This window comes from Arachis ipaensis, chromosome B8, assembly GCF_059453495.1.
Source record: "Arachis ipaensis isolate K30076 ecotype BB chromosome B8, ASM5945349v1, whole genome shotgun sequence".
Classification (NCBI taxonomy): Eukaryota; Viridiplantae; Streptophyta; class Magnoliopsida; order Fabales; family Fabaceae; genus Arachis; species Arachis ipaensis.
Window position 1 is genome coordinate 96,775,932 of NC_142443.1, and position 72,089 is coordinate 96,848,020.

General features: G+C 37.9%; 1 protein-coding gene and 1 non-coding gene across 2 annotated transcripts; one reads left to right on the forward strand and one right to left on the reverse strand.

Moving 5' to 3' along the window:
- Nucleotides 1-16,430: 16,430 nt before the first annotated feature.
- Nucleotides 16,431-16,538, reverse strand: LOC148548926 (small nucleolar RNA R71). The gene has a single exon (XR_015897020.1). It is a non-coding gene; the product is annotated as a small nucleolar RNA R71 (small nucleolar RNA).
- Nucleotides 16,539-33,315: 16,777 nt separating this feature from the next.
- Nucleotides 33,316-33,811, forward strand: LOC148548927 (uncharacterized). Its single transcript, XM_088495672.1, has 2 exons — nt 33,316-33,720; nt 33,800-33,811. Exons 1-2 carry the CDS (start codon nt 33,316-33,318, stop codon nt 33,809-33,811), a joined length of 417 nt encoding a protein of 138 aa, XP_088351798.1.
- Nucleotides 33,812-72,089: the final 38,278 nt, after the last annotated feature.

Here is a 72,089-nt window from a genome sequence, read left to right on the forward strand (position 1 = left end):
GGATATGAAAAAGATAAGATTTTGAAAAATTAGTTTTAAAACTTTGAAAATTGAAAAAGATTTGAATTGAAAACAAAATTACCTCCTTGCTGCTATCTTGGCGTTAAACGCCTAGAATGGTGTCCATTCTGGCGTTTAACGCCCAAAATGATACCCTTTTGGGCGTTTAATGCCCAGCCAGGTACCCTGGCTGGCATTTAAACGCCAGAATTCCTTCTTCACTGGGCGTTTTGAACGCCCAGGTTTTTCTCTGTAATTCCTCTGTTGTATGTTCTGAATCTTCAATTCTCTGTATTATTGACTTGAAAAGATATAATTTTGAAATTTTTTTTTGAATTTTTAATGATGAGAGAGAGAAACAACAAAATGAAACTAATCATGAATAACTAAGATCAAATAAACAATGCATGCAAGACACCAAACTTAGTAATTTTCATATTAGAGACACTAACAAATTGAGAATGCACATGAGAAACATCAATAGACACAAAACAAGAGAATTTAAAGATTAGACCCAAGAAAATCAACAAGAACAACTTGAAGATCAATGAAGAACATAATGCATATATTTTAGAAAAATGCAAGATAATTACAAATATACAAGACACCAAACTTAAAATGTGACACTAGACTCGAACAAGAAACATAAATTTTTGGTTTTTATGATTATATGAATTTTTTTTTGTATTTTTCGAAAATTAATTAGTAGAAAAAAAATAAAAGAAATTCAAAATTTTGAATAAGAATTCCAGGAATCATGCAATGTTAGTCTAAAGCTTCAGCAGGACATTACATACAACAGCCAAATTGATGGGAATCAACTAGCTCCTGTGATGATAAAAGCATCATTTGAAACTCTAGAATTCATTCTTAAAAATTCTGAAGAACATAGAATAATTTATTTATTTTATTTTTTTTGAATTTTTCAGAATTAAAATTAAAAAGGTTAAACACAAAATAAAATTACCTAATCTGAGGCAACAAGATGAACCGTTAGTTATCCAAACTCGAACAATCCCCGGCAGCGGCACCAAAAACTTGGTACACGGAATCGTGATCGCACACTTTTCACACAAATCTGTGCACTTGACCAGCAAGTGCACTGGGTCATCCAAGTAATACCTTACGTGAGTAAGGGTCGATCCCACGGAGATTGTCGGCTTGAAGCAAGCTATGGTCATCTTATAAATCTCAGTCAGGCGGATTCAAATTGTTATGAGTTTTGATAATTAAAATATAATTAAAACAGAAAATAAGATAGAAATACTTATGTAATTAATTGGCAGGAGTTTCAGATAAGCGTATGAAGATGATTTGTTCCTTTTGAACCTCTGCTTTCCTGCTGCCTTCTTCCAATCATTCATACTCATTTTCATCGCTAGCTATATGTTGGGGGATCACCGTTGTCAATGACTACCATCTGTCCTCTCAGTGAAAATGGTCCAAATGCGCTGTCACCGCACGGTTAATCATCTGTCGGTTCTCACTCATGTTGGAATAGGATCCATTGATCCTTTTGCGTCTGTCACTACGCCCAACACTCACGAGTTTGAAGCTCGTCACAATCATCCCATCCCAGATCCTACTCGGAATACCACAGACAAGGTTTAGACTTTCCGGATCTCAAGAATGGCCGCCAATAATTCTAGCCTATACCACGAAGGTTCTAATCTTAGATTAGAAACCCAAGAGATATGCACTCAAGCTATTGCAGATAGAACGGATGTGGTTGTCAGGCACGCGTTCATAGGTGAGAATGATGATGAGTGTCACGGATCATCACATTCATCATGTTGAAGTGCGAGTGAATATCTTGGAATAACAATAAGCTTGAATTGAATAGAAAACAGTAGTACTTTTCATTAATTCATGAGGAATAGCAAAGTTCCACACCTTAATTTATGGGGTGTAGAAACTCCACCGTTGAAAATACATTAGTGAAAATAGGGTAGACATGGCCGAGTGGCCAGCCTCCCATGGAGGTCTCAGAATGTAAAAGTTACATAATGTGTTCCAGAGATGAAAATACAATAGTAAAAGGTCCTATTTATAGAAAACTAGTAACCTAGGGTTTACAGAAATAAGTAAATGATGCAGAGATCCACTTCCAGGCCCACTTGGTGTGTGCTTAGGCTGAGCATTGAAGCTTCCACGTGCATAGGCTGTTCCTGGAGTTAAACGCCAGCTTTGGTGCCAGTTTGGGCGTTTAACTCCAATTCTGGTGCCAGTTTGGGCGTTTTTACACCAGAATTTTTATGCTGACATGGAACGCCGGTTTGGGCCATCAAATCTTAGGCAAAATATGGACTATTATATATTTATGGAAAGCCCAGGATGTCTACTTTCCAACACAATTGAGAGCGTGCCAATTGGGCTTCTGTAGCTCCGAAAAATCCATTTCGAGTGCAGGGAGGTCAGAATCCAACAGCATCTGCAGTCCTTTTTCAGCCTCTGAATCAGATTTTTGCTCAGGTCCCTCAATTCCAGCCAGAAAATATCTGAAATCACAAAAAAATACACAAACTCATAGTAAAGTCCAGAAATGTGAATTTTGCATAAAAACAAAAAAATATACTAAAAAGTAGCTAAATCATACTAAAAACTACCTAAAAATAATGCCAAAAAGCATATAAATTATCCGCTCATCAATTCCTCAAGTCCTAGTCAACTCCTAAGGAAAGACTAGCTTTAGAGGGATCCAAATCAACTAGCAACTTTCAACTATCAATCAACAAAGGAGTTTGATAACTCAAGAGTCTTTAATTACTCAACCATAGCCAAAAGGAGAGAAATCTACACTAAAATCCAACCAAGCATATTATCAAATACTTGGAAGGCACAACATAAAAGCATAGAAAAGCAATAAGAGATAATAAAATCCAAACAACCAATTGCAAGCATCAATAACACAAATAGAAGAAAGCAATAATAAATATTAAATACCTCAAATTGCATTAATATGGAAATTGAATCTAACCTTGAAAAGTCATAAACTAAATTGGGAAAATAGAGAAATCAATAAGAGAAATAAATAAACTAAACTATTAGAACAAATAAAAGTAGAAGAGAAACTAAATTGAAATAGAGTAGAGATCTAAAATTGAAAATAGCTAAACCTAAGAATCCTAAAATTATGTGAATAATGAGAAGTGTGAATGCATGAATGTGATTTCCCCACTCTGCAACCTTTAATCTGTGTTTTCCGGCTTGGAACTGGGCCAAAATTAGCCCAGAAATTGCCCCCAGCATTTTCTGATATGTCCAGCACGTGGCTCTGTCACGCGTACGCGTCGCTTGTCTGCCGCACTATCCACGCGTACGCGTCATCCATGCGTACGTGTCGCCTAACAGCAAGGCAACTATGGCAAATTTTATATCATTTTGAAGCCCCGGATGTTAGCTTTCTAACGCAACTAGAACCGCCTCATTCGAACCTCTGTAGTGCAAGTTATGATCGATTTGGTACGAAGAGGTCATGCTTGACAGATCAGCAATTCCTTCATTTTCTTGTATTCTTTCCACTTTTGCATGCTTAATTTCCATCCTCTAAGCCATTCCTGCCCTATAAACCCTGAAAACACTTAACACACATCTCAAGGCATCGAATGGTAATAAGAGAGGATTAAACATAGCAAAATTAAGGCCAAAGAAGCATGTTTTCAATCATAGCACAAATTTAGGAAGGGAAATGTAAAACATGTAAATTCTATGAATAAGTGTGAGAATAATAGATAGAATCTGCTCAATCCAATACAAAATAAACCATAAAATAGCGGTTTATTAATCTTCCCACATTTAAACATTAGCATGTCCTCATGCTAAGCTCAAGAGGACCAAAAGAGTGAAGAGGAATGGTAGAAAGTATGAAATGCAACCTATCTATATGAATGCTACTAAATGCAAAATACTTTTACCTACTTGGTTAAAAGTAAACAAATCCTTCAAGAAGAAATACGAATTGGATCTCACTAATTCAAATCACAAAATAAAGTACAAGTAAACTTGCAGAAGAAAATAGCTTATGAAAGCTGGGACCAAAGAATCGAGTATCGAACCCTCACTGGAAGTGTATACACTCTAATCACTCAAGTGTTTAAGGGTCGATTCTCTCGGTTCTCTACTAATCTTGTTTTCTAAAGCTTGCTCTTCTTCTACTAATCAACAAAAATTTAATGCACAAATACACATATCAATAGGTCTTTTAAGGGTTTTAATGGGGTTAGGGTGAAGGTAGGAATGTATTTGGTTAAGTGGACTAAAATCTGAATCCTTGACCAACCTAAACTGCTCACCTAACCTAAGACATTCCATGTAATCACAGTACACAAATCTAATTGCCTATTAACTATGTTTATCACATATTCATGCATCCCAATTTGAGTACAACTCATATACATTGCTACCACCATTTACTTTGGGGCATTTTGTCCTCTTTTTATTATTATTTTTTTCTTTTCTTTTTTTTTCTATTTTTTTTCTTTTTCTTCTTTTATTTTTTTATTATTTTTTTCTTTTGCTTTTCTCAATGCATATGACTAAGGTATTGAATGCAAGAATATGTGCTCAACTTTTTTTTCTTTCATATTTTACACAACACCCAATTCTCAAACCAAATGTTTCCAAACCCAATTTCCTCACACTTAAATCATGAACACTCTCACTAGTCTAAGCTAACCAAGGATTCAAATTAAGGACATTATTGTTTTCTGCTTAGAGTTAGTAATGAGATAAAGTAAAGAATAAAGGGGTAAAATAGGCTCAACATTGGTTTGCAAAGGATAATGAAAGGGTAAGGCCATATGGGTATGTAAGCTCAGTGAAACAAGGCCTCAATCACATAAGTGCATGCATACATAAAACAATGGAAATATAAAATCAAGCAAGAAAGAGATCACAATTTTAGAGAGAACAACACACACCAAAAATAAAATATTGGTTGATAAAATGCAACCAATCAAATAGGCTCAAAATCTCACTGGTTTTGTGTGTTCGAGCTCTAAACCATATTCCAAAATAAATTTCTTCAAACAAGTTCAATAAAAATTTCAATTCAAATTAATGAAATGGTATAAAAAGTTTCTTGAAAAAGAAAATGTTACTTCAACCAAGTAGTGGTAAAATTATGCACAAAATCAAACAAACATGCAATCAAACATGTAAATGCAACAACTAACAAATTAACATTGGTGTTGAAAAAGTAAGTAACTAACCCACGGAAGTCGGTATCGACCTCCCCATACTTAAATATTGCACCGTCCTCGGTGCATGCAAAGATGTTCAAGTGGACGGGTAGCTCCAACTGACGCTTTTTCTCCAAAGAATGTGCAGATGGACTCGTCGGTCGCCCCATTCAGAAGCTTTCCCTTTCCCTTCTCGGTGGCCATCTTGAAAGAAGAGGAAAAGGAAGAAAAAGTAACCCAAAAACATAGATAGAAAACAAATAAAATATGGTTGGGTTAATGCCAAATAATGAGGGTCTCAATTACATGGTAGCTACATCATGCAAGTGAGAAAATAATAGAAGCAAATGGCATATAAATAGTGCAAAAATTACAACAATGTGAAAGAGATAATGGGTAATAAAAGACAATATAAATTCATGTCAATGCAAAAAGAGTACAAGTATCATAAAAGATTAGCATTGACTTAAATAATATTACTCAATCAGAATAAAACAAGTCATGAAGCACCAGAGTAATGCAAGAGATATTCAACAGTTGAGCATGGAAATTCAACACCAAAAAAAAGTATCAAATTTAGAAAAGAAAATAAAAGCATGCACAAAATTAAAATGCAATGAATGAAAGTATGCAAATGCAATAAGAAAAATGGGATGAAAGAGAATAAGGGTGAGAAGTTAAAGGAATGAGGAAGAAGAATGTAAGAAAGGAGGAAGAAAGAAGAAGAAAGGAGAAGAGAACAAGAAACGAATGTGACACGCGCGCATGCATCACGCATACGCGTGAAAACCGAAGAAGACATGCGACGCGTAAGCGTCGCCCACGCGTATGCATGGGTGGCCAAACATGCACACTGACGCGTGAGCGTCAGTCACGCGTACGCGTGACTACTCGCGCGACTCCAACACCATGGCCACACAAATCTTTGTTCGAGTCACTCTTTACGCCGATTTTCATCCCCACGCGTAGGCGTTATTGATGCTTATGCGTGGTTGAAATTTCTGCAGGGGACACGTACGCGTGAGGCACGCATACGCGTGAGTTGGTCTATGTGCCTGGCACCCCTCCCGTGCGTCTACATCGCAACTCTCTGTTCAATTTCCCTTTATTTCGCACTGACATATGACGCGCGCGCGTCATCGACGCTTACGCGTCGAGTGCAAATTTTTTTTGACTTATTTATTGCGAAATAAAAGTAAATATGCAGAACTGGAAATTAAGACCGACAAAAATAAATTAAAACTAATAAAAAGGAGGATCATACCATGGTGGGTTGTCTCCCACCTAGCACTTTTAGTTAAAGTCCTTAAGTTGGACATTTGGCGAGCTCCTTGTCATGGTGGCTTGTGCTTGAACTCGTCCAGGAATCCCCACCAATGTTTGTACTTCCAACAGCCTCTGGGGTCCCAAACTAGGCGCATAAAGCCTTCAAGCAAGTTAAAGCAAGTGACAAGGCCCCAAGAGTGTTGATTGCTAGAATGAATTTTGGGGTCCCAAACCTTGCTTTTGCATCCGTCTTCTTGTTGATAATCATTTTTTCACTTGGGTGGTGAACAATCGAAATTCTCACTGAGACATCCAAACAACCTCCTAGACCCATTCAATTGAGACTTATACTAACCATTGCACTTAGACCTTGAACATCCAACCATAACGAACCTAGGATTGTGATGCCAACCACTAACCATCTCTCTTTTACTATTAAAACCACAAAGAGCTCTGAGTTGTCCATCCGTCTAAAAGAAACCAAATTCAAGTGGAATGAGAAAGCTAAGGGATATGAATTTTACCCACTTGAATGTTGTATTGGATGGTAATGGCTTTGGGAGGGAGGTCTCCAACAACTTTGGCAAGGTGATTTCAAGCTCCATTCCCTTGTGCTCTTCCTTGACAACTTCCATCTCTTTACAAGCCCTTCAATTTCAACCTCTTCCTCTTGGTAGCTTTCTTCCAATTCAATCTTTTCTTCATCGCTTACTAAGGGCATGGAAGGTTGTGCCCCTTCTTCTTTAATCTCCATGTCAAGTCTAGTGGGAGAGGGTTCAATTGTAGATAAGAACTCATCAATGATTGAGTCCATCTCTTGATCATCCCCTTCAAAGTCTTCAACCATGATATGCCTTGGAGGTTGTACACCCTCCTCAACATCAATTTCAAATGTCTTGGAAGGAGACTCTATGACTTGAGTTTCCCGTGGAGGTTCCGCATCTCCTAAGTCTTCAACCACTTCCTCTTCTTCTATAATTTCGGCTTTCTCCACTTGCTTTAATACAAAATCGAACTCCTCCTTGATGCCTTCCCTCACCAATTCTTCAGCTACTCCTTCATCTTCAAGGGTCTCTACTTCCACATTTTGGGCCTCCTCTTCCTTCTCTTGAAGTATAGATGCATGAATCCGATCCATTAAGTCCCTTAGACGATCCCTTCTCTCTTGTTCCATGTCAATAGCATAATTGGGCTCATGTGGCTCTTGGATTGATGGATATGGTTGTTCTTCCATAAAGGGTGGTGGTGTACTAGAGCTTGAGGTTTAAGTATTCGAGGTAGATGATTGATCCATGCGGGATATAAAAACTTGAATAGTAGAGGTTAGACCAGTGAAAGCAGAGGTAAGTGTGGTTTAAAGCTCTAATTGCCCTGGGCGAATAACATTAAGGGTGTTGTCATCTAGTGGAGGTTGGGTTCATTATTTTAGAGAAAGAGTTCATAGTGGGAAGGTGGTTCTTCTCGGTAAGGATATGGAGATGGTGAATATTGAGGTGGTGGTTCTGGGTATGGTTCATATGGTGGTTGGTGTGGTGGGTAAGGGTTGGGGTCATATGGAGGTGAATGGTTGTAGGTGGCTTGTGAGTATGGTGGTTCAAAGCTATGTTGAGGAGGTGGTTCGTAAGCATATGGTGGGGGCTTGTTGGTAACTACAAGGGGGTCCACCATAGCTATTAGATTGATATGCATCTTCGAATGGCTCTTGCTCATAGTAATTTGGTTGAGGTTGGTTGTCACGAAAAGGTCCACCATAACCATTGTCTTGGGATGCATCGTAGAACGGTCGTTGCCCATGGCACATTGGAGGAGGTTGTTATCAAGAGGGTTGATCAAATCCATGTGGCTCCTCCCATCTTTGATTGTTCTGACCTCGATGCATGTTCTCATTATAGCTTCCGTTCCCTACAACATAATTTGAACCAAACTCATAGCGAAAGGGGTAACAATTCATAGTAGCAAGTAAAAACAAAACTAATAAGAATTAATGAAAATAAACTCTTAAAACTAGAAACACTAACAAAGAAACGAAAAAGCAAAATTATGCACAATATTCACAATAACCAATAATAAGGCACACGTTTGCAATTCTCCAACAACGGTGCCATTTTGATGAACGGATTTTTGCTAGTAAAGAATTCACAATAAATTCTCGTTGCTAGTATAGTTTCTAAACCAACAAAGAATCATTTCATACAAAAATTTGTTTGTCACTAAAGCAAACCCAATAAAAATAAACCAAAGTATTTAAACCTCGGGTCGTCTCTCAAGGAATTGCAGGGAAGTGTACTTATAATTGGTTATGAGATTGTATCCTTTTGGGGTTTTAAATAAGGAACAAGAAAAGTAAATTGCAACAATTAAACTAATAGCTAATAGAGCTCTTGGCAAGGTATGAGAATTAGAAGTCCTATCCTAGCTATCCTTATCAATTGTGACATCAATTGTCCATTGCTACCACTTAGTTAACCTCTAACAATGAAGGAAAGTCATGTGGATGAATCAATTTGACTCCTCAAGTCCTAGTCAACTCCTAAGGAAAGACTAGCTTTAGAGGGATCCAAATCAACTAGCAACTTTCAACTATCAATCAACAAAGGAGTTTGATAACTCAAGAGTCTCTAATTACTCAACCAAAGCCAAAAAGAGAGAAATCTACACTAAAATCCAACTAAGCATATTATCAAACACTTGGAAGGCACAACATAAAAGCATAGAAAAGTAATAAGAGATAATAAAATCCAAACAACCAATTGCAAGCATCAATAACACAAATAGAAGAAAGCAATCATAAATATGAAGTACCTCAAATTGCATTAATATGGAAATTGAATCTAACATGGAGAAGTCATAATCTAAATTGGGAAAATAGAGAAATCAATAAGAGAAATAAATAAACCAAACTATTAGAACAAATAAAAGTAGAAGAGAAACTAAATTGAAATAGAGTAAAGATCTAAAATTGAAAATAGCTAAACCTAAGAATCCTAAAATTATGTGAATAATGAGAAGTGTGAATGTATGAATGTGATTCCCCCACTCTGCAGCCTTTAATCTCTATTTTTGGGCTTAGAACCGGGCCAAAAACAGCCCAGAAATTGCCCCCAGCATTTTCTGATACGTCCAGCATGTGACTCTGTCACGCGTACGCGTCGCCCACGCATACGCATCGCTTGTCTGCCGCACTATCCATGCGTACGCGTCATCCATGCGTATGCATCACCTAACAGCAAAGCAACTATGTCAAGTTTTATATCATTTTGAAGCCCCGGATGTTAGCTTTCCAACACAACTAGAACCGCCTCATTTTAACCTCTGTAGCTCAAGTTATGATCGATTTAGTACGAAGAGGTCAGGCTTGACAGCTCAGCAATTCCTTCATTTTCTTGTATTCCTTCCACTTTTGTATGCTTCATTTCCATCCTCTAAGCCATTCCTGCCCTATAAACCCTAAAAACACTTAACACACAACTCAAGGGATTGAATGGTAATAAGAGAGGATTAAACATAGCAAAATTAAGGCCAAAGAAGCATGTGTTCAATCATAGCACAAAATTAGGAAGGAAAATGTAAAACATGCGAATTTTATGAATAAGTGTGAGAATAATCGATCGAATCCGCTCAATCCAATACAAAATAAACCGTAAAATAGCAGTTTATCAATGCTCCTACAGTTCATTCTCCTTGATGATCCTTCTTAAAACGCCACAGTCAAGGTCGAATCTTCCGGATCGGAAGATGCTGCGCCTTAGATTCTAGGCTCTACCACAGAGACCCTAATCTCCGCGTAAATTGGCTGAATTGATGTCTCGAGAAGTCCCCAACGAAGTTGTGGATTAGCCGTCTGAGAGACGTATATTTAAGCTGGTGGTTTATCATTTTCCGATGAAAGACGCACTCTAAACCCATGTAGAATGTGATAACCTTATGCCAGTTCAATGCATTCATATTGATGAAGAATGAATATACATCTTAGAATTAACCAAACACGGATCGAAGAGAAACAGTAGTACTTTTATTAATTCATAGGACTCATCAAGGCTCCTCCCCTCAACCTAGGAGGTTTGGAAACTCATATTGAAAGTAAAATACAATGTGTAATTCGAATGGTCTGTGTTCTTTGGGAGCTGGACTCCTGGAAGGGGGCAGAAAACTGGCGTTGGACGCTAGTTTTGGGCCTTCTAATCTGAAGCAAAGTATAAACTATTATATATCGATGGAAAGCTTTGGAAGTTAGCTTTCCATAGCCATTGAAAACACTCCATTTGGACTTTGATAGCTCTAGAAATGCTCTTATGAGTGCAGATAGGTTAGATCCGGACAGTTTTGGCATAGTATGGACTATTATATATTAGTAGCTTTTTGCTTCTGAATAGTTTTGGCATCTCACTATCCATTGAAACTTAGAATGGTTGGCATCTTTAGGAACTTAGAATCCATATGATATCATTGATTCTCCGAGTTAGGTTCTTTTTTATTCTTGAACACATCTTTTAGAGTCTTGGTCGTGACCCTAAGCACTCTGTTTTCCAGTATTACCACCGGATACATTCATGCCACATACACTTTTACTGGGTGAATCTTTTCAGATTGTGATTCAGCTTTGCTAGAATCCCCAGATAGAGGTGTCCAGAGTTCTTAAGCACACTCTTTTTGCTTTAGACCACGACTTTAACCGTTCAGTATCAAGCTTTTCACTTAACACCTTCACGCCACAAGCACATGGTTAGGGACAGCTTGTTTGAGCCGCTTAGGCCAGGATTTTATTCCTTTGGGCCCTCCTATCCATTGATGCTCAAAGCCTTGGATCCTTTTACCCTTGCCTTTTGGTTTAAAGAGCTCTTGGCTTTTTCTGCTTGCTTATTTTTTTTCTTTTTATTTTTCGTCACTTTTTTTTTGCATGCAAGCTTTTTCTTTTTCTTTTTGCTGTTTTTTCTTGCTTCAAGGATCAATTTTTGGATTTTTCAGATTACCAATAATACTTTTCCTTTTTCCTTATTCTTTCAAGAGCCAAAATTCTAAAATTACAACTTTAAATATGCACTGTTTATTCATATATTCAGAAAACAAAAGCAATGACACCACATCAACATAATTAAACTATTCTTATTTTAAATTTGAAATTCATGCATCTCTCTCAATTCTTTTCAATTAAAATTTTCTTTTTTAAGCAAGATGAGAGATATATGGAACATTTTATAACTCTAAGGCATAAATGCAAATGCAAATGCAACAAGAACAAGAGAACAGACAGAAAAACATAACAGAAAATAGAAAAAATAATAGGAAAAGGGTGTAAAGAGAATGAATCCATCTTTAATGGTGGCGGCTAGTGCTCCTCCTTGAAGATCTAATGTGATGCTTGATCTCTTCAATGTCACTCCTTTGCTTTTGTCGAGGCGGCTACACAGGCTCATGTGCATGCTTTCTAGTTTGCTCCATCCTCTTCTTGTGGGGCAGATGCCTTTCCCTTTCTCTTCCTTGAGGTTTCACCAGTCTTTGGTGCCATACTTAGGAGTGGTAGAAGTCAAAAAGCAAAGCTTTTGTAACACCAAACTTAAGAGTTTTGCTCATCCTTGGGCAAATATGACCAATGGGGAAGAATAGGGTAGAAGAAGGTGGGGTAGGTGGAGCTTCTGTGGGACCTACTGGTCTTGAGAGGCTAGAAAATCCAGATTCATTGATTCTCTGCATTGGCGTTTGAACGCCCAGGGGCTGCTCCTTGGCTGGTGTTCAACGCCAGCAATGCTACCCATTTGGGGTGTTGAACGCTTAGCCAGAGAACCCTGGCTAGCATTCAACTTTGATAACACTCCATCCAAAGTATTTTGTTTTCTCTGTTGAATAATTCTGTCTCTATTCTGACTGCTGCACTTGATAATGAACATAAAAACAAAACTTTAAAGAAAAACAAAATGAAAGAAAATAGAAATTATTAATTAAGTAGGGTTGCCTCCCAACAAGCGCTTTTTTAATGTCATTAGCTTGACAGACAGCTCCTTTCAAGGAGGAAGATAGTCATAGAGGAATAAATCAATACTCCTTACTGGGAGCTTCCTTCCTGTGCTCTCATGGATTAGCTTAAGATGCTCAAGAGACAGGATCTTGTTCACTACCTCATGCAGGGTTGGGCTTACAGCCATATGCTGGTGTCCCTTTTTGCTACTTCCCTCTTTCATGGTGAATACCATGATGAGATAAGTGATCATTGCCATTTTCCATGGTGAAAAGTGATGAGCGGATAATTTATATGCTTTTTGGCATTGTTTTTACATAATTTTTAGTATGATTTAGTTAGTTTTTAGTATAATTTTATTAGTTTTTAAATAAAAATCACATTTCTGGACTTTACTATGAGTTTGTGTATTTTTTTGTGATTTTAGGTATTTTCTGGCTAAAATTGAGGTACTTCAGCAAAAATCAGATTCAGAGGTTGAAGAAGGACTGCAGATGTTGTTGGATTCTGACCTCCCTGGACTCAAAGTGGATTTTCTGGAGCTACAGAACTCCAAATGGCGCGCTCTTAATTGCGTTGGAAAGTAGACATCCAGGGCTTTCCAGCAATATATAATAGTCCATACTTTTCCCGAGTTTAGATGACGCAAACTGGCGTTCAATGCCAGTTCCATGTTGCATTCTGGAGTTAAACGCCAGAAACAGGTTGCAGAGTGGAGTTAAACGCCAGAAACAGGTTACAAACTGGCGTTCAACTCCAAGAGAAGCCTCACACATGTAAAGCTCAATGCTCAGCCCAAGCACACACCAAGTGGGCCCCGAAAGTAGATTTCTGCATCATTTACTCATTTCTGTAAACCCTAGTAACTAGTTTAGTATAAATAGGACTTTTTATTATTGTATTCGAAGTCTTAGTTACTCCGGTTCCCCTTTGGGGCCGAGACCAATGAACTCAATTATCACTTATGTATTTTCAACGGTAGAGTTTCTACACACTATAGATTAAGGTGTGGAGCTCTACTGTTCCTCATGAATTAATGCAAAGTACTATTGTTTTTCTATTCAATTCAAGCTTATTCCTATTCTAAGATATTCATTCGCACCCAAGAACATGATGAATGTGATGATTATGTGACGCTCATCACCATTCTCACCTATGAACGCGTGCCTGACAACCACTTCCGTTCTACATGAAGATGATATAGAATGAGTATCTCTTAGATATCTACTACAGGGGACCGAGTCCGAGATATTAGAGTCTTCGTAGTATAATTTAGAACCCATGGACGGCCATTCCTGAGATCCGAAAAGTCTAAACCTTGTCTGTGGTATTCCAAGTACGATCTGGGAAGGGATGGCTGTGACGAGCTTCAAACTCGCGAGTGCTGGGCGTAGTGACAGACGCAAAAGGATAGTAAATCCTATTCCAGTATGATCGAGAACCGACAGATGATTAGCCATACAGTGACAGCGCATTGGACAATTTTCACAGAGAGGAGGGATGTAGCCATTGACAACGGTGATGCCCAACATACAGCTTGCCATGGAAGGGAGTAGGAATGATTGGATGAAGACAGCAGGAAAGCAGAGGTTCAGGAGGAACGAAAGCATCTCTATACGCTTATCTGAAATTCTCACCAATGAATTACATAAGTATCTCTATCCTAGTTTATATTTTATTTATATTTATTATCAATTCACCATAACCATTTGAATCCGCCTGACTGAGATTTACAAGGTGACCATAGCTTGCTTCAGGCCGACAATCTCCGTGGGATCGACCCTTACTCACGTAAGGTTTATTACTTGGACGACCCAGTGCACTTGCTGGTTAGTTGTGCGAAGTTGTGACAAAGTGTGATTCACGTTTGAGAGCACCAAGTCTTTGGCGCCATTGTTGATTATCACAATTTCATGCACCAAGTTTTTGGCGCCGTTGCCGGGGATTGTTCGAGTTTGGACAACTGACGGTTCATCTTGTTGCTCAGATTGGGTAATTTTATTTTTAAGCTTTTTTATTTCTTATTTTCGAAAATAATATATAAAAAAATATCTTCTTTTTCTTTTTCCCCAAAATAATTTTCGAAAAAATCAAAATAATTTAATAAAATCATAAAAAGCAAAAATTTTGTGCTTCCTATTTGAGTCTAGTGTCAATTTTTAAGTTTGGTGTCAATTGCATATTTTTTATTTTCATAAAAATTTTCAAAAACTCATGCATAATGTTCTTCATGATCTTCAAGTTGTTCTTGATGATCTTCTTTGTTTGATCTTTGCATTTTCATATTTTCTGTCTTTTCTTGTTTTTCATATGCATTTTCAATTTGTTAGTGTGTAAACATTAAAAATTTTTAAGTTTGGTGTCTTGCATGTTTTTATTTTCTTGAAAATTTTTCAAAATAAGTTCTTGATGTTAATCATGATCTTCAAAGTGTTCTTGGTGTTCATCTTGACATTCATAGTGTTCTTGCATGCATTCATTGTTTTGATCTTGAATTCTCATGTTTTGAGTCTTTTAATTGTTTTTCTCTTTCTTCATTAAAAATTCAAAAATCAAAAAAATATCTTTCCCTTATTCTCTCATAAATTTTCGAAAATTTGGTTTGATTTAGTCAAAAAGTTTTTAAATTTAATTGTTTCTTATGAGTCAAATCAAATTTTCATCTTTAAAAATTATATCTTTTTCAAAAATCAAATCTTTTTTATTTTTCTTTTATGATTTTTGAAAATTTCAAAATGATTTTCAAAAATCTTTTTCTTATTTTTATCTCATATTTTCGAAATTAATACTAACTTTTAATATTTTGATTTAAAAATCTCAAGTTGTTACTTGCCTATTAAGAAAGGTTCATTCTTTAAATTTTAAAATCCTATCTTTTAGTTTCTTGTTGGTCAAGTAATCAACTTTAATTTTCAAAAATCAAATCTTTTTAATTTCCTTTTTAAATCTTTTTCAAATTAAATTTCAATCATATCTTTTTCAATTTCAATCATATCTTTTCAAAATCAATTTCAAAATCTTTCATAACTTCTCACTCTTTCAAATTTGATTTTCAAATCTTTTTCAATTAACCACTTAACTTTTTGTTTGATTTTAAAAGTTTACTATTTCAATCATATCTTTTTCAAAACTACCTAATTACTTTTCTCTCTCCTGATTTTCGAAAATCACCTCCCTCTTTTTCAAAAATCTTTTTAATTAATTAATTGTTTCTTCTAACTTTTTCGAATACTAATTAATAAATAAAATAACAACAAAAATATTTTTCTTTTTTTCTTCTTCTAATTTTTGAAATTCTCTCCCTCTCATCTCTTTCTAATTATTTTATCTATCTACTAACACTTCTCTTCTTCTCAAGAATTCGAACCCACTCTTCCCCTCTGTGTTTGGATTCTTATCTTTTCCTTCTTATATTCTTTTCTTCTTATACTTACATAAGGAATCTCTATACTGTGACATAGAGGATTCCATATTTTCTTTTCTGTTTTCTTCTTTTTCATATGAGCAGGAACAAGGATAAGAACATTCTTGTTGAAGCTGATCCTGAACCTGAAAGGACTCTGAAGAGGAAGCTAAGGGAAGCTAAAGCACAACTCTCTGGAGAAAATCTGACAGAAATTTTCGAAAAAGAAGGAGACATGGCCGAAAATAATAACAATGCAAGGAAGATGCTTGGTGACTTTACTGCACCAAATTCTAATTTACATAGAAGAAGCATCTCAATCCCTGCCATTGGAGCAAACAATTTTGAGCTGAAACCTCAATTAGTTTATCTGATGCAACAGAACTGCAAAATTTATGGACTTCCATCAGAAGATCCTTTTCAGTTCTTAACTGAATTCTTGCAGATCTGTGATACTGTTAAGACCAATGGGGTTGATCCCGAGGTCTACAGGCTTATGCTTTTCTCGTTTGCTGTAAGAGACAGAGCTAGAATATGGTTGGACTCTCAACCTAAGGATAGCCTGAACTCTTGGGATAAGCTGGTCACGGCTTTCTTAGCCAAGTTCTTTCCTCCTCAAAAGCTTAGTAAGCTTAGAGTGGATGTTCAAATCTTCAGACAAAAAGAAGGTGAATCCCTCTATGAAACTTGGGAGAGATACAAGGAACTGACCAAAAAGTGTCCTTTTGACATGCTTTCAGAATGGACCATCCTGGATATATTCTATGATGGTCTGTCTAAATTATCAAAGATGTCGTTGGACCATTCTTCAGGTGGATCCATTCACCTAAAGAAAACACCTGCAGAAGCTCAAGAACTCATTGACATGGTTACAAATAACCAGTTCATGTACACTTCTGAAAGGAATCCTGTGAGTAATGGGACGCCTATGATGAAGGGAGTTCTTGAAATTGATACTCTGAATGCCATATTGGCTCAGAACAAAATATTGACTTAGCAAGTCAATATGATCTCTCAGAGTCTGAATGGATTGAAGGAATCATCCAACAGTACTAAAGAGGCATCTTCTGAAGAAGAAGCTTATGATCCTGAAAACCCTGCAATAGTAGAGGTGAATTACATGGGGAACCCTATGGAAACACCTATAATCCCTCATGGAGAAATCATCCAAATTTCTCATGGAAGGATCAACAAAAGCCTCAACAAGGCTTTAATGATGGTGGAAGAAACATGTTTAGCAATAGCAAGCCTTTTCCATCATCCACTCAGCAACAGACAGAGAATTCTGAGTAGAATCCATCTAGCTTAGCAAATATAGTCTCTGATCTATCTAAGGCCACTTTAAGTTTCATGAATGAAACAAGGTCCTCCATTAGAAATTTGGAGGTACAAGTGGGCCAACTGAGTAAAAGGGTCACTGAAGAAGAAAATCCAGAAGAGAGAGTGCAAGGCCATTGATTTGACCATCATGGCCGAACCTACAAGGGAGGAGGAGGACATGAATCCTAGTGAGGAAGACTTTCTGGGACGTTCAGTGACCAATAAGGAGTTTCCCTTTGAGGAACCAAAGGAATCTGAGGCTCATCTAGAGACCATAGAGATTCCATTGAACCTCCTTCTGCCCTTCATGAGCTCTGATGAGTATTCTTCTTCTGGAGAGAATGAAGACGTCACTGAAGAGCAAGTTTCTAAGTACCTTGGTGCAATCATGAAGCTGAATGCCAAATTATTTGGTAATGAGACTTGGGAAGATAAACCTCCCTTGCTCACCAATGAACTGAATGCATTAGATAGGCAGAAATTACCTCAAAAGAAACAGGATCCTGGCAAATTCTTAATACCCTGTACCATAGGCACCATGACCTTTGAGAAGGCTCTGTGTGACCTGGGGTCAGGCATAAACTTAATGCCACTTTCTGTAATGGATAAACTTGGGATCCTTGAGGTGCAAGCTGCCAGAATCTCTTTAGAGATGGCAGACAACTCAAGAAAACAGGCTTATGGACAAGTAGAGGACGTGTTAGTAAAGGTTGAAGGCCTTTACATCCCTGCTGATTTCATAATCCTAGACACTGGGAAGGATAAGGATGAATCCGTCATCCTTGGAAGACCCTTCCTAGCCATAGCAAGAGCTGTGATTTATGTGGACAGAGGAGAGTTGGTCCTTCAACTGAATGAGGACTACCTTGTGTTTAAGACTCAAGGTTCTCCTTCTGTAACCATGGAGAGGAAGCATGAAAAGCTTCTCTCACTGCAGAGTCAACCAAAGCCCCCATAGTTAAACTCTAAGTTTGGTGTTGGGAGGCCACAACCAAACTCTAAGTTTGATGTTGAACCCCCACATTCAAGCTCTAAGTTTGGTGTTGGGAGGTTCCAACCTTGCTCTGATTATCTGTGAGGCTCCATGAGGGCTCACTGTTAAACTATTGACATTAAAGAAGCGCTTATTGGGAGGCAACCCAATGTTATTTAATCACATCTATTTTATTTTCTTTTTGTTATTTCGTGTTTTAATAGGTTGATGATCATGTGGAGTCACAAAAACTACTGAAAAATCAAAAACAGAATGAAAAATAGCATTAAAAATAGCACACCCTGGAGGAGGAGCATTCTGGCGTTTAAACGCCAGAAACAAGCATCTACCTGGCGTTAAATGCCAGAAATAGGCTACCTTTGGGCGTTTAACGCCAGAAACAAGCAGCAGTCTGGTGTTAAATGCCAGGATTGCACAGCAAGGGCGATTTACACGCCTAATTGGAGCAGGGATGTTAAGTCCTTGGCCCACTGAATCTGTGGATCCCACAGGATCCCCACCACTTCTTCTCTCCTCTTCACACATTTTCATAACTCTCTTCCACAAATACCCCTCACCAATCACCTCAATCACTCTTCCCCATTACCTCTTCTTCCTCATACAACCACCTAAACCCCCCTGGCCGAACCATCAACACACCTCCATCTCTTCTTCTTCTCATCCTTTCTTTCTTCTTTTGCTCGAGGACGAGCAAACATTTTAAGTTTGGTGTGGAAAAAGCATTGCTTTTTTTTTTCATAACCACTAATGCTTCAAGGGATGCACTTCCCTCCACAAAACTATTGGGAGCAAATCAACACTTCCCTAGGAGAAATAAGTTCCAACATGGGACAACTAAGGATGGAGCACCAAGAGCACTCCATCATCCTCCATGAAATTAGAGAAGATCAAAGAGCTATGAGGGAGGAGCAACAAAGGCAAGGAAGAGACATAGAGGAGCTCAAAAGCACCATTGGTTCTTTAAGAAGAGGAAGACGCCACCCTCACTAAGGTGGACTCATTTCTTAATATCCTTGTCTATTTATTTTACTGTTTTTTGATTTTTTGAGCTTTATGTTTTATTTATGTTTGTGTCTTTACTACATGATCACTAGTGTCTAAGTGTCTATGCCTTAAAGTTGTGAATGTCCTATGAATCCATCACCTTTCTTAAATGAAAAATGTTTTAATTATAAAAGAACAAGAAGTACATGGTTTCCAATTCATCCTTAAAACTAGTTTAATTATTTTGATGTGGTGACAATACTTTTTGTTTTCTGAATGAATGCTTGAACAGTGCATATGTCTTTTGAATTTGTTGTTTATGAATGTTAAATATGTAGGCTCTTGAAGAATAAGGAAAAAGGAGAAAAGTTATTTGATGATCTGAAAAATCATAAAAATGATTCTTGAAGCAAGAAAAAGCAGTGAATATACAAAAGCTTGCGAAAAAAGAGAACCAAAAGAAAAGAAAAATGGCGAAAAAAAAGAGAAAGAAAAAGAAAAAGCAAGCTGAAAAAGCCAAAAGCTCTTTAAACCAAAAGGCAAGAGCAAAAAAGCCAATAACCCTTAAAACCAAAAGGCAAGGGTAATAAAAAGGATCCAAGGCTTTGAGCATCAGTGGATAGGAGGGCCTAAAGGAATAAAATCCTGGCTTAAGCGGCTAAACCAAGCTGTCCCTAACCATGTGCTTGTGGCGTGAAGGTGTCAAGTGAAAACTTGAGACTGAGCGGTTAAAGTCAAGGTCCAAAGCAAAAACAGAGTGTACTTAAGAACCCTAGACACCTCTAATTGGGAACTTTAGCAAAGGTAAGTCACAATCTGAAAAGGTTCACCCAGTTTTGTGTCTGTGGCATTTATGTATCCGGTGGTAATACTGGAAAACAAAGTGCTTAGGGCCACGGCCAAGACTCATAAAGTAGTTGTGTTCAAGAATCAACATACTGAACTAGGAGAATCAATAATACTATCTGAACTCTGAATTTCTATAGATGCCAATCATTCTGAACTTCAATGGATAAAGTGAGATGCCAAAACTATTCAAGAGGCAAAAAGCTACAAGTCCCGCTCATCTGATTGGAGCTAAGTTTCATTGATATTTTGGAATTTATAGTATATTCTCTTCTTTTTATCCTATTTGATTTTCAGTTGCTTGGGGACAAGCAACAATTTAAGTTTGGTGTTGTGATGAGCGGATAATTTATACGCTTTTTGGCATTGTTTTTACATAGTTTTTAGTATGATTTAGTTAGTTTTTAGTATAATTTTATTAATTTTTAAATAAAAATCACATTTCTGGACTTTACTATGAGTTTGTGTATTTTTTTGTGATTTCAGGTATTTTCTGGCTGAAATTGAAGGACTTGAGCAAAAATCAGATTCAGAGGTTGAAGAAGGACTGCAGATGCTGTTGGATTCTGACCTCCCTGCACTCAAAATGAATTTTCTAGAGCTACAGAACTCCAAATGACGCGCTCTCAATTGTGTTGGAAAGTAGACATCCAGGGCTTTCCAGCAATATATAATAGTCTATACTTTGTCCGAGTTTAGATGACGAAAACTGGCGTTCAACGCCAGTTCCATGTTGCATTCTGGAGTTAAACGCTAGAAACAGGTTGCAAAGTGGAGTTAAACGCCAGAAACAGATTACAAACTGGCCTTCAACTCCAAGAGAAGCCTCTACACGTGTAAAGCTCAATGCTCAGCCCAAGCACACACCAAGTGGGTCCCATAAGTGGATTTCTGCATCATTTACCCATTTCTGTAAACCCTAGTAACTAGTTTAGTATAAATAGGACTTTTTATTATTGTATTCGAAGTCTATCCCACCACAAAACAGACAAAAGTTGGTTCCACAAAGAGTATGTGGGATCTATGCTGATTATAGTCATTATACTGACGAATGTCCGCAGCTCCAACAGGAAGACAACACTGTGGCAGCCACTCACAACTTCCATGACCGCCCGAATCAAGGATACAATCAACAAGGTGGCAACTACAACCAAGGTGGCAACTATAACCACGTATGGCAGGACAACTCCAAACAAGGTTGGAGAGATAACTCTAACCATAGCTGGAGGGACAACTATAACAGAGGAGGCAGAGATAACAATGGAAACCAGAGGTGGAATAACAATAACAACAACAGACACAGAATCAAAACCAACCTTACAGAGCACCTCACCTAAGACAGTCCCAAGGACCCCATCACAACCAACAAAAGGATCCTCATATCATTTATTCCAATTCCTTATCAAATGACGAGATGCTCCGTTCTCTTGCACAAGGATAACATGACATGCAGACGCAGCTGAACTCTACTTTAAATGGTCTGACTGCCACTTTACAAGCTCTCGTCTCCCGGTTAGATTTATCACCTAATTCCACCAATCAACCTTCCAGCTCCAGTGGAATTCCTTCTCAACCCCTACCTAATCCCAAAGGTGGCATCAATGCCATCACTTTAAGGTCCGGAACCACATTGCAAGAGAGGAACCAGGAGGAGCCAAGCTCACCAGAACACGTCCTAGCTGAGGATGTGGTGAAAGTGGAAGATGCTGAAGAGGAAGAGGACGTGCAAAACATAGTTGAAGAAGAAGCAGCTCAACCATAGAATGAAACACCAAAGGATGCAGAAGCTGCAAATAACGCCCTCCCTATCCCATTCCCACAACTTGCAAGGAAGCCTAGAAAGCAAATGGAACTTGATCCCAAAATAGTAGAAATATTCAAAAAGGTTGAGGTAACGGTTTCCCTTTTTGATGTTATTCAGAAGGTACCTAAATACGCAAAGTTTCTAAAAGATTTGTGCATACATAAAGATAAAATTAATGAATTAGAAACTATTCCTTTAGGTAGTTCTATATCTGCTTTAATGGGAGGTATACCTGAAAAATGTAGTGATCCAAGTCCATGTATGGTTAATTGCACCATTGGAGGTGTAATTTTTTTGATTGCATGTGTGATTTAGGAGCGTATGTTAGTATAATGTCTTTGTTTATATATGATACTTTGAGGCTCCCTCCCTTAAAAAGGTCGGCAGCTCGTTTTTTGTTAGCAGATAAAAGCATTATTATAGTAGTTGGAATTGCTGAAGTTGTATTAGTGAGCATTAAGGGGTTCACATTTCCCATTGACTTCTATATCCTGGAAATGCCCCCTAATGACTCAGGAAGACCATCATCAATCCTGCTTGGAAGACCATTCCTGAAAACTTCAAAGTTCAAGCTGGATGCATTCTTGGGAACTTACTCCTTTGAGATAGATGGAAGAACAATGAGTTTCAGTTTAAATGAAGCTATGAAGCACCCTCCAGAAGATCATTCTATCTTCCAGTACGACATCATTGATGAAACTGTAGCTGAAGTTCACCAAGAAGAAATAGAAGAGAAGCATATAGAGCAAGGTCCAAGTGTGGGGACACCCTCTGAACATAATGAAGACCCTTTACCATTATCACCAGCCCCGGATGATCCAGAACCTAGCCATGAAAAGAAATTAGAATTAAAGCCCCTCCCTCCACACCTCAAGTATGCTTACCTTGAGGATAAGCAGAAGTTTCCAGTTATCATTGCAAGGGAACTCACTTCCCAAAAAGAAGAACAACTGCTTAATATGCTAAGAAAACATAAGAAAGCAATTGGATGGAGCTTGGCGGATATAGTAGGCATCAGCCCTCAAGTTTGTGAGCACAAAATATTCTTAGAAGAGGGAGCAAAGCCTGTCCGTCAGCCTCAAAGAAGATTGAATCCCACCATCTTAGAAGTTGTCAAGAAAGAAGTAACCAGACTACTTGAAGCAGATATCATTTACCCCATCTCAGACAGTGAATGGGTCAGTCCAGTACAAATGGTACCCAAGAAGTCTGGAGTCACAACAATAATAAATGAGCATGGAGAGCTCCTGACAACTAGAGTGCAAAATTCATGGAGAGTTTGCATTGACTATAGGCATCTCAACCAAGCCACTCGCAACGATCATTACCCCTTGCCATTCATTGATCAGATGCTTGATTGCCTGTCAGGTAAATCCCATTACTGCTTTATAGATGGTTATACAGCTACTTTCAAATTCATACAGCTCCCGAAGATCAGGAAAAGACTATGTTTACATGTCCTTTTGGAACGTATGCTTATAAGAGAATGCCCTTTGGCTTATGCAATGCACCAGCTACTTTCCAAAGGTGCATGATGAGTCTTTTCTCTGATCTTATTGAGAACTGTATGGAGGTTTTTATGGATGATTTTAGCATATATGGTGACTTATTTAGCCTTTGCTTGGATAGTTTATCTAGAGTGTTAGACAGATGTGTTAGTTCAAACCTTGTATTAAATTTTGAGAAATGTCATTTTATAGTAAAACAAGGAATCGTACTAGGACATGTTGTGTCTAATACTGGCATTTTTGTAGATCCAGCAAAGGTGGATGTTATTTCTAGTTTACCTTACCCCTCCTCTGTGAGGAAAGTCCGTTCATTCCTTGGCCATGCAGATTTTTACAGGAGATTCTAAGGACTTTAGTAAGGTAGCATTGCCTTTAACCAGATTGCTGCAGAAAGATATTGAGTTCGAGTTCAGTGTGGATTGTATGCAAGCATTTGATAAGCTGAAGATCTCCCTGACTCAAGCTCCAATTGTGAGAGGACCAGACTGGAGCCAGCCATTTGAAATTATGTGTGATGCTTCCAACCATGCAGTAGGAGCGGCGCTGGCTCAGCGCGAAGGTAAGGATCCTTTTGTAATTGCTTATGCATCTAAGACTTTAGATGTTGCTCAATCTAATTACACTACTACTGAAAAAGAGCTTCTAGCTATTGTTTTTGCTCTGGATAAATTCCGAGCCTATTTACTTGGTACCAAGGTAGTAGTGTACTCAGATCATGCAGCTCTAAAATATTTAATAGCTAAAAAGGAGTCCAAACCAAGGCTAATACGTTGGATACTGCTGCTGCAAGAATTTGATCTAGAAATTAAGGATATGAGTGGTAACCAGAATTTAGTGGCAGACCACTTGAGTCGCCTTGAGCACATTAAGGATGACTCCACTCCTATAAATGATAATTTCCCATTTGATAGCTTACATGCAGTATCTGAAGTAGTTCTTTGGTATGCACCTGTAGCTAATTATCTAGTTAGCCACACTTTTCCTCCAAATTTTACTAAGCATCAAAGAGACAAGCTGAAAAGCGAGTCCAAATATTATATATGCGATGATCCATATTTATGGAGGTGTGGTGCTAACCAGGTAATTAGACGGTGTGTGCCTCAATCAGAATTCCAGTCCATTTTAGAGGCTTGCCACTCATCTGAGAGTGGAGGACATTTTGGCCCTCAAAGAACAGCTAGAAAAATTATAGACTGTGGATTCTGGTGGCCTACTCATTTTAAAGACGCTGCTGAATTTTGTAAATCTTGTTCCCCTTGCTAAAGGTTTGGTAATATATCCAAGAGGGATGAGATGCCTCAACAGATTATGCTTTTCTGTGAAATTTTTGATGTTTGGGGCATTGACTTCATGGGTCCATTTCCAAATTCTAATGGTTACTTTTATATACTGTTAGCCGTAGATTATGTTTCTAAATGGGTGGAAGCAATTCCCACCCATATTGATGATGCTAACACTGTCGTTTCCTTGTTAGAAACCATATTATTTGTCGCTTTGGATCACCACGAGCAATCGTGAGCGATCAAGGCACCCACTTTTGTAAAAGGAGACTGACAGAATTACTCAAGAAGCATGGGATAATTCACAAAGTAGCAACAGCTTACCATCCCCAGACCAATGGGCAAGCAGAAGTCTCTAACAGAGAGATAAAATGTATTCTGGAAAAGATAGTAAAACCTCATAGGAAGGACTGGAGTGCCAGGCTACAAGATACACTCTGGGCATATAGAACATCGTACAAAACACCCATTGGGATGAGCCCCTTCCGCTTAGTATACGGAAAGGCTTGCCACCTTCCAGTAGAAGTGGAACACAAGGCTTTCTGGGCTGTGAGGGAGTACAACATGAATTTTGAGGAAGCTGGTGCCGAAAGGAAGCTGCAACTAGCAAAACTTGAGAACCTTCTCCTAGAAGCATATGACAACTCCAAGCGATACAAAGAGAAGATGAAGGCTGTCCATGACAAGCACATAAAAAGGAGAGAATTCAGACCAGGGGAGTTAGTTCTTCTTTATAACTCCAGACTAAGGCTTATGCCAGGTAAATTGAGATCAAGATGGGAAGGTCCCTACAGAGTAGAGAAGGCAGAGCCATACGGAGTTTTTCACCTGCGTCATCCTTCTAGCTCCAAATTTCTAAAGGTCAATGGACATTGCCTAAAGCTTTATCATGGTGAGAAGATGAAGGATCACAAAGAACTAGAGGTCTTCCTCTTGGAAGACCAACCAACAGAAGCATAATGAGTCTGAAGAGCGTCCAACTTAAGGACGTAAAAGCAAAGTGCTAGGTGGGAGACAACCCACCATGGTATAATCATTCCTTTTTTTATTCTTAATCTTATTTTATTTTGTTTTTACTAGTGTTCATTCATAATTTCTGCATATTCGCCTGCATTCTGCATTTGCATTCTGCATATATAATAATAAAAAAAACGCACGCGACGCATAAGCGTCGCTGACGCGTCCGCGTCATAGTTGCGTTAGGAAGAAAAGAGAATTGAACAGAAAGTCACGCGAAAGCGTGGCTCGAGGCGTGCCTTAGGCACAAATATGCCCACACGACCGCGTCGCTAACGCGTCCGCGTCATTTTGAAAAGTAGCCTCCCCACACGTCCGCGTCAACCATGTGAACGCGTGCCCCTAAAAATCGACGTAAAAGAGGTGTATGGCAGCAAGTTACGATGGAGCTGGGCTGGAATGATGCTGGAAGCACAGGCCCTATCACGCGACTGCGTGCCCCACGCGTCCACGTCGTTCTGCAAAATATGGCCATTCACGCGATCTCGTCACCCACGCGAACGCGTCACCCTAAATTTTGGCAAAATGAGTTTGAAATAGAGAGTTGCGCGAACGCGAGGCTGCTCTCGTGCCACTAGCACGAATCAAGTCACGCAACCGCATGACCCACGCATCCGCGTCACGTGAGAAACATCGCACACCACGCGACCGCGTGACTCACGCGTCCGCGTCATACGCAGCGCACAGATTATCCAGATTAGCCAAATATCATATCTTTTCTTCCCCAAATCCTAATTTTTCTTTTTCCCTTCTTATTTCTTTCTTTTCCCTTCTTCCTTCTCTATTCTTTCTCACCTTTTACTCTCTCCTCCCTTATTTTTTTACATCCATTCTCAAGGATCTTTTCCTTTTTTCTTTTTACTTTTCCATTATTACTTTTATTTATGTTTATGTTTTCTTTTCCTTTTTCTTTTTACTTTCATTATCTATATTTTCTTTTTCTTTCTCTTTCCTTTTATTCCTTTAATTGGTGTTAGAAATTTAATTAGTTGATTATTTTCTTCTATATTTTACTTGTGCACTATTGTGAAATTGTTTGACAATTAATATTACTTCTTAAAGGGTTGCTTGCATGTTCAATTCACTACTTTCAATAACATCTTTACCATGCATGCTATGTGTTTGTGAAAAAGCCCGTATGGCATTGTACATTATTTTTAATTATTCTATTCTACTACTTTAGTGCCTGTTTTTCACAAACCCCTTTTATATTTTATTAATTAAATATAATTGTCAATAGAAACAGGTTGTTAGTTTGAAAGGGTTGGTAATCTAACTTGGACATTGAATGCTTAATCTATGCTACTCATGCCTTTGCCGGCATACCAATAAACATCCTGCATTTAATTGCCATCACATGCACTTGCTATATTACCTTTGATGAACTTTTCACATGTAGTCTAGACCATGTGTTAACGACATACTTCTTTACCGTGCATTGATTATCACTCATAATATTCACTCCCTTGTTTGAACCCTTAGCTTTACATATTACTTTCTTTTTCCTTTTTCAAGATGGCCATCAAGAAAGGTAAAGAGAAAGCTACTCCCAAACCTCTAGCAAGGAGAGAAACAAAAAGAGCATTAATGGTGGAACCATCTTCAACAGCGGTGAAATCCTCAACAAAATGAATCAAGAGGATCAACAAGGTCAATGAAAAAGAGAAAGCCTTTCCAGCAAAGGACACTACGCGGTTCACTAACCGCTACTGTGAGCAGATATTCCCCATCCTGGATGAAAGAAATTATAATAATGAATATCTTCTTATTCTCCCGACCAACATTGCTGAATTTGTTGAGCCCCGCATTGAGTGAAGACAATGGGATTCCTACGGAGACAGCCACGGCAGGTTAATCTTTCATGGGTAGTCGAATTCTACTCCAATTTTCACATGCCAACCATGCAGTTTGTCTATGTCCGTCAGAAGCAAGTCCCCATAACTGAAGAGGCCATTCAACAAGCTTTAGATCTTTCCCCTGCTCCCAAAGGATTGGACGCATTCCAAGAAGCCTCACTCAAGCGCCAGACATACCAATTTGACTGGGACGCCGTTCTCAAAATTATCGCATAACCTGGCAGCATATGGATCTACGGATACCATCGTTCTCGACCTAAGGGCATATTGGCTTCAGCACTCACCTTGGAGGCTCGAGTATGGGCACGGATCATGTCCCATTACGTCTTTCTGAGCACTCACGAGTCCTCCTTCACCGCCGACATGGCTGTTTTACTCTGGTGTATCCTTACAGACCAGCACCTCAATCTACCAAGACACATTCGGTATGCTATGGGACACGTACAAATTGCGGGCAACCTACCCTTTTTCGCCTTGGTTTCAGATATAGTCTCAGCAGTCGGAGTCTCCTATAAAGCTGGGGACACCAAGGCCATGATTCCACGAGATGATCAATACGTCCCAAACAGGAAGTATATCAGACCTCCAGCAGCCACTATCAACCGGAACACAAAACCAACAGAAGATATCCCCTCTTCTTCCACATCACAAGCACCTTCAACAAACCAACTGCTCCATCAGATACTTGAGAGGCTAGACCAGCTTGACCAAAAAGGAAAGCAAAGAGAGCGCCGTAACAAGCGCATATTTACATATCTCAAGAAGCTACTTGTTGGTAACCACCCACCTAAAGAAGACCCAGACACCCCGGACTCCACTTCATTTACCAGCCCAGGGAGCCATGACGGTTCCAATGGTGGAGATGCTGCTACCAGCCCCCCGTTGTAACGGCCTAGCCCCGAAGAAACGGCGCTTTTTCGGGATCAAACAGAATTTTTACAGAATTTTTAGGAATTTCTATGCATATAAGCACCTCCACTGCACAGGTGCTGCGTCATCAAGCTGCTGAGTCAGCAGCTTGATTGCACAGGACACCTCTCCTAATCTAAGTAGGCACGTCGCGAAGAGTTACGTTTTTGAGCCACTTCGGGCCCGAATTTCAAAATTCTGATTTCCGTGGTTAGTCTCTATGTGGCAAGCCGGTCACGAATTTCGAGAGAAAAATTATATTAATATAATATTCATATATTATTATTTTATTCAGAATATTATATTATTATCTTCTCTACTGTGATTAATGTTGATCTATGTTTAGTAATATAATAACTGAGCTTGAAATGTACCGGTAACGAATAATACCAGCATTCTTAGATGAACTTAGCACTGCTAATGCTTCATCATATATCTTTTACTCTTATGATTATCCAGTTACTAGTGTCATTTACACTAAGTAACTTAATTTTTATCCATTAGTAGTGTAATTACTTAAGTTCTAATACATCTAGTTTTAGTAATTATCCTTTTCTGAGATATTTTGACAAGTAACTTTTGGATAATCATCATCCAAAAGCCACGGCCTCCCTTGGACAGCTTGGCTATCATTTTTGTTCTTGGAAAAGCTTAGAACACCATGAAAGAAAACCATGAAGCTTCCATGAACACCTGAGCTACTTTCTCCGTTCTTTCTCAAACCGAAACCCCTATCAAAAATCTAATCTTACCAAAGTGTTCACCTCTTCCTCCTCTTCATTTCTATGTCACTTTTCATGGAGTAAATCAAGGTATGAAGGCTGCTCCTCCTCCTTGAAGATTCGGCCATGGTGGTTCCTTAAGTTAATGATGTTTTCTTCATGTTTTCTCTTAGGATCTCTTATTCAATCACCAAAAGCTCCAAGAAAACGTGATTTCTAGTTACCTTAAGGTGAGGAAAACTTTCTTTTCATCATCATGAAGCTTCAGCCTTCATGGTTCATAAGATTCTAAAGTTGTTTTTGATGTTAAAATAGGCGTAAAAGTGCTTCTGGAAGCTTGTTTTTAGTGCAATCTTGGACAGCAGCAAAAGAGGTAAGGTTTGGTAAATTAATCAATGATTGGCTGTATTCTTGAAGTGTTAAACCAGATCTTGTTGCTTGAGATTTGATTTTGGGTGTTTGTGTGATGGTTTGATAATGGAAACTTGTTGTTTAATGCTTGAAAATCATGTTTATAATGGTTTTGAAGTGGCTGTTGGTGCTGCTGGAAAACGTGACATTCCAGCCATGAAAATCATGATTTTTTATGCATATTTGATGTGTATTTGATGGTTGAAAAGTTTCTCTTTGGTTTGATAAAAATCGGGTTCAAATCGGTTTCCGAAAAGATTGAAAAACTAGCTGAAAATCAAGCAGAAATCTGATGAACTTTTGGAAAAAAAAATGTTTTTGGTTTTTGGAAGAACATGAAAACGTGTATTCAAGGAGTTTTGGGGTCAAAATGCAATTATTAAAAAGTTTGGAGTTGAAAATTAATTAATCAAAAGTTGAGGGGCTAAAGTGCAAATAATAAAAGTTATAGGGGTCAAAGTGCAATTTCCAAGAAGTTTGGGGGTCAAAATGCAATTTTTGAAAGTTAAATAAAATATTATTATTTTAATAATAAAATATTAATATATTATTTTATTAATAATATTATTTTAATAATAATATTATTTTATTAATAATAATAAAATATTAATAAAAAGACAGTTTTCCTTGAAAGCCTCAAGAAGGCAGATTTGAGTCCAAAATTCTCTAATTTCCTTTACTAAACACCTAAGAAGAGGTATAAGAGAAGATATAGAGGTATATGAGGTAAATAAACAAGATTTTGAAACCTGTGTTTAAGTTAAAAAGAAAAGGAGTTAAAAGTGATATAGCTGTGTACCTGACCTTACAGAGTAAACAGAGAATTGTAAAATGAGATTTCTGTGATGTTCTAATGCTTGATTTATGATGATTGCTAAGTGATGGAGAGTATGGTTATATGTGAATTATGAGCCTTCGGGCAATGCTTGTGAATGTTGTGCGAGGACGCCCGTATTGTGATGTTGCTTCCCAGACAGGCTGCGGTAGAGTAGTACCAGCCCTGCAAGCTGAATGCTTGGTAGAGGCCTGACTCGCATACCTGCGGTATATTGAGATTTGAGCAAATACCAGCCCTGCAAGTCGAGAGTACTTGGTAGAGGGTATGCGGTACTTAATCTGGGATTAAGTTCTGGGAAGGCCTTATCTGACCTGGAGGGTCGGATTGCGTCGGGTGCGGGTCGAAACCGACAAATGAGCTCATTACCTGTAGTAGGGACAGACATACATCATACTTGTTTGTGCATTATTTATTGCTAATCTTCTTATGTTCTTGTTCTATTCCTTGTTTGTTTGAGCATAACTGTGTGATTGCATATTAATGTGTGAATGTGTATTTATTTCCTATTTTCTCTCTTGCTCATGTGTTAGTTTATGTTGCTGTTATGTACATATTACTCTATATTTATTTATACTTCTATGACCACGGACATTATAAATGAACTTAACTGTAAACCCCGACCTTACTAAGAACTCCCCAGTTCTTACCCCTTACACCTCTACAGATGGACACGGGAGTCCTATTCTACGAGATTGATCCACCGTACATCCACGAGGACCCGGTGTGTGGCGAGTATTACATCTATTGTGCGGTACTTCGTATCCGTAATTATGTAGTTCATGGTAGACCTTTCCAGTACCCTATTAGGACAGCATACTTTAATCCTAATGCACCCTATGACTTTCCTTTATCTTGGTTACACCCCGGCGGACCTGGGATACCTCATCCTGAGGAGCAGATGCCACCTCCACCTGACTATCCTCTTCCACCTGAACCTCCTATACCTGATGAGCCTATACCTGCCCAGCTTATCCATGAGGCACCTCCTGCACCTTTTGTCCTTGATGAGTAGGGTGTTCCTGTGTTGCCACCCGAGCTTGATCCTTTACCTGAGCCGATCGAGCCTCCTGTCTTTGATGAGCAGCAGGGACATGAGTATGATCAGATCATGGAGGCACCACCTCCTTCTCCAGACTGTATTTTGTTTGGTAGCTATCCTTTTATGGTTTTTGTGGCCAACAGTGGTTCCTCTGCTATCACTCCGGCAGAAGAAGAGGACGAGGAAGAAGAAGATCTAGAGGAAGATCCTAACTTCATAGTTATCTCCTATGACAGCGATGACCATGAGCCAGGCGAGGCGCCAGCAGGCGAGCATCACCATTCGCCTGGTGATTTTCCGTGAGGTACTCTGGACCAGGATTGAGGAGACTTTTTGAGACGCCTAGTCTAACTTCAGTACATTAGAGTGTCTCCCTCACTTTTGTTAGCATGATTAGAGGGAATAGGCATATCATAGAGTTAGGCTAGCCTGGGTGCCAACTTAGGGGCTTTTGGTCAGGCCAGGCCCTGGGGCGTCTTTTGTACATATATGTATATACTATATAAGTCACTGACTTAGGGGTGCTGTACTATAGCTCTATGCTTATATAACTGAACCACTTATGTAACATGATGTATATTATAGTGTGTTGTTCCATATTCTGTTATCTTTTGTCTTATGTATGTGAACGTTTAATTATCCCTTGATATATGAAAAGTATGCAACTTTAAATTATTCTTGTTAAAAAAAAATTTACTTGTAAAATTCGCGGGGTTTTAACAATGTACAGGCTTATATTTATTAATTAATAATACAAAAAGGAAAAACAAGTTGGTAACATTTGATTTCTAGTATGATCTAGACATGCTAGAAGTTGGGTTGTTACAATTTGGTATTAGAGTGGTTCTTCCTGTTAGAGCATGGGGAATGGACTGAATCATGCTTTATTGCATGCTCTGTGGTGTGTCTCATGCTTATAGGGTATCTATGTGATATGTGTTGCATGAATGTCTTTGTGCTTTCATTCTGATAATGTTCACGCCCAACTTGAGGTATTAAGACTGATCACCTTGGTATTGATTGTTTGGTATGAACAGAATCAGGATGCCTCCACGGAGACGTAGCGATCGGGAAGGGTCTACTGTTAACAATCCGTCACGAAACGATGATAATCTGTTTGCTGCGATTCACGCTATGGCTGAGGCTGTGCGTGAAACGGCGACTGCTACTACACGAGCAGTTAACCGTTTGGGGGAATGTAATGGAGAGCGTAACAATGACCGTAATGGTGAGAATGGTGGGAACGGTGATGGAGATAACATGAATCATGATAGGCCTATGACATTAGCTGCTTTCTTGAAAGTTAATCCACCGAAGTTCAAGGGTACGACTGTAGCAACTGAAGCTGATAATTGGTTCCGAGGCATAGAAAGGTCCTTGAGGGCACAGCATGTCCCGGAAGAACAGTATGTAGAATTTGCTACTTATATGTTGGAAGGGGATGCTCAGCACTGGTGGCAGGGCATTCAACGTTTACTGCAGCAAGATGAGGGTAATATTTTGTGGGATGTTTTTAAAGAAGATTTCTATAAGAAGTACTTTCCTAGAGCTACTCGTGAGGCAAAGGAGATAGAGTTGATGCAGTTAAAACAGGGAAGTATGTCTGTTGCTGAGTATACAAGGAAGTTTGAAGATTTATGTCGTTTTTCCAAGGTTTGTCAAGGGAATCCAGTAGATTTCGAAGAGTGGAAATGTTTGAAATTTGAAGGGGGACTCCGTGAAGATTTGTTGAACTCAGTGGTTCCATTGGAAATACGAAATTTTGTGGAGTTGGTTAATAAGAGTCAGCTAGTAGAGGACTGTGCTAAGAAGATAGCTGCAGCTCAGATGAATCGCCCAGGATCTTCTTTTCAGAATTATAATCGGTATACAGCTCCTCAGGGAAGGAATTTTAAGCAGGGAGCAATGCCTTCACGAAGGTACAATCAGAATAGAAATGTTCATGCACGTCCTACAGGAGGAATAGAGGAAGAATGAGACAGGATATGGGTAAGCGACCTCAGCAGGCGCAGATGCGACCAGTATGTAGGCAGTGCGGAAAGGAGCATGGAGGTAGACCTTGTCAGCTTACAGGCGTTATCTGTTTTTCTTGTGGTCAGCCTGGACATATGGCTAAGGACTGTCCGAAGAAGCCAGTACAAGGAATAGATAGGTCGCGACAGCAAGGACGTGTGTTTGCTATGACTGCTGATGACGCAATGAAATCAGACTCCCTAATTCAAGGACAGTGTTATGTCAAATCTCGACTCTTAACTGTACTGTATGACTCTGGTGCATCACATTCATTTATTTCTGAGACTGTTGCGCATGAGTTGGGATTAGATTTCACCATGTTAAATTATAATCTAATTGTTCGTACACCCACATCTCAAAATGCCTTGACTAGTCAAGTATGTCAACAGGTGCCTTTTGTTATTGAGGCTAGGACTTTTATACATGACTTGGTTTGTTTGCCTTTGTGTGGTTTAGATATTATCTTAGGTCTAGATTGGTTGTCCAAGCATCATGTTTTCCTTGATTGTTTTAAATGAATTGCTACATTTCCATCATCTGAAATGCACACTGAACCAGTTGAGTCTTGTACTTTCTATTTGAATTCCCTAAGAGTTATTTCTAGTAATAGTGGGTTAGAGGGTTACGTTCTACTATCGGCTAGCTCAGAAACTAATGAACAAGACTTGGAGCAAATCCGAGTGGTGAAGGAGTTTCCTGATGTTTTTCCGGATGATATACCTGAGTTTCCACCTCAGAGAGAGATAGAGTTTAGTATTGATCTGGTTCCTGGAGCCGGACCAATTTCTATAGCACCGTATTGGATGTCACCGTTGGAACTAGCAGAGTTAAAGAAGCAGTTGAATGAATTGCTGGGGAAGAAGTTTATTCGTCCGAGTATATCACCATGGGGAGCTCCAGTGTTACTAGTGAAGAAGAAGGATGGTGGAATGAGGTTATGTGTGGATTATCGGCAATTGAACAAGATCACAATCAAGAACAAGTATCCACTCCCAAGGATAGATGATCTGATGGACCAGCTGAGAGGTGCGACAGTATTCTCGAAGATTGATTTGCGGTCAGGTTACTATCAAATCCGGGTGAAGGAATCAGATATACCTAAGACTGCCTTTTGAACTAGGTACGGTCACTATGAGTATACGGTTATGTCCTTTGGACTGACTAATGCTCCTGCTGTATTCATGGATTATATGAATCGCATTTTTTGTCCGTATCTAGATCAGTTTGTGGTAGTCTTTATAGATGATATCCTCATCTATTCCAAGACAGAAGAAGAACATGGAAAGCATTTGAGGATTGTGCTGCAAATATTAAGAGCACGGAAGCTATATGCGAAGTTGTCGAAATGTGAGTTTTGGGTGACAGAAGTGGCATTCTTGGGACATGTGATCACACGAGATGGAATAACTCTAGATCCTTTAAAGATCGAGGCCGTAGTACAATGGAAACAACCCAAAACAATTACAGAAGTTCGTAGTTTTTTGGGGTTAGCAGGATACTATCAGCGGTTTATCAAGGGTTTTTCACAGATAGCTTTACCTTTGACTCGCCTTACTAGGAAGGAAGTTCCGTTTGAGTGGACAGAGAAGTGTGAAGAAAGCTTTGAAACTTTAAAGAAAAAGTTGACGACGGCGCCAGTTTTGGTGTTACCAGACCCACAGGAACCTTTTGAGGTGTATTGTGATGCTTCTTTCAAGGGACTTGGATGTGTATTGATGCAGCATAGGAATGTGGTAGCTTACGCTTCGAGACAACTAAGACCTCACGAAAGGAACTATCCGACACATGATTTGGAATTAGCAGTAGTGGTCTTTGCACTTAAGATTTGGAGGCACTATTTGTACGGAGCCCAATTTAAAGTCTTCTCTGATCATAAGAGTTTGAAGTATATATTTGATCAGAAAGACCTTAATATGAGGCAGAGGCGATGGATGGAATTCTTAAAAGATTATGATTTTAAGTTGAGCTATCATCCTGGGAAGGCAAATGTAGTCGCAGATGCTTTGAGTCGGAAGAGTTTGGGCATATCCTGGATGATGATCAAGGAAGAAGAAATGATTTCAGCCTTTGAAAACTTAAAATTAGGAATGAGAGAGACATCAAGAGGAGTTGTTATGGCGCGACTACAATTAACATCTGACTTTAAGATAGCTATTCAGCAAGCTCAAGCCCAGAATTCAGGAATGCTGACATTGTTAACACGGATGAAGCAGATCAGCCGAAAGAGGTACGCCAAGATAAAGAGGGAATATGGAGATATAGGAACAGAATTTGTGTACTTGCTCAGGAGGACTTGAGAAAGAACATTCTGATCGAAGCTCATGAAAGCAGATTTTCTATCCATCCCGGAACGACTAAAATGTACCAAGATCTGAAAAAGATGTTCTGGTGGCCGGGAATGAAGAAAGATATAGCAACGTATGTTTCAAAGTGTCTCACTTGCCAGAAGATTAAGGTGGAACATCAAAAACCACCTGGAACCCTGCAACCATTGGAGATACCGCAATGAAAATGGGAAGAGACTACGATGGATTTTGTTACTGGGTTACCAAGAACCTCTGCCGGGCATGATGCAATTTGGGTAATTGTAGATCGATTGACAAAATCAGCGCATTTTCTACCAATTCAAATTGGTCACAGCTTGGAGAAACTCGCCCGGTTATACATTCAGGAGATAATACGATTGCATGGAATACCTTCATCAATTGTGTCAGACAGAGATCCAAGGTTTACTTCTAGATTTTGGGGAGCTCTACAGAAAGCTTTTGGGATGAAGTTGCACTTAAGTACAGCATATCACCCACAGACTGATGGACAGATAGAACGAACAATTCATACCTTGGAAGATATGTTGAGATCTTGCGTAATGGACCAACAGGGTAACTGGGACAAATACTTGCCATTGATTGAGTTTGCTTACAATAATAGTTATCAACAGAGTATCGGAATGGCACCATATGAGGCCCTCTACGGAAGAAAGTGTCAATCACCATTATGCTGGTATGACAAGGAGGAAGGCAGGATTTTGGGGCCAGACCTGGTACAAGAAACTACCGAACGGATTAAGCACATTCGAGAGAAGATTCAAACTGCCCAAAGTCGACAAAAGAGCTATACAGATATTAGGCGTAGGCCCTTAGAATTTAACGAAGGTGACCATATCTTCTTAAGAGTGACACCTACGACTGGAATAGGTAGAGCTCTTAGGACTAAGAAATTGAATCCACGATATTTAGGTCCTTTTCAAATTCTTAGAAGAGTCGGTCCAGTAGCATACCAAGTAGCTCTCCCTCCTTATTTGTCAAACCTTCATGATGTTTTTCATGTTTCACAACTCAAAAAGTATAATCCCGACGAAAGCCACATTTTACAACCAGAGACAGTACAGCTGCGAGCCGACTTGACATATCAAACTCTACCAGTCAGGATTGTGGAACGAAGTGACAAACAGCTTAGAGACAAGACAGTATCATTGGTTAAGGTAGCATGGGGACAAACTGAAACTGAAGAGTACACATGGGAGCTGGAAGACAAGATGAGAATAGACTACCCGTTTCTCTTTTCAGGTAATTGAAATTTTGAGGACAAAATTTTCTTTTAGGAGGGTAGAATGTAACGGCCTAGCCCCGAAGAAACGGCGCTTTTTCGGGATCAAACGGAATTTTTACAGAATTTTTAGGAATTTCTATGCATATAAGCACCTCCACTGCACAGGTGCTGCGTCATCAAGCTGCTGAGTCAGCAACTTGATTGCACAGGACACCTCTCCTAATCTAAGTAGGCACGTCGCGAAGAGTTGCGTTTTTGAGCCACTTCGGGCCCGAATTTCAAAATTCTGATTTCTGTGGTTAGTCTCTATGTGGCGAGCCGGTCACGAATTTCGAGAGAAAAATTATATTAATATAATATTCATATATTATTATTTTATTCAGAATATTATATTATTATCTTCTCTACTGTGATTAATGTTGATCTATGTTTAGTAATATAATAACTGAGCTTGAAATCTACCGGTAACGGATAATACCGGCATTCTTAGATGAACTTAGCACTGCTAATGCTTCATCATATATCTTTTATTCTTATGATTATCCAGTTACTAGTGTCATTTACACTAAGTAACTTAATGTTTATCCATTAGTAGTGTAATTACTTAAGTTCTAATACATCTAGCTTTAGTAATTATCCTTTTCTGAGATATTTTGACAAGTAACTTTTGGATAATCATCATCCAAAAGCCACGGCCTCCCTTGGATAGCTTGGCTATCATTTTTGTTCTTGGAAAAGCTTAGAACACCATGAAAGAAAACCATGAAGCTTCCATGAACACCTGAGCTACTTTCTCCGTTCTTTCTCAAACCGAAACCCCTATCAAAAATCTAATCTTACCAAAGTGTTCACCTCTTCCTCCTCTTCATTTCTATGTCACTTTTCATGGAGTAAATCAAGGTATGAAGGCTGCTCCTCCTCCTTGAAGATTCGGCCATGGTGGTTCCTTAAGTTAATGATGTTTTCTTCATGTTTTCTCTTAGGATCTCTTATTCAATCACCAAAAGCTCCAAGAAAACATGATTTCTAGTTACCTTAAGGTGAGGAAAACCTTCTTTCATCATCATGAAGCTTCAGCCTTCATGGTTCATAAGATTCTAAAGTTGTTTTTGATGTTAAAATAGGCGTAAAAGTGCTTCTGGAAGCTTGTTTTTAGTGCAATCTTGGACAGCAGCAAAGGAGGTAAGGTTTGGTAAATTAATCAATGATTGGCTGTGTTCTTGAAGTCTTAAACCAGATCTTGTTGCTTGAGATTTGATTTTGGGTGTTTGTGTGATGGTTTGATCATGGAAACTTGTTGTTTAATGCTTGAAAATCATGTTTCTGATGGTTTTGAAGTGGCTGTTGGTGCTGCTGGAAAACGTGACATTCCAGCCATGAAAATCATGATTTTTGATGCTTATTTTATGTGTATTTGATGGTTGAAAAGTTTCTCTTTGGTTTGATAAAAATCGGGTTCAAATCGGTTTCCGAAAAGATTGAAAAACTAGCTGAAAATCAAGCAGAAATCTGATGAACTTTTGGAAAAAAAAATGTTTTTGGTTTTTGGAAGAACATGAAAACGTGTATTCAAGGAGTTTTGGGGTCAAAATGCAATTATTAAAAAGTTTGGGGTTGAAAATTAATTAATCAAAAGTTGAGGGGCTAAAGTGCAAATATTAAAAGTTATAGGGGTCAAAGTGCAATTTCCAAGAAGTCCGGGGGTCAAAATGCAATTTTTAAAATTTAAATAAAATATTATTATTTTAATAATAAAATATTAATATATTATTTTATTAATAATATTATTTTAATAATAATATTATTTTATTAATAATAATAAAATATTGATAAAAAGACAGTTTTCCCTGAAAGCCTCAGGAAGGCAGATTTGAGTCCAGAATTCTCTAATTTTTTTTACTAAACACCTAAGAAGAGGTATAAGAGAAGATATAGAGGTATATGAGGTAAAGAAACAATATTTTAAAACCTGTGTGTTTAAGTTAAAAAGAAAAGGAGTTACAAGTGATATAGCTGTGTACCTGACCTTACAGAGTAAACAGAGAATTGTAAAATGAGTTTTCTATGATGTTCTAAAGCTTGATTTATGATGATTGCTAAGTGATGGAGAGTATGGTTATATGTGAATTATGAGCCTTCGGGCAATGCTTGTGAATGTTGTGCGGGGACGCCCGTATTGTGATGTTGCTTCCCAGACAGGCTGCGGTAGAGTAGTACCAGCCCTGCAAGCTGAATGCTTGGTAGAGGCCTGACTCGCATACCTGCGGTATATTGAGATTTGAGCAAATACCAGCCCTGCAAGTCGAGAGTACTTGGTAGAGGGTATGCGGTACTTAATCTGGGATTAAGTTCTGGGAAGGCCTTATCTGACCTGGAGGGTCGGATTGCGTCGGGTGCGGGTCGAAACCGACAAATGAGCTCATTACCTGCAGTAGGGATAGACATGCATCATACTTGTTTGTGCATTATTTATTGCTAATCTTCTTATGTTCTTGTTCTATTCCTTGTTTGTTTGAGCATAACTGTGTGATTGCATATTAATGTGTGAATGTGCATTTATTTCCTATTTTCTCTCTTGCTCATGTGTTAGTTTATGTTGCTGTTATGTACATATTACTCTATATTTATTTATACTTCTATGACCACGGACATTATAAATGAACTTAACTGTAAACCCCGACCTTACTAAGAACTCCCCAGTTCTTACCCCTTACACCTCTACAGATGGACACGGGAGTCCTATTCTACGAGATTGATCCACCGTACATCCACGAAGACCCGGTGCGTGGCGAGTATTACATCTATTGTGCGGTACCTCGTATCTGTAATTATGTAGTTCATGGTAGACCTTTCCAGTACCCTATTAGGACAGCATACTTTAATCCTGATGCACCCTATGACTTTCCTTTATCTTGGTTACACCCCGGCGGACCTGGGATTCCTCATCCTGAGGAGCAGATGCCACCTCCACCTGACTATCCTCCTCCACCTTAACCTCCTCTACCTGATGAGCCTATACCTGCCCAGCTTATCCATGAGGCACCTTCTGCACCTTTTGTCCTTGATGAGTGGGGTGTTCCTGTGTTGCCACCCGAGCTTGATCCTTTACCTGAGCCGATCGAGCCTCCTGTCTTTGATGAGCAGCAGGGACATGAGTATGATCAGATCATGGAGGCTCCACCTCCTTCTCCAGACTGTATTTTGTTTGGTAGCTATCCTTTTATGGTTCCTGTGGCCAGCAGTAGTTCCTCTGCTATCACTCCGGCAGAAGAAGAGGACGAGGAAGAAGAAGATCTAGAGGAAGATCCTAACTTCATAGTTATCTCCTCTGACAGCGATGACGATGAGCCAGACGAGGCGCCAGCAGGCGAGCATCACCATTCGCCCGGTGATTTTCCGTGAGGTACTCTGGACCAGGATTGAGGAGACTTTTTGAGACGCCTAGTCTAACTTAGTACATTAGAGTGTCTCCCTCACTTTTGTTAGCATGATTAGAGGGAATAGGCATATCATAGAGTTAGGCTAGCCTGGGTGCCAACTTAGGGGCTTTTGGTCAGGCCAGGCCCTGGGGCGTCTTTTGTACATATATGTATATACTATATGAGTCACTGACTTAGGGGTGTTGTACTATAGCTCTATGCTTATATAACTGAGCCACTTCTGTAACATGATGTATATTATAGTGTGTTGTTCCATATTCTGTTATCTTTTGTCTTATGTATGTGAACGTTTAATTATCCCTTGATATATGGAAAGTATGCGACTTTAAATTATTCTTGTTAAAAAAAAATTTACTTGTAAAATTCGTGGGGTTTTAACAACGTACAGGCTTATATTTATTAATTAATAATACAAAAAGGAAAAACAAGTTGGTAACATTCAATTTCTGTTACACCTGTTGTTCCTGACAAATGGCACCGAGAACGGTGCAAAGCCTTAAGTGTGGGGAGGTCGCTCAGTACCTGACTTCCAGAGGTAATTTCTCTTCCCTAAACACCAATAAAATAGGATATTTAGTTAGTTTTTCTTTTATTTAGAATAGGATAAATTACATAGAAATATGTTCTTTGCATGCATGTTCTACTTGATTGAAAAAATAATAAGTTTCTTTTTAAGACTCTATTTTTGGAAAATTTCACTAATTTAAATCAAACTTTTGTGTTAAATTTATTTGAAGTTTTAATTGGAACATAGTTTAAAAAGCTAAGAACACACAACCCGTAAGATTTTGAGCCTAATGACATGGTTACATTATTTAACCATAAATATTATTCTTGTGTGTTTACTTCTCTATGATTGTAATCTTTATTTTGTTCCATCCTATATGTCCAATGTTTAATGTGTTATATGCATGCATATGATTGAGGCCATTACTTGTTTAGCTCACTTATCACAAATAAGCCTACCCTTTCAATCACCTTTGTTAGCCACTTTGAGCCTTTTTTCCCATTTGTTCTATATTTTACCACATTACTAGCCTTAAGCAAAAAAGCAATTAAACACCCCAAATTGAATCTTTGGTTAGCTTAAGATAGAAATTGTGTGTTAATTGAGTATGGGAAGATTGTGGGAACAACGGTTAATAAGGGAATGTGTCATGATAAAATAATGGGAATTTGGGTACCTACTCATGTGAAACTAGAGAAATTGAAAATCTATGTGCATTGATAATGTTATGTTTATTTAAAAAAAATTCAAAAATATTTAGTACATAAATAAATAAATAAGGAGACAAAATTACCCAAATTCTAAGTAAAGATAAGCTCCAAGGTCAATGCATATGTGATAAAAGTTAAAAGAAAAGTTGTTACATGAGTATGTAATGGAAAAGTGAAAATTATGGGTAGCTAGGCATGATTCTAGAGTTATATAGAATGTATGTATGTTAGGTGAAAGCTTAGGTTAGTCAAAGATTCAATTTATAGCTCACTTAGCCATATGTATACCCTTACACTTACCTTAGCCCCATTACAACCTTGAAAAGACCTCATGATGTTTGCATTAGTACATTAAATATTGTTGATTGGTTAGGTAAAGAACAAAAATTTAGAAAGCATGATTAGAGAAGGAAAGAGTGATTACCCTATACACTATAGTGACTAGAGTGCATATACACCATCAATGAGGGTTCAATGCTTAATTCTATGTTCCCTGCTTTCATGACCTGTCTTCTTACAATTTTACCTGCTTTTGCTATATAATTTGAATTAGTGGAATTTGATTTATGCTTGTCTTGAAGAACCTATTTACTTTTAACCAAGTAGACAAGAATCATATAGTTGCAGTCATATATATAGGTTGCATTGCATTGCATGTGTCTTACATTTCTCTACTCATTTATTTTATCTCCTTAAGCTAAGCATGAGGACATGCTAATGTTTAAGTGTGGGGAGGTTGATAAACCACTATTTTATGATTTATATTGTGTTTAATTGAGTGGTTTTTATCAAGCCATTACCTACTTATTCATATGAATTGCATGATTTTATAATTCCTTCCTAGTATTGTCTATGGTTGAAAAATTGCTTCCTAGAAACCTTTAAGTAGTACATTTTAACTCTTCTTTATACCATTCGATGCCGTGATCCGTGTGTTAAGTGTTTCAGGCTTCATAGGGCAGGAACGGCTCAGAGAATGGAGAGGAAGCTTGCAAAAATGGAAGGAACACAAGAAATTAAGGAGATGACCAGCGAACACTGACGCGAGCGCATGGCTCATGCGAGCACGCAAAATAAAGAAATTGTAGTGACGCGAACGCATGCCTGATGCAAACGCGTGGATTGGAGTCTTCACGAATGACGCGAATGATGCCAAGGCATCTAAGCCTAGTTTTACTAGCCTTTTTCCTTTGTTTTTAATAGGTTTTATACACTTTCTTGGGTTACAAGTAAGCCATTTGGGTGAAAATTCATGTGTATTTGGATTCAATCAACCATGAGTAAATTGATGCATTTTCATGAGGTTTTATGCTATAATTTCTTATATGTCAAGGATGAGAAGAAGTCTTATGATTTTAGCATAGCTTTGATGCATTTGTTGATTGATGACAGGTGACCAAAAGGCTTGGAGGAAGGTTGAAGAAAGGGGATAGCAGAAATGGAAATGAAGGCAGCAAAACCACCCAGGGAAAAGCTCACGTTTGTGCCAACATTTGCCCCAAACTTGAGGTCAAACATTAGCTTAAGAAGAACCCTGGAGGAAGCAACGTTTGCGCGAACGTTTGCCTCAAACTTGAGGTCAAACGTTGGCTCAAAACTTAACCCTGGAGGAAGCAACATTTATGCCAACGTTTGCCTCAAACTTGAGGTCAAACGTTGGCTCAAAAATTAACCCAGGAGAAGCCAAGGTTTGTGCCAACGTTTGCCTCAAACTTGAGGTCAAACGTTGGCTCAAAACTTAACCCTGGAGGAAGCAACGTTTGCGCCAACGTTTGCCTCAAACTTGAGGTCAAACGTTGGCTCAAAACTTAACCCTGGAGGAGTCAACATTTGCGCCAACGTTTGCCTCAAACTTGAGGTCAAACGTTGGCTCAAAAAAATGCACCAGGAGGACTTAACATTTGCCCCAACGTTTGCCTCAAACTTGAGGTCAAACATTGGCTAAAAATTTCCCTGGGGAGAACCACGTTTGAGCTCACGTTTGACCTCAAACGTGAACTCAAACGTGAGTGACAGAAAAGTACCGTTCTGCATAATGCTAACACGCAAATGTTTGAGTCAAAGTTTGCCTCAAACGTGAATGCTCCAAAGTCCAAATTGCAAACGAATTTCTTCTCAAGTCCAAGAGCAATCAACTGAGGCTATCTTCAATCCAATTCTATCAAGGCCAAAGCCCAAATTCAGGGCTTAATGATCAATAGAAGGAAGTGTATAAATAGAAGCTAGTTTGATTTAGAGAGGACTTTTACTTTTACTTTGAACTTTTTTTCCTCTGTTAGAATTGAAACTTGTAATTTGGAGAGCTTTCTTTTTTATCTTGGAGAATTGGGAGGAGAATTGAGTTCTCTTCCCCTCTGGGTTTTCTATTTCCTTTTCTCCAAAGCTTACTTGAGTCTTGATAGTGAATAGTTGAGGAAATTCTGTCTCAACCTCACCCTTGAGATCTCTTTGTTCCTTTCTCCGCATAATTCAAGAATTCAGTGATTTGAATTCCAAGTTTCTTTACTATTTTGAATTTTAATTTGTTTGCAATTACTCTTTGAATTGGATCAAGGAAGGCAGTGAGATCTAGACTTGGTTTTCTAGTCTCTTGACCCCTGAGATCTTGAAATTTCCTTTTAGCTCATCTGCTGAATGCTTCTTGAAGCTGATTTACTTTTCTGTTTGAAATCAATCTCAATTTAATTCATCATCTACTCTTCTGCTTGTTGCAATTTATTTTTGCTTGTTTAAATTTCTACAATCCCAATTCCCAATTCCTTTTATAATTCAAGCAGTTTATATTTCTTGCACTTTAAGTTTCAGTCATTTACAGTTCTTGCAATCTAAGTTTTTGCAATTTATATTACTTGCACTTTAAGATTCAGCTTCTTTACTTTCTTTACCCTTTAATTTACAGTCAATTGCCCCTCTCCCTTTACGATTCATGTAATTTAGCTTCTGTCAATTACAAATCACTCAAATTAACTTTTGTTTGCTTGACTAAATTAACCACTAAACTAAAATTGCTCAATCCTTCAATCCCTGTGGGATCAACCTCACTCACGTGAGTTATTATTACTTGATGCGACCCGGTACACTTGCCGGTGAGTTTTGTGTTGGATCATTTTTCACACATAAAGTTTTTGGCGCCGTTGCCAGGGATTGATTAGATTGACAATGATTAAGTGAAGTGGAGGTCTAGATCAAGCACTTTTTCTTTTCTATTTCTTTAATTTTTGACTAACACACTAACTGTTTGAATTTTTGCTTAAGCTAACTAAAACCTCACTTTAGCAATAGAGTGGAGTTTTCCTGGTCTTTCTGGTTTTGTGTGATTTTTATGTTTTGGTTGTATGTCAGGTACAAGGAGAGCTATACCCACTTTTTGTGAACAAGACGAAAGAACTCTCAGAAGGATAAGAAGAGAAGCTAGAGGGAAGGCTGTTGTTGGAGAAGAAGATTCTGAGGAGGAATATCACGAAATGGAAGGGGATCCCTCTAATCCCAATCATCCAGAAGGAGGAGTCAACAACAATCCACCACAGAGGAGAGTATTGGCTTCGTACACATTTGCAAACCCAAGACATTGTGGGAGTAGCATTCTTACCCCAAATGTCAATGCAAATAACTTTGAATTGAAGCCACAACTCATCACATTGGTCCAAAACAATCGCTCTTTTGGGGGAGGGCCACTTGAAGACCCAAACCAACACTTATCCACTTTCCTGAGGATATGTGATACTGTCAAATCTAATGGTGTGCATCCAGACATCTACAAGCTGTTGCTATTCCCATTCTCTCTCAGAGACAAAGCTACTCAATGGTTGGAGACATTTTCAAGAGAGAGCATCAACACTTGGGAAGATCTAGTGAGCAAGTTTCTTGCCAAATTTTACCCACCTCAGAGGATTATTAGATTGAAGACAGAAGTACAAACATTCACACAATTGGATGCTGAAACTCTATACGAGGCATAGGAGAGATACAAGGCTTTGCTCAGGAAATGTCCACCAGACATGTTCACTGAATGGGACAAGCTTCAAAACTTCTATGAAGGACTCACTTTGAAGGCTCAAGAAGCACTGGATCACTCAGCTGGAGGTTCTTTGTAACTCATGAAAACTGCAGAAGAGGCCCAAAACCTCATTGACATGGTGGCTAACAACCAATATTTTTTTGCTCACCAAAGGCAACACCAACCATCACAAAAGAAAGGAGTGATGGAGTTGGAAGGAGTGGACTCAATCCTAGCTCAAAATAAAATGATGCAGCAGCAGATTCAGTAATAATTTGAGCAAATGGCCAAGAGGATTGATAGCCTCCAAGTTGCAGCAGTAAATACAAGCCAGCCAGCAACCACATGGGGGCAAGGTGAAGAAGGTTGTGAAGATCAACAGCAAAAGCAAGTGAACTACATGCACAATCAAGGCTCTGGACACAATGAGGTTTATGGTGACACTTACAATCCCTCCTGGAAGAACCACCCAACCTTAAATGGGGAGATAATCACACTCAGACTCAACAGCCATGGCAAAGGAATTCAAACCAAAACAGTTGGAAAAACACAAACCACAACAACTAGAAGAATAACAACCAAAATACATACAGAAAACCCCAAAACACTTACCCCAACTCTAACCATCATCCATCCAATAACCAAGCCACCAATCAAAACACTTAACATCAACCCTCAACATCTCACAAGACTCTCAGAGAATCACCAACTTGGAGCTCTTAATGGAGAAAATGATGAAGCACCAAGAGATGACAATAAAGAACCAGAAAGTTTCCATGAAGAATATGGAGAGACAGATTAGACAGCTTTCCAAGCAAATTGCTATTGAAAGGCCATCAAGCTCATTACCAAGCGACACCATTCCTAATCCGAAAGAAGAGTGCAAAGCTATACAGCTAAGGAGTGGGAAAACATTGGTGAACAACAAAGAAGCAACCAAAAAGCCTAAGGACAGCAACAAAGAGCCAACAGAGAAAGAGGAAGCTAGCAAAAGGGACATGACAACAAGCAAAAATATCCCAGAAAAACTCAAAGAGAAGGATAGTCAGCCACACAATTCAAGGGGAGAAAAGGAGGAACAAACCCAAGGACACCAGCAAGCAGAGAAGAGCTTTACACCTCCACTGCCATATCCCCAAAGATTCAACAAAGAAGCAAAGGATCAACACTTTCATAAGTTCCTTGAGACTTTCAAGAAGTTGGAGATAAACATTCCCTTGGCTGAGGCATTGGAGCAGATGCCTCTATATGCCAAATTTTTGAAAGAGCTTATTAATAAAAAGAGAAGTTAGCTTGAGAAGGAGACTGTGTTGCTCACCGAGGAATGTAGTGCTGTGATTCAAAGGGGTATTCCACCAAAGCTCAAAGATCCAGGAAGCTTTGTAGTCTCATGCACCATTGGCAAAATGGTTCTCAACAAAGCTCTCTGTGATCTTGGTGCCAGTATCAACTTAATGCCCCTCTCAATGATGAAAAAACTTGCCATAGAAGAACTAAAACCCACCAGGATGTCATTGGTAATGGCTGATAGATCAATCAAGACACCCAATGGAATTGTGGAAAATCTCTTAGTAAAGGTGAGAGAGTTTATCTTCCCTGCGGATTTTGTGATTTTGGATACAGAAGAGGAAGGAAACAATTCAATCATCTTGGGAAGGTCATTTCTAGCCACAGCCAGAGCCATTATTGATGTAGAGAAGGGAGAGATTATCTTCAGGGTGCACAATGAGCAAATGGTCATTAATGTCTTTAAATCAATGCAAGACCCCCCTGAACAAGACAACTACATGAAAGTGGATATGATAGAAAGTCTGATAGAGAAAATGTTAGAGGCCACCGGTCAAGAGCAACATGGAGAAGAAGTGGAGGAGGAATAAGAAGAGGAAGTGGTAGAAATCTCCATTAAAGATAAGGAGAAGGAGAAGCCAAGATAGGAGTTGAAGCCCCTTCCCTCTCACCTCAAATATGTATTTCTTGGAGAAGAAGAGGCCCTGCCAGTGATCATTAACTCCTCCTTGAATGTGGAAGAAGAAACAAGATTGACTGAAGTGTTGAAAGCTCACAAAATAGCTTTGGGCTGGACAATTGAAGACATCAAAGGCATTAGCCCAGCCATTTGTATGCACAAAATTCTGTTGGAAGAAGAATCAAAGCCTGTAGTTTAACCCCAAAGAAGGCTCAACCCAGCCATGAAGGAGGTAGTTCAAAAGGAAGTCATAAAGCTATGGAATGCTGGGATAATTTTCCCAATCTCTGACAGCTCATGGGTGAGCCCAGTTCAAGTTGTACCAAAAAAGGAGGAATGACAGTCATCACCAATGAGAAAAATGAGTTAATCCCCTAGGACAGTGACTGGGTGGAGAATGTGCATAGACTATAGGAGATTAAACGATGCTACAAGAAAAGATCACTTCCCTCTACCCTTCATTGATCAAATGTTGGAGAGATTGGTAGGCCATGCTTATTACTGCTTCATAAATGGATACTCTGGGTACAATCAAATAGTGGTGGACCTCAAGGATCAAGAGAAGACCTCTTTCACATGTCCATTTGGAGTTTTTGCCTACAGGAGGATGCCCTTTGGGCTATGCAATGCCCCAGCCACCTTTCAAAGGTGTATGCTTTCCATTTTTTCTGATATGGTGAAAAAATTTTTAGAAGTCTTCATGGATGATTTTTCTGTCTTTGGCAATTCATTTAACACTTGCCTACATCATTTAACTCTTGTTTTAAAAAGATGCCAAGAAACTAACCTGGTATTAAATTGGGAGAAATGTCATTTTATGGTTCCCGAAGGGATAGTTCTTGGGCATAAAGTGTCATGTAAAGGTATAGAAGTTGATAAAGTTAAAATAGAAATTATTAAAAAACTTCCTATACCTTTTAATGTGAAAGCAGTAAGGAGCTTTCTTAGACATGCTGGCTTTTATAGGAGGTTCATCAAAGACTTTTCAAAAATAGCAAAACCTTTGAGCAATTTGCTAATGCTTGACAGCCCTTTCATCTTTGATGATATTTGCAAACATGCCTTTGAAACCTTAAAGGGAAAACTTACTACAGCACCAATTATCACACCCCCTGATTGGAAACTACCTTTTGAACTAATGTGTGATGCAAGTGACCTTGCTATTGGTGCTGTGTTGGGGCAAAAGAAAGACAAGCTGCACCATGTCATATATTATGCCAGCAAAGTGTTAAATGAAACACAGAAAAATTATACTACCACTGAAAAAGAACTTTTGGCAATTGTATATGCATTTTATAATTTTAGAAAATAATTGATTGGTTCAAAGGTTATAGTATATACTGACCATGCCGCTCTCAAGTATTTGATGTCTAAACAGGATTCAAAACCAAGGCTTATTAGGTGGGTGTTGTTGCTGCAAGAGTTCGATATTGAAGTAAGAGATAGAAAGGGAAGTGAGAATCAAATAGCAGATCATTTATCAAGAGTGCCACAAGAAGCCAATCAGGATAGACCACAGCAAGTGAATGAGAATTTCCCTGATGAGCACCTTTTTCAAATTCAGCAAGCACCTTGGTTTGCCGACATAGCAAACTACAAAGTGGGAAGGAAGATACCTCATGAATTTTCCAAGGAACAAGTGAAGAAACTAATTAATGAAGCAAGAATATTTTTGTGGGATGAACCTTTTTTGTTCAAGAGATGCTCTGATGGAGTAATTAGGAGGTGTGTCCCTGAAAACGAAATGAGAGATATATTGTGGCATTGCCATGGTTCAGCCTATGGTGGACACTTTGGACCAGAAAGAACAACTGCAAAGATACTACAGAGTGGCTTCTATTAGCCAACTATCTTCAAGGATGCCAGAGAGTTTGTTCACCAGTGCAATGAATGCCAAAGAGTTGGAGGGTTGACAAGAAGGAATGAGATGCCTCAAAATTTTATTCTGGAAGTAGAGCTGTTTGATCTATGGAGAATTGATTTCATGGGACCATTTCCCCCTTCCTACTCTTTTAGATACATCTTGGTGGCAGTGGAGTATGTTTCAAAGTGGGTAGAAGCCATAGCCACAACCACCTGTGATGCACAGATTGTCCTTCAATTCCTTAAAAAGCACATTTTCACTAGATATGGGGTACCCAAGGGTCTTGTTAGTGATGGTGGTGGCCATTTCTGCAACAAACAGATGGAGAAACTCCTCTACAAATATGGAGTAATTCATAAAGTAGCCACACCATACCACCCTCAGACTAATGGCCAGGCTGAATTAGCAAATAGGGAGTTGAAGAAGATCTTAGAGAAAACAGTGGAAATCACAAGAAAAGACTGGGCTATGAAGCTAGAAGATGCACTCTGGGCATACAGGACAACTTTCAAGACTCCCATTGGAAAGTCCCCCTTTCAGCTATTGTATGGCAAGTCTTGCCACCTCCCTGTAGAACTTGAACACAAAGCTTTTTGCGCTACTAAACTCCTCAACCTTGATTCTCAGGCAGCAGGGGAGAAAAGGTTATTACAACTAAATGAGTTGGATGAATTTAGGCTGGAAGCCTATGAAAATGCTAAGATATACAAGGAAAAAGCCAAGAGGTGGCATGACAAGAAGATCTTAAAGAAGGAGTTCAAACCAGGACAGCAAGTGCTCCTATATAACTCAAGGCTCAAGATTTTCCCTGGAAAACTTAGGTCTAAATGGACTGGTCCATACTTGGTGACAAAGGTTTTTCCTTATTGAAGCCTTGAATTACTAGATGAAGCAACAAAGAATCATTTCACAGCAAATGGTCACAGAGCAAAGCCTTACTTAGGAGGGCAATGGGACAAGGAAAAGGAAGTGCAAAATCTAAACTAAGCAAGCAGGAAGGATGTCAAGCTAGTGACAATAAAGAAGTTCTTGTTGGGAGGCAACCCAACCGGAGGTATATAACGACCAAATTTCTGGTACGTCATGATCATACTAGAAACTGAGCGCTACCAACTTGTCTACCTAATTATTATCTATTATTTATTATATGAGCCTGATTCGTTGTTAAAAACGTAGTTAATTTGCGAGGTATTTTTTTTTTAAAATGCTTGGATTAATAAACAGAATCATTAATAATCAAGTCACAAATGATAACAGATAATACAGTTATAAACAACCACACATAACTACATCACAAGTAGTTGACAATATTCGGTGATCCAGCCTTTATTAGAGTATAGACTTTTAGTTAGAACACCCCTAGATATAGCTATAAATAATAACTATATACATATATATACATACAATATCCCAGGTCCTGACTTGTTCAAGAAGTCCCTAAGCTGGCACCCAGGCTAACCTAGACTCTATACTCACCTAGTCCCTCTAAACTACTAAAGCGAGGGAAAGTACGTTCTAGGTCTTCAAAACTCAAGTCAGGTGGATCGTCATCAAAAGGTGGAAGGTCGTCTACTAATCCTCTGCACGATCATATGTCATCAAAGAGCATCTCTCAAGTACTTCATCGAGTGGCCACATAACAGCAACATCGTACGGAGGACTTAGGTTAAAGTTTGTAGATAAGCAGGGTGCAGACGTTGGCTGGCCTCACAGTATATACATATAAACAGGTAACGGAGTTCACTCTAGACTCAGAAGACTACCTAGAGCGGAATTCTCTTTGCAGAACAGTCATCAGCAAACTACGGAAGGGTACTCATGCTTCCATCTAAAGGGGGAAGGGAGAGAGAAGGGGTAAGAACTTGGGAGTTCTTAGTAGGGCCGGGGTTATTAGTTAAGTTCATTAATTTGTGTCACTTAGTAGATATATAGCAGAATACTGAGAAGTAGTGAACAGAAGATATAGATAAATAGAGAAAATAGAGAAAACAGAAAGCAAAACACAAACAAAAGAATACAAGAAAACAAAACACAGACACAGTGAATAGAATACAAACAAAGAAAGCATACATTCATTCAACAATCATAACAGAGGAAATGCACAACCAAGTATGATGCATGTCTGTCCTATGCAGGCCATGAGCTCACGTGTCAGTTTACACCCTGCAACCCGACATTACCCAGGAACTAGTCCAAGATATGGCTTTATTTCTCTGTAGGTAAACTTTGGCCTACAGAAATAGCACTCCCGTAAGTGAACTTCGGCTTACAGGAATAGTCTAAACACAGCACAACAACTTTCTGTAGGTGAACTTCGGCCTACAGAAATGACACCTCTGTAAGTGAACTTCGGCTTAAGGAATCACAACTCTCTGTAGGTGAACTTCGGCCTACAGGAGCAACACCCTGAGATACACAATTGATATTCACTGTAGGTGAACTTCGGCCTACAGGAATAACAACTCACTGTAGGTGAACTTAGGACTACAGGACCTCTAGGGCCAACAGAAAAGCAGCAGATGAATATACAAATATCTCTGGTGTTGCCTTAACGCAACAAATGACCTTTCAACAGGCCCTCTGCTTGTTCTCTATTCTCTTTATCATATTACTCTTTTCACTTTATCTTTTTACTCTGCTCTGATTACTCTGTTCTCTGTATCTCTTTACTTTTTTCTGATTACTCTTTCCTCTGTATCTATATTACTCTTTTTCTCTTTATCTCTTTATTTTACTCTGGTTACCCTGTTCTCTGTGTTTCTCTACTCTGCTCTGATTACTTTGCTCTTTGTATCTCTCTACTCTGCTCTGATTTTTTTGTTTAACGTATGTATTTAAAGCTTATGTAAATTTTGGTATGAATAGTTAGCATGTCCCAAGTATAGGTTCATTAAGTCTATACTGAAATAATTTAACTTTTCATATAATACCTAACCCTAGTTGCGACTCAAGTACTAACTAAGTTGCCCTAGTTCGTTCACTAGTCTCTGTCTATTTTTCTGTCGTTAAAACTTTACAGACTTTTCTTTCGATTTTTATCTTTTCTTCAACTTCTTATCTTTCTTTTATCTTTGCCTCACTAATATGTTCTTACCACTCCCTAAGTGTTTTATGAAGGTAACTATGAGATTCTGAGTTTAAAGTTGTCTTTCTAAAGATTTTACAGAAAACTGCCTTTTCCGTATTATTTTATTATTTTTATTTAATATTTTATTATTTTTTATTATTTTATTATTAAATTTTCGAAAATTACCTTGCCTTTACCTTTTAACCTTTAAAATTCACTTTTTACCCCGGTAACTTTTAATATTTCTACTTTAACCACCCTAACTTTCAGAAATTGCCAAATAACCCCTCAAACACCAAAATAATTACAACCTTCCCCTTTTTAAGATCTAAAAGGTGTTCTTCAATGTTCTTCATCACACTCAAAGTGTTCTTCATGTTCTTCATAAATTCTTCAGATTCTTTCTCTGTTTTTACTCGTTTTTCAGTCTTTTCAGCAACCGATTTTTACTATAATTCATAATAAATTAGCAGCCACTAAAATCCCATCTTTTCTACATGATTTCAACACAAATTGAACCTTAATTTAAGCTTAGGGTTTCGTTTTTCCAGCTGCCCCAAGAACATGAACTTAAAGCTTGAATTTCATCAAATTTCATCAAAATTTCACCAAATTTTCACCAAGAATCAATCATATAAGCAACCAATTTTTAGCACAGCCAATTTATACAACATTCACACAACTCAAAAACAAATAATCAAGATTAATTTCGTGATACCCTACCTGGTTTTGCTGCTCCTAATTCAATTAAACTTTCAGGTGGTCCTTAAGCACTTTTTCCTCCTAAATCACATCAAGAAAACACATATTTAAGCATGTTTCCTTGAAACCGAATCAAAAGAGAGATGGTGCAGCCAACTCACCTTGATTCCAGCCTTTATAAGTCATATGATCATGTAAAGAAAGAAGAGAGGATCATTTTGGTCGGATTGGAATTTTGATTTGAGTTTTAGTTCAGCAGAAATCAAGCTTTGAAGATTTGGAACTAAGAACTTTTCTCTCTTTTTCTCTCTACCTATTTTCGGCCACAAAGTGAAAATGAGCCAGCCTTGGGGGTTTTGGGGGTGTAGGGTGAGTTGTGATTGGTTGGCTTGGAGGTGGATTAAAATAATATTAAAATATCCCAGGTGTATAACTACTAAAATTAGATGTATCGGAACACTTGCAAAAACATCTCTAAAAATTATTTTCTGAGCTACTAGCATAAATGACACTAGTAACATATTTATTATGAGAATAAGACATGTCTAATGAGGCCTTAGCATTGCTAAAGTCATCAGAGAGTGCTGGTGCTAAGTTGCACCAGTAAACTGTGAACCCGGTTAAACCGATTTTCTGTTTTTAACTAAAACTGACCAGGTAACCTTATAATATCATTCAAAAAGCTTCTAATACTAATATAATGATAATATTATCCTATTATCTCTCTTATCTCCTGAATCAAGTCCGGTTCGTCAAACTGAGACTATTTACGAAAAACAGAATCAAAACTCCTAACCGATACGGTTCAAAAACTAGGCTCTTCGTGACTGCGTTGTCGAGCTTGCCTCAAAAGAGGTTTTCGCTTAAAGATGACATAATGACAATGAGGATTGAGATGCTTGATGATATATCAGAGGTTCTCCCCTTACTGATCTTCCGGAGGATTCCGTACCTTCGGAAAAGATCTCGCATACTCAAAAATCAGGGTTGTTACAAGGTAGTTCACTTTTCATAGCTATTTCAATAAAAGGGTTAATTAGATTTATCTATATTGTAAGGAGCTAAGTTTGGTATTGCACACCAAAATAAATTAAGGGAGAATGAAGGATTCTAAGTTTGGTGTTCCACCAAAATCTCATTTAAAAGCACATTCTCACCTTCTGCATACACGGCTGCTAGCTCCGAGCAATCAAATAAACCAATTAACCAATTGTTTACTTTTTAGTTTTTCTAGTTTTTATTACTTTTTGCAAAGACAAAAGGATTTCACATATGGTTAACCTGTTGCATCAGAGGCATTAGCAAGGAATTAAGTTTGGTGTTTCCATACCAAAATAAGTTTGAATGCCGTCTTAAATTCATGCATATTAACCATATACTTAAGGGCTTGAGAAGCAAGCCACTTTTGAGAACTATGCAGGAAAACATTCAATTGGTGGAGGGAACCTGCATCATTTTCCAAAGGAAATACAATAAGGAGAGATAATGATGACAGAAAAAGAGCTGAAAAGACATTCCTAACAGGTTGTATTAATACTTAATCCTTGCTGCTTTGAAGTACTTTAATTTGGAAATTCCTATATGTCTTACTAAAGTATTCATTTGGTTGCAAGTGAAATTGTTTGTCAAGAATGATGATATGCATAATAATTGTCATCCTTCATTACCTTGAATTTTGTTTTGTTTTGAATTAGGAAGTAAATATCCAATGTTGCAAAAGTTAGAATGAAAGTTAGTGGTGGTATTTGTTGATTTAATGCATGATTCATAAAATAAATGATGCATAATTATATGTTCTTTGAAGTGTGAACTGGTTTGTTGTTATGAAGGCTTGTATCATTAAAAATCCCTTGAGAATGAAATAACAAAAAGAAAAAGGAAGAGAAAAAGAAAATAAACATTAAGGCTAGGCACCAATAGCTTGGACCCTAGGACACATGCCTGTGGTATTTTTGTACTAGGATATGCTTGGACAAGTAAGTTCTGAGGAGTATTTCAAAACTTGGCCACTTAGATCAACTGATTTAGGATTGCCAACTGAAAGTCCACAATAAAGAGCAACCTAGCAATAAAACACTTAGTTATCCAAAGAGATACTGGGCATCAATGATCCTAGGAAGAAAAGGGTGAGCCATGTGTCTGTGGTGAAGGAATATTGAGCAAAAATTAAGCCAAAGGCTGCTGCAACATTTGCCACTAAGCCTTCAAAGAATAACAAGCTCTTTGAGAAAAACAAAAAAGGAAAAGTTAGCAAGGGAACAAGCCAAAGTAAAGCCTTATAGCAGCAAACTTAGTAAACCTTTGAGAAAACATCTCTTATGTAATAGCAAGCAATAAATGAACCACCATTGTCTGCATACAAATCCCATGGACTAAATTCAACTATATGCTCAATAAGAATATGCACACTTCTCTGTTTCATGCCGTTCTCTCTTATGTTTGATGCTTGCTTGGGGACAAGCAAGATTTAGGTTTGGTGTTGTGATGCCAAGGCATCTTAGCCTAGTTTTACTAGCCTTTTTCCTTTGTTTTTAATAGGTTTTATACACTTTCTTGGGTTACAAGTAAGTCATTTGGGTGGAAATTCATGTGTATTTGGATTCAATCAACCATGAGTAAATTGATACATTTTCATGAGGTTTTGTGGTATAATTGCTTATATGTTAAGGATGAGAGGAAGTCTCATGATTTTAGTATAGCTTTGATGCATTTGTTGATTGATGACAGGTGACCAAAAGGCTTGGAGGAAGGTTGAAGAAAGGGGATGGCAGCAATGGAAATGAAGGCAGCAAAACCACCCTGGGAAGAGCTCACGTTTGTGCCAACGTTTGCCTCAAACTTGAGGTCAAACGTTGGCTTAAGAAGAACCCTGGAGGAAGCAACGTTTGTGCCAACGTTTGCCTCAAACTTGAGGTTAAACGTTGGCTCAAAAATTAACCCAAGAGAAGCCAACGTTTGTGCCAACGTTTGCCTCAAACTTGAGGTCAAATGTTGGCTCAAAACTTAACCCTGGAGGAGCCAACATTTGCGCCAACGTTTGCCTCAAACTTGAGGTCAAACGTTGGCTCAAAAAAATGCACCAGGAGGACTTAACGTTTGCCCCAACATTTGCCTCAAACTTGAGGTCAAACGTTGGCTAAAAATTTCCCTGGGGAGAACCACGTTTGAGCTCACATTTGACCTCAAACGTGAACTCAAACATGACTAACAAAAAAGCACCGTTCTGTATAATGCTAACACGCAAATGTTTGAGTCAAAGTTTGCCTCAAACGTTGACTCAAACGTGAATGCTCCAAAGTCCAAATTGCAAACGGATTTCTTCTCAAGTCCAAGAGCAATCAACTGAGGCTATCTTCAATTCAATTCGATCAAGGCCAAGGCCCAAATTCAAGGCTTAATGATCAAAAGAAGGAAGTGTATAAATAAAAGCTAGTTTGATTTAGAGAGGACTTTTACTGTTACTTTGAACTTTTTTTCCTCTGTTAGAATTGAAACTTGTAATTTGGAGAGCTTTCTTTTTTATCTTGGAGAATTGAGAGGAGAATTGAGTTTTCTTCCCTTCTGGGTTTTCTATTTCCTTTTCTGCAAAGCTTACTTGAGTCTTGATAGTGAAGAGTTGAGAAAATTCTATCTCAACCTCACCCTTGAGATCTCTTTGTTCCTTTCTCCGCATAATTCAAGAATTCAGTGATTTGAATTCCAAGTTTCTTTACTGTTTTGAATTTTAATTTGTTTGCAATTACTATTTGAATTGGATCAAGGAAGGTAGCGAGATCTAGACTTGGTTTTCTAGTCTCTTGACCCCTGAGATCTTGAAATTTCCTTTTAGCTCATCTGCTGAATGCTTCTTGAAGCTGATTTACTTTTCTGTTTGAAATCAATCTCAATTTACTTCATCATCTACTCTTCTACTTGTTGCAATTTATTTTTTCTTGTTTAAATTTCTACAATTCCAATTCCCAATTCCTTTTATAATTCAAGCAATTTACATTTCTTGCACCTTAAGTTTCAGTCATTTACAGTTCTTACAATCTAAGTTTCTGCAATTTATATTACTTGCACTTTAAGATTCAGCTTCTTTACTTTCCTTTAATTTACAGTCAATTGCCCCTCTCCCTTTACAATTCATGCAATTTAGCTTCTGTCAATTACAAATCACTCAAATTAACTCTTGTTCGCTTGACTAAATTAACCACTAAACTAAAATTGCTCAATCCTTCAATCCCTGTGGGATCAACCTCACTCACGTGAGTTATTATTACTTGATGTGACCCGGTACACTTGCCGGTGAGTTTTGTGTTGGATCGTTTTCCACACATCAGCGAACGCGTGGACGATGCGCTGCGCGACAAGGAAAATAGCTGCATGACGCAAACGCATGGACGACGCGTACGCATGACCTGCGCGATCTGTAGAAATAATAGAATACGCTGGCGGTAATTTCAGGCCGTGTTTTGACCCAGTTTTTGGCCCAGAAACACAGACTAAAGCTAGGGAACATGCAAAGACTCAACACGCATCCACACACATTCAGATACATTGATATTAGGATTATTTTAGTTTTAGATCTGAATCGAGATTAGCTTTACATTGATAGTTTATGCTTTTGCTTTGGATTTTGGATGTTGAAGAGTTATTACCTCCGTTGAAGACACTACTTTAGTTTGTTTCCTTATTCCTTTACTCTTTTCTGTTGATCATTGACCATATTCAGATAAGTGTGTTGCATTTTGGATTTATTAATATATAGAGTTACCTTTATTTTTAATTAATTATTAATTCTCTATTTTATTTTATTTAATTTATTATGTCTTCTTATATTTTTATGAGTATTTTATCCATGTCAATGGAGTAGATTTTCTACTTGACATGGGGATTGATTAAAAGGAGACACTTGAGTTGGAATGCTCAAGTGCTTAGTTAAATTGGACGTTGTTGGCTAATTCTGTATCTACTAATGCTAGACCTTCCCAAGGGAGAGGACTAGGATTTGTGGATAAGAGTTAGCTCAATCACTTGACTTTCCTTTATTTACTAAGGGTTAACTAAGTGAAAACAACAACCTCTTTACACTACACTTGAGAAGATTCCAACAAGGATAGAACTTCCAATTAATCATTTCCCCAGTCAAGGCCTTTTAATATTAATAATAATTCTTAGTTTATTGCTTTAATTTACAGTTATTTTAAATTGCTCATTATCCAACTCAACTTTCTTGAAAATTACTGATTAATAAATTAGCATTCTTTCCTGCAACTCGTTGGGAGACGACTTGGGACTCATACTCCCAGTATTTTTAATTCTAATTTTTGTGACAACCCTTTTTAAATTGACAAGCAGATTTTAGCTGGTTAAGAACTGTACTTGCAACGTATTTCGTTTATTTATTTCTTAGTTAGTCAATTTCCGCTCACATCAGTGGGTTTTGAGCACCTAGAGGGTGTGCTTTTTCTGGCGTTGAACGCCCTTGCTGTGCTCCCTTACTGGTGGTAAACACCAGTTCCTCCACCATTTTGGGCGCCCAGCAAGGCTATCCTGGCTGGCGTTCAACGCCAACTTCCCTGCCTGGTGGGGCGTTGAACGCCCAGTGTGGGGTTCCTCACTGGCGTTTAGCGCCAGAGTGCCAGCCAGTTTGGGCGTTGAACGCCCAGCCAGTGCTCCCTGGCTGGCGTTGAGCCTTAGCTGGCGTTCAACGCCATCTTTGCTGCCAAGATAGGTGTTGAATGCCTAGTGAGGGCTTTCTCACTGGTGTTCAATGCCTTTTTAGCTTTTCCATATTCGGCCTCTGCCTCAGTGGAAGGTATCAGATTTAAACTTAAGCCAAGATCATACACGGCTTTGTAAAAAAATGATCTTTCTAGTAGTCCATAGAATCTGAAAGTTTCCTGGATGTGGCATCTTCCTAGGCAGCTCATTCTGAATTAGGATACTGTACTTCTCAGTAAGTACCTATATTTCATCTCCCCTTAGATCCTTCTTTTGAAATACCTCTATAAAAGAGATATTGACTTGCAGCTTCTTGAATGCTGCTTGTAAATGAGCCAGTTGCTCATCTTCTGGTTTTGTTTGCATGCCTAGGAATGATAGCTCTTTAGGTTCTTTCACCTCTGCAAGGGCATGCTCACTGGCATTCTCAGGATCCTCCTGGTCCTTGATTGCCTTAAGTTCCTCAGTAGCATGCTCCTGAGGTTCGGCCTCCTTAGTGAAGACTATTGTCTCACCTTCTTTTAAGGTCTCCTTCCTAGAGAGCACCAAGCTTTCTGGGAAGGCCCCACAGGGATGCACCTCCTCAAACAACTCAGTGGGAGAAGTATTAACTAACTCAAATGTCCACTGGTTGTAGGTGTGAGTGTCTCCTTGAGGGTGGTCACCACTCATATCACTAGGAGCACTATAACTCTCCTCAAGGGGTGCGGCTACAGCCTTCTTGTCTAAAACTTCTATTTTGACTAGGGGCTGAGCTTCTGTTGCTAACTTAGCCAATCTCTTCCTGGGAGAGAATCTTTTTAGAAATTTGTTAACAACTTGATCCCAGGTGTTCATACTTCCTCTGGGTAATATATACCACCAATCTTTTGCTTGATCTTTCAGAGCAAATGGGAATAGTTTTAGCCTGTGGAATTCAGGGTCTATTCTATTGGTCTCTGCAGTATCGCAGAACTGCAGGAAGTCAATGATGAACCTACTGGGGTCTTCCTGTGGGTGTCCGTGAAACTGGAACTTCTGCAGCACTAATGCGATATGTTGTGGGTTGATCTCAAAGCTTCTTACTCTGATAGGAGGTACATTGATACTTCCACCATAGAAATCAGGATTGTAGCCACCGAGCACCCTTCTTGCCTTTCCTTCAGGTTTGGCCATGTCTTCAGCTTCTTGTTCAAAATTTTCTGAAAGGTTTCTTCTAGAGTGTTGTGCTTTTAATTTGTTGCAAGAAACTCCTCCTTATAGTCCTCTCAGGTTCAGGGTCAAGATTAAAGAGAGGCTCTTTATCCCTGTTCCTGGTCATAAACAAAAAAAAAACAAAACCAACGAAAGAGGAGAATGGGAGCTCTATGTTAAAAAACAGCGGACTCCCTGTGAGATGTAAAGAAAGAGGAGGAAGGTAGAAGAATGAAGATAGAAGAGAGAAGAAGAATTTGAAAAGAGAGGGATAGAGAAATCGAAAATTAAGAAGCAAGAAGAGAAACAAAAATAAAAATATTTTTATTTTTATTTTATTTATTAATTAATTTTCGAAAATTAAGTTAATAATTTAAAAAGAATTAAAAATTAGTTAGTGATTTTCGAAAATAGAAGAGAGAGAAAAAGAGAAGTTTTTGAAAATTAAGACATAGAGGAGTTAGTTAGGAAGTTTTGAAAAAGAGGAGAGAGAAGGTAGTTAATTAATTAAGAAAAGATTTGAATTTAAAATAAGATAGAAGATAAGATAAGAAAAGATTTAAATTTAAAATTAAAAAGATAAGAAAAGATACAAAATTAAAAAGATTTGAAAAAGATTAAATTTTAAAACCTGAAATTAGAAAAAATAAGATAAGAAACAAAAAAGATTTGAAAAATATATGAAAAAGACAAGATTTTGAAATTTGATTTTGAAAAATATTTAATTTTAAAATTTGAAATTCTAAGTCTTAATTTTTTAATTTTGAAAAAGATAAGATAGAATTTGAAAAAGATAAGATTTTTTTTTGAAAAGATTTGATTTTTGAAAACTTGACAACTATGATATGATAAGATAAAATTTTGAAAATGAAATCTGAATTTTTATTAATGATTTTTGAAAATTAAGGTTAAGATTAGGTTATAAAAGATATTTTTTTTATTTTTTAATTTAATGATGAAAGAGAAAAATAAGTAAAAGATACAAGACTTAAAATTTTTAGATCTAATGCTCCTTATTTTCGAAAATTTTTGGAGGAAAACACAAAAGAACACAAAACTTAAAAATTTTAAGATCACATATAAGGGAGACTCAAGAACACTTTGAAGACTAACAAGAACATGAAGAACAAAACTCAAGAAATTTAAAGAATACAAGAACACATAAAGAACACCAAACTTAAAATTTTTAGAAAACTAAAAAGAAATTTTCAAAAATTACAAGAAAAATAACAAGAAGACACTAAACTTAATGATTAAAAACAAGACTCAAACAAAAAGACACTAATTTTGAAAAATTTTTAGAAAAAGGACTCAATATTTTTTTAAAAATTTTTTAACCAAGAACTTGAACAAAAGACTCAAACAGAAGAAGTAGGTGACAAAGAAGATAAAAGTTTTTGGTAAAGTTTTAAAATTTTTGGAATTGAAGAACATGAACATGTAAGACTCAAACCAAGAACACAGATTCAACAAAGAAAAGAAAAATATTTTTGAAAAAGTTTTAAAAGGAAGATACCAAAAAATTGAAAATTGCAGTAAGGACAAAAACAAAGACTCAAAGAAACAAAAATTTACCAAGAATACAAACAAAAAGACTCAATCTAAGAACAAGAATTAAACAAAGAAAGGACAAATATTTCTTATAAAAGGTTTAAGAATTTTTGGGAATTGAAAAACAGGAACATGTAAGACTCTAACCAAGAACAAGAATTAAACAAAGAAAATAAAAATATTTTTGAAAAGTTTTTTTTTATTTTTCAAAAATTTTAAGAAGAAGAAAATAAAACAAAAGACTCAATAAAAAATGATAAAGAAAAGAAAATAAAAATTACCTGATCTAGGGAGCAAGACAATCCGTCAGTTTGTCCAAACTCGAATAATCCCCGAAAATGGCGCCAAAACCTTGGTGGCACGAATCCCGACACCTTCGTACAACTGTACCAGCAAGTGCACTGGGTCGTCCAAGTAATGCCTGAGCGAGTCAAAGTCGATCCCACGAGGATTCTTGCCTTGAAGCATGCTATGGTTATCTTGCAGGTCTTAGTCAGGCAGATCAGAAGCTTGTTGGAAGAGTTGTCAATGAAATTAGTAAAATAGTTATAATTAAAAAGGGTAATTAGAACTCAGAAGTTATGTAAACTATGAAAAGAGAATAGTTAAGGATTGAAATTGCTTTGTCTTTCTAAATTAAATCTGATAGTACTATTTCCTTTGCTTGTGAGTGATTTCTTCAATGGCAGGCTGTATGTGACTGACACTAGTTTGAGCAGCTGCCAATACTCCTCCAGATCTGAACCCCAGGTTTAGTGTGGATCCATTCTGATTGAGGGTGAAGCTCTTGCAGTTCATTCTCCTTGATGATCCTACTCAAAACACCATAGACAAGGTTAAATCTTCTGGATCGGAGGATTCTACACCTTAGGTTCTAGTCTCTACCACAGAGACCCTAATCTCCCCATAAATCGGCTGAACTGATGTCTCGAGAAGTCCCCAACGAAGTCGTGGATTATCCATTTGAGAGACGTATATTCAAGCTGGTGGTTCATCATTGTCTGATGAAAGACGTACTCTAAACCCATGTAGAATGTGATAACCTTATGCCAGTTCAACGCATTCATATTGATGAAGAACGAATATACATCTTAGAATTAACCAAACATGGATCAAAGAGAAACAGTAGTACTTTTATTAATTCAGAGGACTCAGCAGGGCTCCTCCCCTTATCCTAGGAGGTTTAGAAACTTATACTGAAATTAAAATACAATGTGTAATTCGAATAGTCTATGTTCTTTGGGCGTTGGACGCCTGAAAGGGGGCAGGAAATTGGCGTTGGACGCCAGTTTTGGGCTTTCTAATTCGAAGCAAAGTATAAACTATTATACATTGCTGGAAAGCTCTAGAAGTCAGCTTTCCATATCCATTGATAATGCTCCATTTGGACTTTTGTAGCTCCATAAAAGCTCTTCCGAGTGCAGGTAGGTCAGATTCAGATAGCAGCTGCAGTGCTTTCTCTGTCTCTGAATCAGAGTTTTGCTCCAGCTCCTCAATTTTGGCCAGAAAATACTTAAAATTGTACAAAAACACAAAAACACATAGTATAATCCAAAATTGTGAATTTAACACTAAAACCTATAAAAACTTAATAAAAACTAAACAAAATATACTAAAAACTATATGAAAATGATGCCAAAAAGCGTATAAAATATCCGCTCATCATTCGGCACGATAAATTCTGCATTTTTCCACAATCATTAATGGAATAAACTCATCAATCATTGATCAAAGAACAAAAAGAGTTTCTCCTAGAGCAAGAGAAATTCCAAAAGATGCCATATAACTACATGGCTACTATAGCCGAAGGCTTAGCTCCTTTAGCCTCACAACGCTCTTGCAACAATCAAAGCACTCCCGTAGTAGATGTAAAGACTTAGTTTTAACCAAAGAGTGTAGCGTAGAGGTAAGATTGGAGCCTCAAATGGAAGAAGAGGGATTGATCAGTGAAACTCAAAAAGCAGAGGATGTTGAAGAGGAGAGATTGGAGGATTCATTTCTAAAATGTGAAAATGTTGAATGTGTTGAATCAGAAGGAGTAGTTGAAAGGTTAGAAAGAGTTGAGCAAGTGACGAACTCCATTATTGAGGATGATTCCATGCCAAGCAGTGATCTCACAGAGTTTGTTGAGCCTTTTTCCGTTGGATTTGAAAGTGATGTTGAGGAGGACTGTACACAATCTCGAAAACATGTTTTAAGTAATGAAAATGATTCAAAAGAAGTTAGCGATCAAGGAATCAAATTTGAAGAAGTTTGCCAAGAGGTAGAGGTTGTCAAAGAAGAGTCAAAGGGAGAGGGGACAACCATAGCACATCCATTGGATATCTCCCTTGTTAAGTCACCATCCATATTACAAGTTGAGTGGGTAATCATTTTATTCTTTAATTTTCTTGGACCATATCAATATGTTTCGTAAGAAACAGATGGTCAACTTAGACCTCTTTGTAGGTTGGTGAGTAAGAAAGAGTTGGATATTGGTTAGCAACTAGAATCAAATTACATGGTGGAAGGAAGCTCAAACTTTGGAGTCTAAAGGTGGAGTAAAGAAAAATTTAATGGATTCCGAAGGAGGATTTTGAGCTTTGAAGAGAATTGAAAAGTTTCGTCACCCAAATGGAAACTTGAAGATCAACAAGGAAGGGTGTTGACAAACAAAGTTTGGAATCCCAGGACACAATGTGAGAATCAACAATCTTGGGGTCTTACTACTTGTTTAGTATTTCTTGAGAGTTTGGTGTACATGATTTAGGATCCCAGTGGACATTAGAAATGCAAGCATTGGTGGGGACATAAAGAGGAATTCAAGCATAAGCCACCATAACAAGAGCGTCCCCAATTGTCCAACTTAAGGACTTTAAAGAAAAGTGATAGGTGGGAGACACACCACCATAGTAACATCTTTTCATTCTTTCTTTTGTATATAGTGGTAAATAATTTTAATTTCCATTGTTAGATAGATTTGTTAGGTTTGACTGATAGTTTTGCTTGTTTAATAAGATTTGGTATTATTTTCGAAACTTGTTGGGTGTTTGGAATGCTTAGCACAAAAATTTGAAAAAAACAAAACAGAGAACTAATGATGCGTATGCACAACCCATACATTTTTGCAAAATCATGTGTACGCATAGGAGATGCGTACCCATGACACCTTCACAGAACCAAAAGCTATTTGTGTGAGTATTGTGCATATATCATGCGTACGCATCATACCAAAATAGAACCAAACTTGATTTGTGCGAGTACCATGCATACGCGCACTCCAAAAAAAATCCAAATCATGCGTACGCATGGCAGATGCATAAGCATGACCTCCAACTTTTCCTAAGTTACGCGTATGTATGGCAGATGCGTACGCATGAATGCAAAAACATAAATTCTTTTATTCCCACCACTCCACTTCTTTTCTTCTTCCTCCTTCTTTATTCTTCTCCCCCCTTCCATGTCTCTCTTTCTCATACCTCTTCTTCATCATCATTCATCGTCCACTACCATCTCCACCCTCCTCTGGCAACTCATGTTCGCTGCTTTTGGCTTCTGTGACATCAAAGTGCCATAGCACTCCTCTCATCTCTTTTAATAATATTTTTTTACTTGCAATTTCTATTTTGTTAGTTTTAATACCTTAGGTTGATTATAGTTAGTCAGTTAGTTGGTTTGATTCTTTTGTTTTAGTGGATTAAATGGTTAGGATAAGCTAGATTAGGTGAAAAATGTTGGATTATTGATTTGATTTCCTGATTCTGCTTAGATATTAATGCTGATTATTGACATGATATTATTTTAGCATCGTTGTTATTGATATTCATTGTTGGATTTTTTTATTGATGTTATAATTTATTGCTTAGTATTGAATTCTTCATGGTTAATAATTGTGCATACCAAGTGCTTGTGAATTACCTTCAAAGCATTCTAAATCTTTGAATTGCATGTTTTGGCCACCATGTGATTTAAATTCTTTAATTATGACTAGGCAGTTTCTTAATGGTTGATTATGACCATTTATCTTAGTGCATTGTGTTGCTTGATGATATGCATCCATATTGATTGTTGCTTTGATTACTAGTATGCTTATGTCTTAATGACATGTTATTGACCCTTATTTGTTTAATTATGTGCTCTATACATACTTAAAACTATTAATTTATTTGTGAAAATGGGTTGTGAGCTTGCCTATTCCTAACTTTCTGAAAACTTCTCAAGTCTAGGGACCATGCTTGCTATGTACATGACAACTAACTCTTTTTCCACTAGCTTCTTTTCTTTTCCTAAGTACATAGCAACCATGCTTCCTTACTTTTTAGTCAAATAGGCAATGCGACTGATTTTGATTAATTTTATTGATGGAAGTGTGATCTCTGCAAGGTTTTGCTTTGTAATTTCCTTCACATCTAATCAATTCCCTTTCCTACATCTGCTTCACAAATACTTGGTTATTCGCATAAGTTCTTATGCTTCTTGTTAATTGCTTGTTGCTTTAACTTGCATATTTATCTTTAAATCATCTTAGGCGCATTAAAATAAGTGAATATATGTGTATTTTGTGCAGTTATGACATAGCTTTTAAATGCTAATGTATGATGATGCGGATTTTTCAAACCACAAAACACCGGCAAATACACCAGGTCGTATCAAGTGATACCTCAAGTGAGTGAGGGTCGGTCCTACGAGGATTAAATGACTAAGCAAACAATGGTCAATTAATTACTCTAGTCAGACAATTAAGAATAAGGATTTTTGAAACTAATTGCACAAAGTGACAATAAATTGAGTGAAAGCAAGTCGTAAGAGATTGAGAAAAAATATGACTAAAAAAGAGTTAAGATTTCAGAGATATTGAAACTTTTGAAAAAATGTTTTTCACTTTCCACCTTGATTAAACAATGATGTTTCTATGGAAACTCATAAGTATTTAAACTCCAAATCCTTGGTAATTTAATTTCTCTAATCCTAATAAATTATCAATTTCTTGATTAATTAATTAAGACAAGAGGAAAAGAGTGTTCACTGATTCAAAAACCACACAATTCTCAAGAATCAAACTTGGTTGATTCGATGTCACTTATTAGATCCAAATCCAAAACTTAAGAATTATGAGAAGAAATTTTTAAGCTTAATTTAATTAATCACTTTTCCCAAGGTTTTAAAAGAATTCAAGTAAGAAGAGAATTATTTTTCAACTCATTCAAATCTTTGGTATGAAGAACAAAAACTTTTTTTTTAAGAAAACATCAATGCATAAATCAAGATAGAAAAGCTATAAATGGCCATGTTGGAAGAGAAGTGAGTGCGTATGAAAATATTCACGGAGGCCATAGTTTTGGGGTGGTCAATATCGAGGGTAAAATTATTTTGGACTTTTTCTCAACTTTTGATCTCCTTATTGCAAATACATGTTTTAAACATCTTATAACCTATAAGAGTGGCATGACAAGCTCTTAAATTGACTTATTCTTGTTAAGGAGAGTCAATCAAAAATTTTGTATTAATTGTAAAATTATTCTGGGAATTTCGGGATTTATGTGGGTGCTTTGATGGAAATGAAAGAGGTAGTTCATCTAATTTGAGACATAAAGATCAACAAGAAGGTGAAGGGATGATTAGAGTATGGGATCCCAGCATATACTTCCACAATCAATATTCTTGGGATCTCAATACTTGTTTGGAGTTGCTTGAGAGTTTGATGTGCTTTATTTGGGACCCCGGAGAAAAATGGACATGCAAACTTAGGTGGAGATTCAAGGAGGAATGGAAGCATAAGCCACCTTGACATGAGCTTGATGTGTGGTATTTGTCGGTATAGAATTTACCAAAGAAATCTCGTCATGAGTATAGTTCTAAACCAACAAGCAATCCTCAATCAAAATTTAATTTGTTTGTCACAAGTACAAACCCTAATAAAAATAACCAAAGTATTTAAACCTTGGGTCGTCTCTCAAGGAATTGCAGAAAAGTGTTCATGTTATTGGTTATGGATTGTATATTTTGGGGTTTTGAAATAAGAGACAAGAAAAATAAATGGCAACAAAGTAAATGAAACTCAAATGATAAAAGGTCACTAACCACAATATGATAATTGCAAGGATCAATCCCATTAAGTCATCCTCTAACAAGTGAAGAAAAGTCAAATGAGCTTTATCAATCCCAATCCATAAGTTCTAGCCACTCACTAACTGACTTAGTGAAAGTTAGTGTCAATGGACGCCAATTATCAATCATGTGGACATTAGCAACTCAAGTTCACCCATGTTACCATCCCAAGCCAAGAATTGAAAATTCTACTCTAAAATCCAACCAAACATTTTATCAAACACTTGGAAGACATAAAAGAAAAGTAAGAAAAAATTGTAAGAAATGTAAATTGATGAGAGAATTTTTGCTGGTTTAGAATCAATCAAAACAAGAATCAATTCGTTAGTAGCATAGTCCAAACCAACAATGAATTCTCATAATCAAATGTTAATTCCATGGATGTCACAATCAAAACACAATATAACCGAGAGTATTTAGACTCCGGGTCATCTTCCCTAGGAGTTGCAAATGAAGTGCTAGGATTATTGGCTATGATTAATTGCAAGAGAGGCAAGAAATGTAAATAGTAAGAAAGTAACTTAACATGTAAGAATTTAAATACAGTACTTTTCATAGGTTGTAATGGGGCTAGGGTCAAGGTAGGATTGTATATGGTTAAGTGAGCTTGAAATTTGAATCTTTGATTAACCTAAGCTCTTACCAAACACATATAACAACTTATACAATTCTAATACAGTACCTAGCTACCCATAATTCTCATTTTTCACATACTCATGCATTCTCTTTCAATTCATAACCCATATGCATTGGTATTATGATGGATGAGGGTCATAGGAAGGTATTTGGTAAAAAAGGGCTTGTGAGTATAGTTGAAGGTTATGTTGAGGATGAGGTTCATTGACAACGCCCCAGCGGTGTGTTGGTAGATTTCTCTTTAATAACACCTCGTTGTGAGTATAGCTCTACCAACAACAATCCTCGGGGGGTCAAATTTAGAAGAGGGATTTGGTTGTCACAAGTTCAACCCCAATAGAAATAACCGAAGTATTCAAACCTCGGGTCGTCTCACAAGGAATGGGCAAACATGTGCTTCGACATTGGTTAGAAATCCGGGGTTGTGAGTTATGAGCATGAAAATAAATGGAAATCTTAACAAGCAAGTAATCTTAAATTGCAATAAAATAATTCAACTACCTACGCAAAACTTAATCAATTCCAATGAACAAGCAATATTCCACTTAATTCTACTTTAAACCAAACAAGTAACTATACCTAAGGCAATTGAAATTGGAAATTGGTTTTCAAATATGAATGACAAAAGCAACTCTTGACTAGGCATGGGAATTGGGATCACAACCCTTGACCAACAACTATATCTTGACAATTATGAGGAACCAAGCTCATTAAGTCTACCCCCAAAGTCTTAAGTACGTGATATCTACCCCTAGACTTGAGGTATGTCAAATGGCTTTAGCCACATCAACCCATAAGTCCCAACCTACCTACTAATTAAATTAGTAGTGGGTTGGCGTCAATGAGTATAAAATTGACCACCAAGGGCTCCGAAATCATCAAATCTATTAGACCCAATGACTCAAGTTTACCCAATTCCCTTGACCTAGGCCAAGAGTGGAAAAGACTACTCCATAATCAAAGTAAACAAATCATCAAACACTTGGTAAGCATTAATAAAAGACATGTTCAAAATAGCAATTAAATTGAATTCCATAAATACCCACTAACAATTATCAACATACAATCAAGTAATCAACAAGATTAAACATAGAAATCATCAATGTAACATCAACAAGTCAAGATTCACAACATTCATGAAATGGGCATAAAATGACAATTGACAAGAATCATAAAACTATCACTAAATGTAAGCAAGATTGTAACAAAGAATTCAAATTGAACAATTAAAACTGTAATTAACAAAATCCAATTCACAAATCAACAAGGGAAGATCAAAATGGAAACTAGATCTAGAGAGGAACAAGGGTTTCTCTCTCTAGAATAATCAAAGAACCAAAAAAACTAGCTAAAATTGTGTCCTAGTGTAAAATGAGTCATCTCTCTCTTTCCCCCTAGCATTCTTGGGTCTTTTCCATGCAGAAACAGCTTGAATTTGGGCCTCCTTGGCCTCAGAAATTGCCAGGCACGATTTCTCTTAATGAGGTCACGTGCAGCTTTCCACGTGTGCGCGCCATGCGTGCGCGCGCGCCGATTGCTTTTATGATCCACGCGTGCGCGCCAGTTGCGCGTGCGTGTCGATAGGAATCTTCCAATCTGCGCGGATGCGTCCATCCTTTCGCGCCGCTTCCAGCCAATCCCATCCATGCGTGTGCGTGGAATGCGCGGACGCGCCGATGCTACTGCTCCCAAGACTTCAATTCTTCATGTTCCTCCCTTTTTGTACATGCTCTCTCCCTCTCTCCTAAGTCATTCCTACCCTATAATTCCTGAAATTACTCAACAAAAACATCACAGCATCGAATGGCAATAGAAGAGGATTAAAATATGGCAATTTCAAGGCAAAATAAGCATGTTTTTCATCATAGAGCAACATTGGGAAGTGAACACAAAACCATACATTTCTTGTGAATAAGTGTTAGAAATATTGATAAAATCCCCCAAAATAAGCACAAGATAACCACAAAATCGGGGTTTATCAAATCTCCCCACACTTAAACCAAGCATGTCCTCATGCTTAAAATAAAAAGACCAAAGATTATGATGGGAAAGGATTTATGAAATGCTAAGTACCTAAACGGATGCATGCAACTAATGTAAAATCATCTACCTACTTGGTCAAAAGTGAATCCATCCTTCAAGAATACATGTGAGCATATAGGGTGAAGATAGTATGCGATTCATGAATCCTACTAAATTGAATATCACTAAAGAGTGCATATAACTTGCTAAACGAACGCTTGTGAAAGTCGGGAACAAGCATTGAGCCTCGAACCCTCATCGGAAATGTATCCGCTCTATTCGCTCAAGTGTCTAGGGTTCATCACTCAATCTACTCCTAATCATACTTTCCAAGCTTTGTCTTTCATCTAATCAATCAATAATTACTTAATGCATGCTTACAAGTATCATGAGGTCTTATTCATGGGTTGTAATGGGGCTAGGGTGAAGGTAAGGATGTATATGGCTAAGTGGGCTTAAAATTTGAGTCCTTGATCAACCTCGGATCCCACTAGACACTTAAAACAACCTATACAACTACAATACATTCCTAGCTACCCTTGAATTTTACCTTTTTTTGTATACTCATGCATCCTTTTCAATCCACCTACTATATGCATTGTTTTTATTACTTTATCTTGGGGCATTTTTGTCCACTTTCATTGCTTTCTTTCTCCTTTTTTTTTTTTGACATTATCATCATCCCCTTTTCTTTGGGGTTTCTTTGTGAACCAAAGTGTCAATGCATACAGTGTAATCATTTAGCACATGAGTATATTCCCAAGATCCTAGAATTTTCAATTACACTACAATTACATGCCTATATACCTACCCGAATTTCCAAAGTATACCCCTCCTATTTGAATGATACACATCCTAACTCACCTAAGCTAATCAAGGATTCAAATTCAGAGACATTCATGGTTTTTCACTTAGGATTGTTGATGTGCTCTGTTTAAGAACAAGAGGGTTTATCCAAGGCTCAAAATTGGTTAGCAATGGTAGATATAAAGGGTTAAGGCTATTTGGGAAAAGTGACTGTTGAAATGATGGCCTCAATCATGCAAATGCATTCATACACAAAGCAATGGACATATAGAATTAGACAAAGCAAGGATCACACTCATAGAGAGAGAGATATGCACACAAGAATGGAAATAATGGTTAAAAGATGTAACCATGCAATAGGCTCAAAACTTTCTTGCTTGTGTTCTTAACCCAATCACTATGTTCCAAAATACATTCTTAAAGCAAGTTTGCTGCAGCAAAATTTTGGTAGGTCACCCAGAACACAGTTTTTTGGAAAGAAAGTTATTGTTTTGACCAAGTAACTCTATAGAAATTAACCATCATGCAAAGAGTTTTACAAGCAAGACTAACTACACATGCAATATAAAAAAAAAGAAAGATAAATCCATGGGTATTGAGGAGAAGAGAGTGTTACCCATGGAGATCGGTCAAACGACCTCCCCACACTTTAGAAATTAGCACGGTCCTTCGTGCTGCGAATGATACGCAAGGGACGGTCGGGACCGGAGTCTTCACTATCCCCTCCATTAGAACTTTCATCGCTTGGGTTCGAGGTGGATGTGAATATCTCAGGTTCCTCCATGCTAGGGGAAACACAATGCAGAAGTTTCTTGATGTAAGTATATCGGCGGTGGTTACGCCTCTCATATCTATCAAGCTTCCGATGAAGATCTTCTATCCTTTGATGTGTGGATCTCAGTGGTGGTGATGATGAACTAGAAGGAAAAAGAAGTGGCGGGGCCATGTCGAGGCTTGGTTT

Excerpts from the sequence above, each read along its gene's own strand:
- LOC148548927 (XM_088495672.1), top strand. The coding sequence starts at position 33,316 with ATGGGTAAGCGACCTCAGCAGGCGCAGATGCGACCAGTATGTAGGCAG.